This window comes from Oxyura jamaicensis, chromosome 21 (assembly GCF_011077185.1).
Source record: "Oxyura jamaicensis isolate SHBP4307 breed ruddy duck chromosome 21, BPBGC_Ojam_1.0, whole genome shotgun sequence".
Taxonomy (NCBI): domain Eukaryota; kingdom Metazoa; phylum Chordata; class Aves; order Anseriformes; family Anatidae; genus Oxyura; species Oxyura jamaicensis.
This window is the reverse complement of record NC_048913.1, coordinates 3,210,859-3,280,898: the sequence shown is the minus strand read 5'-3', so window position 1 is coordinate 3,280,898 and position 70,040 is coordinate 3,210,859. Positions and strand designations below refer to the sequence as shown.

At 42.6% G+C, this 70,040-nt stretch overlaps 5 protein-coding genes and 1 long non-coding RNA gene across 11 annotated transcripts in view; 2 read left to right on the top strand and 4 right to left on the bottom strand.

The window, feature by feature from the left end:
* Positions 1-2,286, top strand: part of LOC118177303 (probable pleckstrin homology domain-containing family N member 1) — a 9,384-nt gene extending 7,098 nt beyond the window's left edge. The window contains exons 8-11 of the mRNA XM_035344921.1: positions 224-310; positions 413-488; positions 1,058-1,134; positions 1,860-2,286. Coding sequence (XP_035200812.1) covers positions 224-310; positions 413-488; positions 1,058-1,134; positions 1,860-1,934 — 315 coding nt within the window. The 3' untranslated portion in view covers positions 1,935-2,286. The remainder of the gene's footprint in view (positions 1-223; positions 311-412; positions 489-1,057; positions 1,135-1,859) is intronic.
* A 2,374-nt stretch (positions 2,287-4,660) lies between these two features.
* Positions 4,661-11,117, bottom strand: TNFRSF18 (TNF receptor superfamily member 18). 2 transcript variants are annotated; one of them, XM_035344922.1, is made up of 6 exons: positions 10,837-11,117; positions 9,084-9,215; positions 8,681-8,768; positions 8,094-8,182; positions 7,026-7,172; positions 4,661-6,836 (listed from the first exon to the last, which is right to left on the bottom strand). In XM_035344922.1, the coding sequence occupies exons 1-6, from the start codon at positions 11,009-11,011 to the stop codon at positions 6,685-6,687; spliced, it is 783 nt and encodes a 260-aa protein (XP_035200813.1). In that variant the 5' UTR covers positions 11,012-11,117; the 3' UTR covers positions 4,661-6,684. The 2 variants fall into 2 exon arrangements, with proteins under 2 accessions (XP_035200813.1, XP_035200814.1); XM_035344923.1 differs by having other exon boundaries at positions 7,026-7,166.
* A 7,516-nt stretch (positions 11,118-18,633) lies between these two features.
* TNFRSF4 (TNF receptor superfamily member 4) lies at positions 18,634-27,985 on the bottom strand. Of its 2 annotated transcripts, none has more exons than XM_035344411.1 (7): positions 26,001-27,985; positions 23,453-23,575; positions 23,003-23,104; positions 22,532-22,598; positions 21,794-22,026; positions 21,509-21,634; positions 18,634-20,702 (listed from the first exon to the last, which is right to left on the bottom strand). In XM_035344411.1, the coding sequence occupies exons 1-7, from the start codon at positions 26,275-26,277 to the stop codon at positions 20,632-20,634; spliced, it is 999 nt and encodes a 332-aa protein (XP_035200302.1). In that variant the 5' UTR covers positions 26,278-27,985; the 3' UTR covers positions 18,634-20,631. The 2 variants fall into 2 exon arrangements, with proteins under 2 accessions (XP_035200302.1, XP_035200303.1); XM_035344412.1 differs by having other exon boundaries at positions 18,634-20,699.
* A 615-nt stretch (positions 27,986-28,600) lies between these two features.
* On the bottom strand, positions 28,601-44,297 carry SDF4 (stromal cell derived factor 4). Its single transcript, XM_035344409.1, has 7 exons — positions 44,126-44,297; positions 42,894-43,259; positions 35,904-36,040; positions 35,300-35,413; positions 32,578-32,736; positions 31,262-31,437; positions 28,601-30,255 (listed from the first exon to the last, which is right to left on the bottom strand). The coding sequence occupies exons 2-7, from the start codon at positions 43,199-43,201 to the stop codon at positions 30,079-30,081; spliced, it is 1,071 nt and encodes a 356-aa protein (XP_035200300.1). The 5' UTR covers positions 43,202-43,259; positions 44,126-44,297; the 3' UTR covers positions 28,601-30,078.
* Positions 44,298-44,705: 408 nt separating this feature from the next.
* B3GALT6 (beta-1,3-galactosyltransferase 6) lies at positions 44,706-49,941 on the top strand. The gene has a single exon (XM_035344410.1). It carries the CDS (start codon positions 45,079-45,081, stop codon positions 46,123-46,125), a length of 1,047 nt encoding a protein of 348 aa, XP_035200301.1. The 5' UTR covers positions 44,706-45,078; the 3' UTR covers positions 46,126-49,941.
* Positions 49,942-59,831: 9,890 nt separating this feature from the next.
* LOC118177297 overlaps positions 59,832-70,040 on the bottom strand; it is a 44,408-nt gene continuing 34,199 nt past the window's right edge. For 2 of the 4 annotated variants that reach the window (XR_004755739.1, XR_004755744.1), the window contains 3 exons: positions 68,400-69,256; positions 64,648-65,097; positions 59,832-63,827 (listed from right to left, as the gene is read on the bottom strand). This is a non-coding gene — a long non-coding RNA (uncharacterized LOC118177297). The remainder of the gene's footprint in view (positions 63,828-64,647; positions 65,098-68,399; positions 69,257-70,040) is intronic. The other 2 variants (XR_004755741.1, XR_004755745.1) reach the window with 2 other exon arrangements.

Genomic DNA, 70,040 nt, shown 5'->3' with positions numbered 1-70,040 from the left:
CCCATCTTGGGGTATCCTACCAGCTTTCTAAGCAACAAATATCCAAGCTGAATAAGAAATGCAAAGAACAGCATCTGTGTCTGGCACGGGCACTGCAGACAGCTCCAAGTTGTTTGTGTTGCCACAGCCATTAACCTTCATATTCTGCCTTTGGCTGAGACATACCCACTGAGCAGAAGTTACTGAACATTTCTGCTGTCTCTAAAGTGCCTCTTTTCTACAGGACTCCAAGGAAAGACTGCTGCTCCTGTTTCCAGAAGACCTGCTTTTCCTCTCTGTGGATAAGGAGAGAACTGCAATCACATACGAGGTAACAAGACGCAGTACAAATGGTCGGATGGTGAAAATGAATAGCGAGGAGAAAAGGGGAAAGCCTGAAGAAAAGCAATGTTTTCCTTTTCTTTTTTTGAAGGGAAAACTCCCCCTAACTGGAATCCAGGCAAAGGAGAAATCCACTGTGCTGGGGAGGTTACAGTTTGAGATTACAGGTATGTAACTGAGGATAGATCAGTTGGGAAATTTTCTTCCTGCAAGCGCAGCTAGTTGCACAGAGTAACTCAGGCTTGCAGGAGCCCCTTGCAGCAGCAGTTTCTGGCAGGAAAAAAACTGCTTTAATAAGAACCAAAGAGCCTTCCAATGCCCCGCAGATTCAGTACAAATCCCTTCCACAGCCAGGACGTTTGAATCTACCACAAGAGACAATATCTAGCTAAAATCAGATTTCATTTCCAGTTGCAATCTAAGGCGATCAAACAGATGCTCTTTAGGGGTTTGTTATGTTGCTGGCTGCTGAGTCTTAATAGCTTTCTGTGCTTTCCTCTCGGTTCAACAGCCAGCCCAGTCCCAGTCCACTATCGTTTCTATCACGGGGCAGCGCAGCCTTCCTGTGGTTAAAAGCAAAATCAAGCTGAAAGCCAGAGGCTGGCTGTAGGGAGAGGGTGCTAACCTCATGTGGGGACAGTCCCTGTGGCTTTCCTTGCTCCGGGCTCACGCATGTGTCATGGCAAACTTTGCACACTTTTCCATCACCAAACTGCTCCCTGCTAATGTCTTGCAGGAAGCCTGACTGAACCAATCCTTATCACCTGTTCCACAGCAGAGGATTATGAAAAATTCCTCTTCCACCTACAGAAGGTATTTTTCAGAGAACTTTGCAGCAATCTCTCTTATTGAGTTGGAATTTTCCCAGTTGTACATAGAATTATCTGAGATGGATCATCCTCCTAAATTTTCTTTTCCTTTTCCACAAAAGAGTATGGAGTTGTCTTCAAGCCCATCTTTCTCCTGATAAGTCTCATACATTAGGCCAGTAAATATCAATGTGTTTGTCATATAAAAAATATAAAAATATACTCTTTCAGCAGGAAATGAATTTGGGTCCTCTTATGCAATATAATAATAATAATAATAAAACTTTACCTACTCCAGGAGTAAAAGACTGATACCTGAGCACCTGATTTGCACAGATTTCAGTGGAAATTACGGAGTGAAATAAGCAGAACTGTTGAGGGCAAGGGGCTGTTTCATGAAGTTTCAGAGGTGTGTTAAAAGTCACACCACCTCCTAAAACACCCATGTTTGTAGCTTTCAGAGTACATCCTGCACAGTGGGTAACCACATCTGGGCACAGAGGAGAGGAAGGTGAATCAGGAGCGGATGTTTTAAAAGTTGAAAGATGCTGGGCCCAGAGTATGTATTAATCAATATGGTTATTCTTTCATTGAGCATGCCTGTGTTTGTGTAGTGTGTAAATTCTTGGCCAATAATACTAAAACAGCACAGGAATACTCTCTGCCAAGAAAATATTCATATGTTAAAATAGTATATCTACATGCTAAAAATATATTCTAATGTTCCAGCCAGAGAAAAACCTCGATTCACTGTCACTCCAGCCACCACCAAGCATCCCTAAGAAATCCTGGCAGCATCACTAGGACATCAGCATGCACTGACAGGAAGACGGTATGTTGAATATGATCCCAACAGAAAGTGAAGAAGCTGCACGAATGAATAAGAATGGACTGGAAACTGGAAACCGAGCTTCTTTCAGACTGAGAGGTGAATAAGGATCTGCACATGAATTACTCTGCACTGGCTGCTGTTTTGAATGGACCATTGCAATCTATGTGGGTCCCTGTGACTCCGACCTCAGCTGTACATATGCCTTACAGAGAAATCCTTCTCAATTTGCTTCCTATATTTATTGCTTGATTCTTCTCAGGAAAAAGAAACACTGTAAAATACTGTGTAAATACTACAAATAAAACCCATAATCCTGAGCCTAAACCGTGCGTAGAAAGAAGCATTCACATTTTAAAAAAACTTTCTATCCTCATTTAGGTATCCATTGGTTTGGAAAGCCATTGCCCTCCTTTGAAATGGCAGGCACAGTGCAGTTCTTCATGGTAAACAGTCCCTTTTTGATAGCTTTTCTTCCTTCCAACATCAAGAATGTGTCCCCGTAATCTCTTTGCTGTCTTCTGCCCTCCAAGAAAAACAACCCAAATCCCTCCAGGTTGAATCAAATCTATTCATTCTGATGCTTTCAAAATATTTTCTTTTGGATTTATAACGCCTTAAGAACCATTGTTACGCTTAACGTAAACGTAGCACTGAAAATGAAGCATTGCTGCAAACCAGAACAATCAAGCATTTCATGACACACGCAAATCCTGTTACCTGCAGGCCAGTCATCCAGGTTGCATCCAGGACGTCTGCAAAGTCACCTGAACAAACCTAGTGTGGTCCCACAGACCCTGTTTTATCCCAATTTTTCATCTGTGAAGCCTATGCTGGCCACCTGTAAAACTAGAAAATAGAAAACTATAAAACAAAATATATCAACAGTTTTAGAGACATCTCACAAAAGTATGTCCACGAGCAAAATAAATTATGACTCTCTTTCTCTGCTGCTTTCCCAGCCTCTGCCAGGTTGGGCTGAATCCGGGCAACAAATTCAAAACTTATTCATAAAAGTAGGTGCATAATCACACAATTGCTTAATTTCACTTTCCCTAAGAAAGGGGATTTTTTTTTTAAAACAACAACAACAAAAACAGGATGTCCTGTGAAAATATTTTTTTTAACCTTATCCAGTTTCAAAACCCTAATAATTTGCAGAAAACACGAGCAGACTTGTTAGCACAACAAAACACTACCTGCACAAATCCTTAGGGACTTGGATTAAGCAAAATCTCTAGCATGAACAGGGCTGTTTCTATACCTCAGGCAATTCTTTTATCACATTGCTTTTTCACTCTTTTTTTTTGAAGCTAAAATACGAAGAAATCCCCAGAAATCAACGGGGCCCAAAACACCTCTGATCATCACTTATAATAAAATATTTTTGAGCCTGTATGTGTAATACAGACAGAGCAGTTTGAGATTAGGCAAATGACTACAAAAAGGGGTATTACCTTGTTCTCCTAACTGCTACCCTGCATTTCCTAAAGCTGTGTGGGAAGGTCTTTATCTGATTATGAGTAGCAAGCCACTTCTAAGTATCAAACTTCTCTGTAATCAAAGTTTAAAAATTTTATTTTCACATGGTGAAGTTTCTTTAACATTTACAAGTCCTGAAGAACTGTAGATTCAAGCAAAAAATAATAATCTTTAGACATTTCACAGGATGTTAATGATTGAGGGAGAAGTTGCTTTTTAACCTACAGCCCATACACAGAGATCAAGCTGAAGTTCAAACTGGAACTTGGAAAAACTATAAGCTCTGGCATTTGAGCTGAAAATTCAGCCGTGAATTAATTCAAATGTTGCAGAAACGCTGTAACTGTGCCCTGATAAAATAAAGCTATGGTTCTGCCTGAATGGAAACCGAAAGGTAGTGTTTCCTTAGCAGCTCACCAGTCTGAGCTGATAGCTTTCATTTGCTTTGATGCAAAGTATGGCGCTTTTACTGAAATGCTCCAAGGCTTAAATGATTCACACATTGGGTTTTTCCCTCTGAATCTCAGCTTTAAGAAGTCAGGAAATTGGTTGCTTTTCCCATCAATAAACAGCCCTGAAGTCAGGTGGTTAGGTAATTAGGAAGTAGAGCATATAGTAGAGCATACTTCAAGGTAGGCACATAGAAACGCATATAGAAACCTGAGAGGCCACTCTGCAAATTTCCAATGAATAATATGGCTCTGATCATCATGTTTCAGTATTAACTGGCAGCATTGTTGGCTATTCAACACCCACAGCCCAGAAAGTCTTGCACACCTCACAAGGTTTGCCCAACCTGTTGCCAGAGGCACAGACTTCCACTAGACACATCTTTCATCTCCCAAACAGTAAGAGATTCCAAATCTCTTGATTTTTTTTTTCCCCAAAAAATGTTGCTGTTTCTCTGCCACTGCGAGGAATGGAAAAAAGTGTCAGCCAGAGTTTCCTGCTTCTTTGGTAGAGTGTAGCTGAAGTGCTGGCTTACCACGAGCCAGGAAACGTTAAGCCACTTACTTAAAAAGGGGAAAAAATGCAAGTGCACCCGTCTGAAATACAACAGAAAAGCTTGGAGGTATATTGCTGAAATAGCCAAAGTACTGTAAGACAGGCAAAGTAAGCTGGAAAAGTAAAACTTAATTGCTCTCATGAACTCTGAGACAACCTGAAGATTAAAATAAAAACCTTTCTTTCCAATTTGCTGAATCATGTCACACAGACATTTAATTAACCGTCAAGTTTATTTTGCCTTTACAAAAGGTCACAATCAGAAATCTCAGTGAAAAACACATTACATTAAAAAATGAAAGATCAATATAGAGCAGAGAGTAAACATGGTCAACACAGAAGAAGCAGTAAGAACGGTCGTTACCAGCAGGTGTTTAGGCTTCTGAGTTTATTACATCCCATAGTGTACCTGTTTACAAGGCAGAGCCAGTCTTATACTTTAAGCTAAGTTTCCCTATTTCATCCAGTCCAATGCTTGCCACCTTTCCTTGGGCGAATCCCCAGTTCACCTCTGTAAAGAATCTGCCTATTTCTCAAAGCAATGGAAGAAAACACATCTGAAATGAATTTCACACTGGGATACCTACAGGAAAATCTATCAGAAACGCAAGAATTAAAAGCAACAGGATGAGGGAAGGCAAAAATACATTGAAAATACCAATTATGTCTCACAATACATTTCTGAGGTTGAGAATTATCAGTGTTTCCATCTTATGTGATGGGGAAGCTAAAGTATAGGGATGTTAGTGGTTCTCAATGCAGTAACAGGGAAGCTGTAAGATTGAAACTGGAACTGTGATGGAATAAGTAGAGTGTGGGATATTTATACACTTTCATATGAAGGCTGACTCAAAACTCTTTTTTGCCCAGAGTTGGTTTAGTCATAAGAATCTGCTCCAGGCAACTTTCTCCAGAAAGCCAAACCAGAAGACATCCAGGACTTTGTACCTATAATTGCAATTCCATTAGACAACAATAATTATATAATATTATAAAATATGAGAAATATATACTTAATTATATAAAAAATGAGAAAAACATTTTAATTAGTTGAAGCCACAGACTGGATTCTTATCTGAATTCAGTGCCAACTGACAGAAGCCAACCAATTGAAACACTCCTCCTTTAAATTGAGGCAAAAGGACAAATTCTAGCCATGTCAGAGCTCTATGAAACTTGAGGAAACCTTAATTAACAAATCCTGCATTGTTTGATGTTCATTAAGGGGAATATCTTTCAGCTGACGATCAAGTCACTGGAGCTATGCTGGTATACATCAGCAGAAGACCTGGTTCCTTTTCTTCTGGACTGGGAAGAAAAAGCATCAGGAACAAGTGGTTGGCTTTTCTCTGTTTCCCACTGTCTTTTCCTGCTCTATAAACCAGGTGAGAAGAGTGCATTAAGTCAAGTGTCTTTCTCTAGACAGCATGATCCTCAATCCTTTCTGAAATCTCTTGCATTTAATTCAGCATTCCAGCTATCAAAGATAACAGAGTTGTGGAGGAGAACATGGATAAAGATCACCCCCTTCTTCTTCCAGTTTCCCTGGAAGGGATGACAGAGGTCGCGTAGAAAAATCTCCGCAAACACAAAGAAAGTGGCCACAGCAGCCTCACCTGGGCACCTCTGTGCACGGAGACTGCAGCTGCTGTTGTGGCAGGAGAGCAGAGTGGTTCATGCATTAAAAGTAAAGGGCCTTTGCTGCCTAACTAAAAGAGCCACTTGGCAGGAATGCAAAGCCTGCCCAAAGAAGAGCAGTAGTTCTGACTGCTCGGCACATGTATTTCCATACCTCCCTGCAGCCCCGGAGGGACTGATGGCAGGACATCAGCTTGCCAGGCACCAGTCAGGCTGGAGGAGCACCGCACAGACATGTGCAGAAGATGCAAATTGGAATAATAACAAGAAAGGTCTCTTGTCCCAAACGATATTTAAAAGAGCATCCATGAAAAACAACCAAATAACAACAAAAAAGCAACCCACAACTCAGGAAAACCACCTAAAGCAATGCAGCTGAATTGAATGTCTGACTGACTCAAGCAGCTCCTCTGTTTTTAAACATGAGTTTTGTTGAGAAGAAACAAAGCAAAACTCCCCCAAACCCGTTCCTTATTGCTATGTACATAATGATGCTTTATGCACCCAGTCCCTCCCCGCCGCCCCCTTTTTTTTTCCTCATTTTTTTTTAAAGCTGAGCTCAGTTCCTCATTCTTATAGCATTTTGCAATTTATCTGTTTTCAGTGCGGACTCTGAGGGTGGAAATAGCCAGTCTTTTCTTCTGGTGTTTTGTCTCCATGTTCTTCTTCTGGAAACTGGCAGCTGTAAGTCTCCTCTCGGTTGTGTGGTGCTTGTGGAGCCAGCAGCAGCCTAGGGAAGTTATGTTCCACATCTGCAGTGAGAATAAGCAAAAGCACTGCACACGCATGTCTTCACTAGACCTTGCCCTACACAGACCCACCAAATCATACAGCAAATAGGTCCGTACTCTATTTATTAAACTTAACATACTTCATTCTAGGTCTGGAGCAAAGGACACATTGTTTGTTCTCCACTGAGAAGCCCACAAAGGTGCACTTACTGTCAACCACATGGTATTTTTCTTTCTTTAGTGACCAGATGCAGAAATGCAAGAAGAAGGTCAGCAAGATGAGAACAAAAACAGCCACGGCAGTAAAGATGGCCAGGATGGTGGTATACACAGAGTCTTCTGTAATACGAGCTGCAATTAAATACATTGGATAAAGATTAAGAAATCATAAGAAATATAAGAAATATAATAATAAATATATTAAGAAATATACAATTGGTAAAGGAAAGGCAGCACTTCCAAGGAAATCCTAAGGTTGACTTCCTCTTTCTGTGGCAATGGATAAGCCTGGTATAAAACCAGTGCAGATAACTGCATTAAAACCCCGGTGCTCCCAGTCAAGAGTGCCAAGATCACCATCTGTGGGTAAAGAGGCATTCATGCAAAAAGCAGCGCTATCACTTGATCTATCTACTCTCCTTTGCTCTTTTGATGGATATGGCTTCAATGCTTTCTTGAAAAGCACTACAGTGAGCCAAATTTTCACACTTGTGTCAGCCACACAGAGGTTAAAAGCAGCACCTTTTTGCAGTTTGTCTCAGCACAACTACCAATTTCCCTCAGTGAAGGGCCCAGATCTGAAAGGTGCCAATGCCCCATATGGGCAAAGAGGAGGCAGGAGCAGTGCAACTTGCTGTCTTTGATACTCAGTCATTCCTGTGCTCCATGAATAGACATGCAGGTTCAGCTGTGGGTGTCGCGGACTAAGCGAATACTTGTAAAGGAAGAGGATGACCTACTAAGCTATTGTCTTCCTGAGAAAGACTAGCAAAACAGCAGGTTCAATGGAAAATGGATGGTTTGCAAACTGTATGCTCTGTTCAAGGACATTTGCTGGGCTCCTCCTCTCTCTTCATTGCTGACATTGTTGTAATGGTGGACTCTGTGCCTGGGTAAAAAATTCTACCTGTATTAATACTGCAAGAAGCACAACAGTCATTTTCAAAGGCATCTTGACTGATAGCAAGCTCTGGATGGTAACGTTGCAGCAAATCCACAACTAAAGACATGCAGAGAGCAGGTAGAGGCTCAAGGAAACAAAGCATCGTGAGAAGGTACCTTTCCCCAAATCTTCAACAGGGAAGCCACACACAGCATTGTGTGTCCTGTTGCCTCGCTTCATTGTTAGAAACCCAGAACTTTCACAACTAAAAGAAGAAAGAGAGTCACATTTAGAATTGTCCCGGCCTTTTCCTTCATTCCTCCCCAGCTTTTTTTCTCTTCTCCCTTTCTTCCTTCCCTCCAGTCTTTACACAGCTTATTTCCTTTATTCCTTTTTATAGCAGAGCAGGTGAAATTAGGGCTGTTCCCCAAGAAAATAACATTCAATTACAATGGTTTACATGCACAGTTTTTTCAGTCTTTGTTACAAGTGATGTCCACATTTGGCATAATTTTGCATCAGTTTGTGCTGGACTTGAAAGCAGGATGAATCCATAGCAGTTTAAGTTTTGCTTTCAGACAGACTACTTAAAAAGCCAGAGAAGAGAAAAATGCCTCTTGCTAAATCTAAAAAACTAATCATTTTAATCATCTAATGTCATTGGTGACCTTGCTTTTGATTCAATTTTCCAGTTTAAATATTTATCATTTGATAAATGTATCATGCATATTACCAAAGAAGAAAAGTATCAATAAATACGTACTCAGTCCAGTTTTGGCACCAGCTATTCTTAACCTTAGAATAGGTTCCTATCTCACATGGTTTACATTTAAATGAGTAGTCAATAATGCCTATAAGAAAAGAGAACAGGAATTAACAAGGGTCAGTGCCTTTACTGGAAGATGGGGGTAATTAGAGGATGATGTGTTTCCTCTACACTCTTTCTGCAGTATGAATCACCCCCCTGGAGAAATACGTAAGCAGCTCTTGCCAGCTTTGCATTTTTGCAAACCTATGGGTGTTAACTGCTGAAGCTATGGTATAAATGCCATTTTCCTCCCTTGCGCTGCAAGCCTTCCCAAGAGGGGATTATAGGAAGTGAACAGAACCGTCAGCAAGCTCCTTACATTGACCTCTGCCTTTTAGAGCCTTTTTTGTTTATTTACCATACTTAACCAGCTCTTCGCCTTCTGCACATTCAGGCAGTTTTCGACAGGAGTCGCAGACCCGATTAGCACAGCTGTATCCCAGAGGACATTTGCAGTCCATGTCCTCAGTTTCTGCACATGGTTTGTTGGCTGTCAAGAAGAAAGAGAGAAGTTAGGCCTTTGCAACTGAGACCAGAAATAGGTTTCACCATCAGCCCTACTGGCAGACTGATCCCATCACCATCAAGTAGTTCTTTCACCAGCTGGAGACCAGTGAGAGGAAAAATACTATTCAACTAGGAAGTTTTGTGACCTTAAAGGAAAAAGTATAAAGAGAGAAATGCTTAAAAACCCACAGTGAGCGACAAAGATCAAGCAAAGATTATTTTCTGAGATTGGTGACGGAATGTACAGGGCCACCAGGAAGCTGCCCACATCTTCTGCTCATTGCTGGTCTTCTCTTATTGGCCTTCAAAACATCATAAAGACAGAAAAAAAACAAAACAAAACACCAGCTTTGGGATGTTTCTCCCTCTCTGTGTATTACTAGTAGATGAGTCTGGAGCTGATCCTGGAGCTGATCTCACCAAGCAATGACTCTTCTACCTCCTGCTGAATGGTCTGATCTCAGTGGGAAGGGGAATGCTGTGGGGTCTCCACAGTACTTCTGGCAAGTGCTAAATGAGAGGGAATCACATTCCAGTCCATTTTCACCTTTCTCATAGAGGCTGGAACACAAAACGTGGATCAAGCAATTCTCCAGCTGCTGAACAGAGGCAGCCTGTACAGCAGCGCGGATCCCTCCCTCTACAAGCACTGCCTCTTGTTTCGCTCCTCCATGGTCACCACCAGCTTCAATGTCCTACTCATCACTGTGAAATGGATATACTGCCTCCTGCACACAAACCCTCCAGCGTGACTCAAGGAGGCCATGGGAGCCTATTTTAGGACAGACAGAACAGAAAGGTGCATTCTTGGCTGCAGGTCATGCAAACAGCTGCATGTTCCCTACCATTGAGCTCTGGCTGCTGTTTTGGACAGCACTAGATGAGAATGCTGTGATTGTTGCTGGGACCATGGAAGAGGCCATCACAGTCACCAGTTCTGTCCTTCAGCCTAGCAGGCACAGGGATGTCACCCCGTCACCCCTGCAGCCAGCCTCCTCCACCTCCAGTATCTTCATTTGACTCAAAGTCACAGACAAGCGAGAATTCAATACCATCACATCACTACCCTAAGGTCAGGCAAGAATACAGGTTACAAGAGGCTGTGGAAACTAAAAATCATCTGAGACTTTTTCTGGGCATTTATTTCTCAGACAAGCGTAGGTCAGAGGGATGGAGGGAATGAAATGGGATCTTCCCACCCTCAGAACCACAAAAGGCAACAGAGAGCACCATGCTCTGCATTCCCTCCAAGATCTGAACGAGACAGACAATGCCCCAAGACCATGTCTGAGTGGAGTAAGGGCTCAGGAGTTAAGTGAACATTTTTTCCCAAGTGAGCAAGGCCAACCCCCAGAAAACTAACTCTCCCTTTCCTGCTATAGAGCAAGCACAGACATATAACCAATCTGAAACAGGAGTCCACTCTGACACAAAGGCACATCTTGAGTTTAGGCAAACAGGAGGGAAACCCTTGTGGTTTTGTTTTGCATACACAGCTACTCAAGATCCATTTACACATGCACCTGCTCCCCACACTGCAATACCCTGGCTGACATAAATCACTAACGAAAGGCAGAAAGACAAAAGACGCATCATTCCCTTACCTGCGCTTGAGACGCATTTAGGGCAGCATTTCTTTACACCCTTACTGACCACTCTCATCTCGCTCCCCTGGCATGGTGTTGCCAGAGTTTGCTGTGTCCATTGCCATAGGCACAGCACCAGCAGCAAGCAAACCCGAGTCTTGAGAGGCCCAAATTCACTTTTCTGTTCAGGCATATCTCAAGCTATGCAACCCCAAAGCGCGCTAAGGTGGGCTGGTATCAAGGCTTGCCCTGCAGAAGTCCTTCCCCTGACACTGGGGGAAGGCAGCAGGCTTTTTGTAGTTGTGGCTGTGCTCTTCCTGTTCCTGTTCTTTTAGGGGCGGGGAAAATATTTTATTTTACACCATCAGATGCTTACAGAGCTAAGCAATGGTGCATCAGTGGCTCCATTAAGAGAGCAGCTGAGTAGGAGCAAGATGTAGCATCACATAATTCAATTTTCAATTGATTTTACAAGTTTATATACAATGGACAATTAATGCAAATTATTAAATCAGGGTGTGAACTGCAGCTCTCTCAGGCTATTTCATTCTGACTTACAGCTCCTCTAGAAACCCTCAAGGATTTAACTATCAGATGTGCAGTGTATTGTAACTCCATTCACCCACACAGATTTTCTGATTCTGTTCACTGATTTCAACTTCCTCACAATCTAGAGAAGCAGACTCCTGAATTATTTTCCAGATCTGATATAACTCGATATAGATACCATGAAACCAACAAAAATAATGCTGCTGCAAGGTCAGCCCTTGTACAAAAGCTGAGAACAGCCCCACAAGGCCCTCTAGGGACCCGTGCAGCTCCTGTGCCCCCAATTCCCTGGGATGCAGGTAGCAAAAGACAGCTCGTCAGCAAAATTACACCAAAATTACACACAGGCGCAGCCACCCCACACGTAATCATGACCTGCTGCTGGATTTCAATTCCACAGTCTTGTCTTATACACAGACACACACTTCAATCACTGCTTTATGTTTAGCAGCTAGGTTTTTAAATTATGTTTATTTTATTTTTCTTTGCCCTTTTGCATTTCAACTGTACCCTAGCGTTTGCTTCTATCTGTGCAGCTTGTGGTTACTTTTATGTGCGCACAGCGAAGATAACGTTTCAAATCCAACCTAATTCTCATCTGAGCAGATGAATTCAGACACAGAAGCAGTTCTTAACGGATTCTTTTCCACACTGCATGTGATGACACATAGGTCAAGGCAAGGGAGAGTCAGACCTGTGAAGAGAGATGAGTGCATGTGGAAAATGCCATGCCTTGGCATTTGATGCTTGCTGCGTTATTTCCTTAGTTTAACATACAATCTATGAAACCTAAACAAATTCTGCAGACAAATCCCAGCCTTTGCTGCGTTCTACGCCTTCCTCCTGAAGATTCATCCACAGATCTCAAAGAGAAGGTTAGTTATCACACCCCTCACTTAATCCTTTGTCAGGCATCTATTTACTTGTGTTCCTATAACAAGCTAGAAGCAATTGGATCAGTTAGGTACACACCAGACCCTTCTAGTTTTAAAAACAAATGCTGCAAAGCTTCTTGTACTGCTAAATGTGCTAGGTGAAACCTTGCTGTGGAAAGCTAGCATTCAAGCTAGATGTAAGCAGGCTAAAGGCACAAGTCTCTGTGGTTTGTTTTCCCCACAAAATGCCCCTAGAAGGCCCGCAGTTAAGTTTCTGAAACCATAAGCCTCCTTTTTGTACACCTACCACACAGGAGATCCCCTTCCCTTCCGTCAGACACTGCTCCTCTCAGTTGTCACAGCATGGAGGAAACCCACAGCATGGAGGAAACCCAGGCTCCACAGGAAAGGCTACGGAGTGCTTCCCTTCCACAGAAAGTGTGGTACAATCAGCAGCCCCCTGAAGAGGGAGAGGGTCGTAAGAGGATTTTAAGACTCTGCTGAGTCTGATGATGAAGGCAGGGTATTAGGCAAAAGCACCAGACACTGCAGAAATACGCTCTGCACACCGAGCTGTTATGACCATGTCTGAGCTGCATGCAGGTCCTGTCCAACTCTGAGGAGGTTTTTGTTATCCTCTTGTAAGAACAGGTTGAGAATAAAGGGAATGTGTTTCAAAAGGGCTACATTTACATTCATCCCAGGGTTTTTTGACTGCAATACTGTTGAAAATGCTCCTCCTTGCAAAACAAGGCAAGGAATACCTAGGGGACACTAAGCCCTGCTGTGGCTTCAGCCAAAACTGGGGACAGAGCACCCATACAAGGCCTCGATGGTGAGCACTGCTACTGCTCTGTAAACAGCTTGCTACCAAACTCAGCCTCACGCCTTCCCCTACCCTATGCCCCTTCCCTGGCAGAGGGAGATTGGTGCAGTGTGGAAACTCAGCACCAGCACCTTTAAAATCCCCTTACTATGTGTAAAAAGTGGGACAGAAGGGGGTACACCTTCCCCATTCAGCTCAGAACTTGCCTTGGCTCTGCAAGGCCTTGTCCAAGTCTCAAAAATAGACTGTTGGTCTCACCTGCTGGGAAATGTTTATCAGACTAGGAACCAATTTTCCCTCTGTGTTTGGGAACAGATCACTCATTTCCCTCTATGTTTGGGAACGTTGGTGCTTTCTGAACTGGTCTCTACATGTTTTTGTTCTTGTCGAAGTGCTACAGTCGTGTGCAGACACTGCCAGATGACAGGACATGACGGTCAGATAACAGACAATAGCACATGCCAAGACTAAACCACTCAAGTCAGCAGTGACCTTTCAGAGACAACGCAACTATCTGGCTGCAAAATCTCTGGGGATTTTCTAAAGCTAAACTTACCTGTCTCTGAGGTAGTGACATTTCATCTGCCAACCCTTTCTTGCTCAGCCCTGTGTGTTTTGCATGTGATTACCGCCAGGGCCCAGGTCCCATCCTGCTGCCTGACCTGGCCGGGTTCTCAGCAGGCTTTGCACCTACTGGTAGAACAAATGCCCATTTCACCCAGCAATAAGCAGCAGTTTTCTCATCTCCTCTTCACCAGTTTGGTGGATGTATTAAGCAGGAGCTGTAAAATTAACTATACAAAGTTCAACTAAAACTTAACACTTTCGAAAGCAGCAATCCTTACATTTTTCAACTTTCTACACGAGTTCTGTCAATCCACTTGACCTGTGTTCAAATTTATAATCCCAAGGGTTAAAAGGCCATAGGAAGCAATGCAATTTTCAGGGTTGCCTGAGCACTTACATCACACCGTACTTTCTCCTTTGCATGCAATAGGAGGACATGGCACAGTCTAGAACAGTCAAAGAGATGAAGCTAGGGGCTGAGATGTTCAGAAAGGCCTCAGGGTCCAGAGTCTGCAGCTGTCAATAAAAAGGAGCATCCAAATCCAGGTTTGGACCGAATGGTCTCTGTAATGCCAGGCTCTAGTTCCTCAGTCTTGGAGGAAGAGGTATTAATCTGTGACTGTCTCCAAGAAATGAAACTCGCTTCTGAGAGTGGGGCCTCAATGCAGCAGGAGACCCAGGGAAGATGGGTTTCTTTTCCTCCCTTCAGCAAAGGAAGGGGGGCACAGAAACAAATGTTATCATAGACCCCAAGTGCAGTGACTCATCTCCTGCTCTAGTCTCCCAAGGAACATGCCAATACCTATCTGTCAGTTCAGGGCAGATTCAGACATAGGTGAACACAGCAGAGGAACAGAAGAAAATCTATTACAGATCCCCCAGACCCTTCTCCCTGCTCTGTGCTACCATGACCTGCACGCACAACACTAGGAGGGGTGCTCAGGGTTGAGATTTGAAGGAAGAACCAAGGAATTCTTCCACCTGCTGAAGCGTACCGATTTGGCAATTTGCACCTCTCCAAAGCACTCATTTCCAAGATTAATTTCAGAGCTGGCTATGAGTTCTAGTTTCACCCACCTTAATGATATCTTGCCACAAGCTGAGTCTTACACACACTGCCAGGTGACTCATTTTACAGTTTTCATTTTGTTTGAGGTCATTGGAGCTACTGGTTTGCTGACTGTTCAAATTACCTTTTGGGAAGAACAACAACAACAACGAATGACAATAGTGTAACCGCTTCTCAGATGTAATTATTTCTTGCAAGTCCTGTGGCTTTGCAGACGCTGCTCGGACTTGGTGCTGTCAATGGTAAGACAGGGAGGGTTTTTGGTTTCCTGACATTGAGATTTTGCTGATTTCTTATAATGGGTAATTAAAGCAGCAAGCCATGCACTTCTACAAGTAAGAGGTTATTCATATGAAGTCAATGTAATTTCTGAATGACTATATGTTAGACCAAGGTAGAAATTGCCTTGTAAGCTATACCTCATAAGCTCTTTTTGTCCTACTGTAGAAAACTCCATTGCTAACTAAAGGATTCGTACCATTGTACAGAATTTGTCTATATTATTGGAAAGCAAACATCAGTCTTTATTACAGATCCCTTTGCTGTGCCATGACAGTGGTAGGATGAGTAGCTCACACAAGGTGATGTTACTTGTTGTACCTGCAGCAGAGCAGCAGCTCTGGTGGGCTGCGGGAAGCGTTAAGGAGCAGCCAGGGCAGCAGCGAGCACACAAGCCTGGTGCCACGATGGATACGGGGACAGCAGTTCTCCAGCAGGATACCCTCTGACAACTGACAGAGCAGTGATTTAGCTGCAGCTGGAAACTAGAAGACAAAAATTGTTACGTGTTCCTTTCACTCCTTGGGATTTTGGAGTGAATGGGACTGGCTACCATGGGGGTTTGAAGAGCCTGGGGTATTTGCTGTGCCCGTTTAAGGTCTGCCCCCTCTTGGCCCACGGGGAGAATTACTGCCCTGCAAAGCTGCGACAGATAAGGCTGGGGCTGCAGGAGTCAAGCAATACAGCAGAAGCGGTTCACATAGTGCCACGTGTGGGTTCTCTAGGCAAGATAAATACTTCGCACCCTGAAAAAAAAAAAAGGGGGGGGGGGGGGGCTTTACAAAGACTGGATCATTCCTTCATGCAGCTCTAAGCAGCCTGCAGCACACACACAGCACCTCTCTGAGTTACTTACACTGCCTGGCCACCAGCAGCCGCAACTCCCCAGAAAGGTAGGAGCACAGGCTGGGTAGTAAAAACATTGACATTTCATAAAGGGAAACTTTATGAAACCAGACAGCAGACAGAGGCAAGAAAACTCAAGTCACTGACGTTACTGAGCTGTGCGTTTCCTCTTCAGCTTGCCACCAGGCACAGCATGTAACAGCAGATGTGACCTTTCTGAAGTTTCTCATGGCAAACTTGAGTCATTCTGGTGTACTTCCAGGTCAGAGGAGAGGCTGGTGAGGAAGAGAACATGCATGACACATAGGAGCTGCAGTAGCCATAATAGCAGGCAGTTGTCATGTATTTTAGGAGGAAGAAAAAAAAAAAAAAAAGTCAAAGGAGAAGTTTGTTTTTCAAAAGGTTTTTTGCAGCAGTCCTATGACCCAACCTCCATCTGTGGAGGGAAGCAATTCCAAACAAATAATATAATGTGCTCACCCCCTGCCCTGTAAGTCATGGCTAGTGCAGTTAAAAACTGAATTTATTCATTTAAAAAAATGGCTTTACTCTCAAGTACAAAATTACAGCCTTTTTTATAGGTGGTTCTTAAAACAACAAAGAGGTCAAATTTTATTGACAATATTGACGCAGAAAGTTTTACATGTTCTTAAATGAATTCCTGAACCAGGGCTCTGTGGTGTCTAAGATGCATTTATCTTACAAATCATAAAACTTCACCAACTACTCTGCCACTATAGTTCATGCTAAAACCAGAGCTTACAGTTACTTGCATAATAAAAGAAACTAATTGGTTGGTATCTGTGCAATCAGAGATGCTTACGGCTTTTTTAAGTTAAAAAAAGGCACTTCATTGTGTTACACTGGAAAAAAAAAAAAATCTAGTATAGTCTTATCTTCATCAGCTTGGATGAAGCAGCACAACTCTGCCTGTGTCGCTTGAGTGCCTGAAAAGGGGGAAATTTGAATGGCTGAAAAACAGGAACTTACTCTGTGACACAGCCCGTATCTTTGAGAAGGGAAAGTTTCATTTCTAGCACGTAGGAAGACAAATGTAGGCTGAAAGCAGCACCAAGGTGTTCAAGAGGCTCTGCCTATTTTTAACTGGGGGTTTTAGAGCTTGTTTGTTCCATGGTTTTCATTCTGGAATGAGAAACCCAAGCAGGTTTTTGACAGGAAAGCGACAAGACTGAGCATAATTTTTAAATATTATCCCTTTATTTAGAGAAACGTAGCTACATCGGTTTATTAAACCAGTCTACCAACACCCAAATACTCAAATCAAATCATAAATGCCTGCACTTGCACTAAACATTACCGTGGTATAAGTGCAGAAAGGATTATAGGTCGTCGGCACAGGGGTTAGATACAGAAGTCCTACAGTGGCACGGACAGGCTCACAGTCACATCGCCGTAAAAGCCAGCAGCACAGATTTGCTGATGCACACAAGCCACAAGTCCTGCTGGGTTCACTGGATTCTCTCCTGTTTTCCACATTGATAAACAAATTAACTTGTGCTCAGCTGCACTTGCTTGGCAGTGCACCTCCAGGGCCACCACCAGTTTGTTCTTCCGCCAGAGGGAACAGCCCAGGCCCCATTTTCCAGGAAATCTCCCGACCAGGAGGCTGTAGGTGAGCACAACAACACCGTGCACTCAAGCATCTTCCTGTGCAGCTCAGCCAGAGGGCAGAAAACAAGAAAGATTCGTGGAAGCAGCTGGTGAGCCCACACCACAGCACCTCTGCTGCCACAGTAGCACCTCCATCAGCACCTCATCTGTTCCTGTGGGCTGTTTTGCCATCATTACCCCTCACGGCCTCAGATAGCTCATCGCTTATCTGCACCATGCTCAGTTATGTGGAAACACGGTACGAGCAGTATTGCCTTGGAAGGGCGGCCTACAGACCTGATAAGCATTGTTTCTGAGAATTGGCCACATGCTCTCTGGAATCCATTTCCCATATTCATCCACTGTACTCCACCACCCGATTCACAGCAAGATGACAGCATCTAGACCACAACACGCTTTCAAAGACCTCTACATTCATAACTTTTTTGAAAGGGCTGAACCTTCTCATCTTGAACCTCCCAGCAGCTCAAGTTGGACCTGCTACCAGGCACAATTCACAAAGCACGACACTACACCGCTCGCTCAGCTCACCCAGACAACGTGTCAGCTTAAAGCCTGCTAAGCCATCGGTTTGCCCATTTGGTGATCCTGCTTTTCATGAGAATTACGCTTAAAGCACAGCAGGTATCTATTCTTGCAGCTAGGTCACTGTGGCCAGATCTAAGCTATCAATAATTTTTGATATACTTCAGTGCAGACAGCAGAGAACAAGCTCTCACACCTCTTCTTTGTCACAATTAGCACAATTAGGGAATTCCTGTCATTGGTAGTCTCAGAAAAGGTCAGGGTCCATGGGCTCTGGCTACTCCCACTGCAGTCAGTGGCTATGATGGTGCAAGAGCTGAGTATAAATAGGTTTAATTAGCAATTAATAGAGCACCCTCCACTGTGCTTGTAAAATGACAAGATGTCACACCAGGTCAGGATGAACAGAGTAGTCTAAAAGGCCCCCACATGACTTTAACAAAAGAACTAGAAGTTAAAGTCTTCAGAGGATCCCTGACAATTGAAATAATTTTCTAAGAGTCAAATGCCCTGAGAGAGGAACCTTCTGAGAAGTCAAGGCTCCTACCTTAGGAGCTTAAGCTCCTACCCTGATCTAGTCAATCACGCTGGAGTAACACCATTGGCTTCTTTGTACTCCCCAATCATACACATCAAACATGCACATCTAGTCACTACTACAATTTATTTGAAAAAGTCAGTACTATACTTCATATATAATACAAATATTTATATACATTGTATATGCACTTCAAAATAGGAAGCCACTAAGTACACCATATGTATAACATATAATGTTAGACAACCAGTTGTATTCTTGAATACATTTCCGTGCTGCATATTTTGCCATATGCTTTGGTACTGTGTATATAGAATATGAGTTATCTACTAAGGAGTATTTGAAGTGAAAACACTTCTGAATGATACAACTTTCAAGTTCACTTCTCACACTTTTACACCAAGATATTTAAATTACATCAAGAGTTATTCAAAATAACACTTACTTGTCTCAAAGAAATTAGGCTTTGAATTTATTATCTAAAATTTGAATGTTCTTTAAAAGACGCATTGATTAACTCACGAAAAAACATTACAGAAGTAAAATTAATTTCAAACAGCATGCAGGCAAACAACCAGGGGTATTTTAACTGTGAACAGACCACGTGAAGAAAAATTCTTCAGTTCTGAGGCAGGTTCCACTGACAGCAGGCAGAAGTGACCGTCCATATGAACGGTCAGAGCACAGTTTAGGCATCCATCCACTGTTTCATGATCTTCACATATCTTTGCAAAAATACAACTCTTGAAGGCCCATATGGTCAACACTGTGTTACAAGTTCAGCTTGCCTCTTACCAACAGAGAAGAGATCATCTAGGGAGTTATCACCACAAAATTATCATTCACAGCAGAAAAACTCTAAATGTCCATGTACATGCTACTAAACCTAGGACATAAAAAGGTTTTCCCCAAATCCAGACCACCTGGAAACAAACTCGCTTGTGGGTTTCTCCATCCACAGCGTTACTTCGAAGCAAGCAGTCAACTCCCACAGAAGTGGTTTAAACTACGCTATTTTACTCTTCAAGCTTGACTGAAGCAGCCTTGCTGGGGATAGACACACCAGGATATTCAGCACAACAGAACACCCACACCAAGAAGCAGCAGAGAACATGTTGTATGCACAAAGCTTACAGATAAAACATTACTTTTATACAGCAACTACTAAAGTCTACAGTGCAGACAAGTTGTACTCTACTTTCCCCCTGCTCTGAATTACAGCTTTCACTGATAATCTTCTAATCAGAAATTAGCATTCCCTTTGCCTTCTGGCAGCGAGTACACAGATTCTACTTTCCACACAGATGAAGATCTCACAGATTTCCAAACACTTGGGGATCTGGAGCTACTCAGTGATGGTGAATAATTCCTCTTGTTGGCCTGTGGGGATACTGCTCAACGTTAAAGTGACATTTTCTCAATGGGTCTGCCCAAAAGAAAGGCAGAAAGGAAAGGAGTAGCACTGAATAGCCATCTCTTAACTGTTGCTTAAAAGCCAGCACCAGAATTAGCAGCTGTGACAACCGTCTCTGGAGGCACAGTTGACATATGCCACTGATTTTGACTAAGAAAAAAAAAAAAGGAAAAACAAAATGGAAGCACAAAGGAAGCTGGCTAGGTCCGTCCATGGAGATTCTCCACCTAAAAGGAAGAGAACTCCTTTGGGAGCTCAACTGAAATCCTGGAAATGGCTCCACTGAGGGAAGAGACGCGCCCTGCTCAGCACCTCAGAGTTGTAGGGCAAGATATAAACCTAATTATAAAGCAGGTCTTTTAATTTCCCCTGTATGTCAGTTTGCTCAATGATTAGCTCTTACAGCTTTGTAAACACTTTCTGCAGCCCAAAGACAAGTGGCTAGAAATGCACAGAGGACTGTATCAACTCAGGCCCAGTACCAGGGATGCTGTGCACAGGAAGAGTCGTGATTTGAGAGCAGCTACTCCCATGGGTCCTAATGCCAAAGGGACAACTCCATGAGTCCCAAAGGAATGGAAGTGCAATCTAACAATGACATACATCCACTCAGATAGCCGCTGAAAGTTGTGCCACATTAGTTGTTACGATCAATCGGCTCAGAAATGCAGGAAACAGTAACGCAACGTGAAGTCAGTTTTTGATGAGACTGGAATTGGAGTCAATTTGTTCTTCCTGGACAGGAATTCGAAAGCTCCTTTCTTCTGAAAGACACACACACAAAATAATGTACAGAGGAGGAGGCAAAGGGAAAGGAAACGCACGGATTTTCCTAGGTTCACGGACAACTAGGAACCTATGACTGACTTTTGGTCACTGCTTGACCTTCCAGCCAGTGCTACGAAAGACCAAGTGTGGGGAACAGTGAAAACAGACTATACCACTCCTTCGTGAGTGGAACATGAGGCAGCTGTGGGCTGAATCAAGAGTCAGGCCACCACTGAATTCCAAATAGAGAGCTCAGTTCTTCTCAGTCAAGCCTTTCCTGTGTTTGCAGAAGATGCTTCAAGACATTTCACTTCTACATGGGCAAAAAAGTTCACACAATACACTCTTAAAAGATTCTTGCTTTTGGATCCTCTCTGTACTGAATAGAATTCCATGCACAAATTCATTTTTTCTTTTTCAGAGATTAAGGGGGAAAGGAGATAAAAATGAGAGAAAAAGAATAGAAACCAAGTCAATTAGTTAATGATACACTGGTATATGCTCTAGTGATTCACATCAAGAGCTGTACAGGAATAATTTCACATCATTTCCAGCAACACATTCTAGAAACTCAATCCCTCTCATAGCAAAAGGCAGAGGAATCTGCTCTATAACACTGCAACCTTGAGATACTATGACCTCCAGTGCATCAGGACTAGGAAGAGGAGTGAACAATGGCTGTGTAGCACAATGTCATCTGTGGTTAATGCCAGTAGATTTCATTATGATGGAAACAAAGTGCAGCTAAGTGTCCCTGACTATCCTCTTTCCTATATATTTTTCTCCCTAGCGAGATACTCACTCTGATGGTTGCTCCTGTAAGGCCTCTTCTTGGTTGTTTTTTTGGCTGCTTGGATAATCAACAGGAAGATGGACATTCCAGACACCATAAGCAGTATCAGACAAATAAGGATAAGTGATAGAGATCCTGGTAAAAATAAAAAATAAAAAGAATATACTAACGAAGATTTATGATTCTAGCTGGAATTTCCATGAGAAAGACTCATTTGTGAGGAGATCAGTTTCAAATGAAGATGACCAACTAGCTCTCAAATAGCGACTAGACTTGGTCATTCTCCCTCCTTACCCCAGTTAGTCTCTGTGGTGCTGTTCACATCCGAGCAAATAACGGAAGGAATCACGCTGGATTTGGAGGGTGAGAGCACTGTAGGCGATGTATTATTCCTGTGGTTGGCAGTGGAAAGATCCAAAGCAGGTGTTGCACTCTGAGGAGGGGTTGGCTGTGTCACATGGCTGCTGCAAACAGCATCATCTGTTTTTGTTCCTGCTCGAAGAGTCGTTTTCCCAACAGCGCTGCAGCTAGAGAGGTAAAATAAATTAGTGTCATTCTTCAAGCAGTAATAGTTGCTTTAACTACTCTATTAGCCACCTCCATGGAACAAGAGAGTGAACACATCAATACAAACTCAGGCTTCGCCTTTCCCAGGTTCTACGGATATGTAGAGAATAAATAAGCTAGTCCTAGTTATTACTGGAAAAACTGAATTTCTATTTTTGTTAGCATCTGTGCATATAGTAGCCTTGAAGCACGGATGCATTAGGCAAGGGAACTTTTTGCTACAGACAACTCCAGACTTTTAAATATAAAAAAAGCTGAGAACACTGCTGTGGCCACAGGTGAGGATAGAAAAGACAGAAGGAAGACAAACGCCTCAAGTCAGTGCACAGAAACTTGGGAGTCATCAGCAATGTGGTTTCACTGCATTTACTGATCCTTTATGTTACACTTCGTAACTTGGGCATCAGTGGCTAAAAGGTAAACCCAAAACATTGCTCTGAATGCGTTGGGCTCAGTGATACATACTTGGTCCAAGGTCGACAGTTCCCATTTCCCCCTGTGGAATAAAACCCTTCAGGACACGGTAAGCACACTGAAAAAAAAAAAAAGGCAGAATTTGAGTTCAGTTAGCAACGTAACTGTACAGTAGCTCAGCAGTAGTTATGCTAACAGCTTCTAAAACAGACCCAAAAAAACGCACATAGCCTACAGAAACCATAGGCGATGTCACGGCAGAAGTAGCATGGCATGCCCAGTGGTTCATTTTAGTCTGCAGCTAGCAAGGTTTCCTGTCTTCTCTACAGGCTAATTATGCATATTAATGAGAGCATTAAGGTTTCTGACAGCTCAAATTATGCAGTAGGTTTACACAACCGCTATTAACACTTGCTTGGAGATATCAATGAGATAAATGACAACAGCTTTTGTACTAGAAATAGCAACCGTCTCATCTGAACCAGAGGCAAGAGGTTGTAGCGTAATTTGTCCCCAACTTACCACTCCCCAGGGGATATCTGGCATCTGGCATGTAACCCGCTATACACCTGCAAACTCTGTCAGAAGTCTTCTCACACTTCTTCACTTCCACACTCCCCTTTGCTAGGGACAATAAAGGGAGACAAGAAATTAGACAAGGGAGAGACAAGAGATTAGAAAGCGCAAGTTAATCTCTCAGTGCCTATCAACTGTGTGTAGAAACACTCCGCAAAGTTTAGCAGTAACTCTTGAAACACCAATTTTCAGGCAGCGTAAGCCCACTTCCCTTTGAAGGCTCCATCATTGGTATCAACCGGGAGATGCCAGCTATTGAAACGATAACCCAGAAAGTCTCTGGGCTCAGCTTTCTCAGGAGATAGGCTGCATGACATCATCCTTTGAGAAAAGCACACAAAGACCAGTTCCCTCCCAGCTGCCTATCGAGGACTGACCGCTATACAACCAACTTACTCGCTTTGCAGATTGTACAGCTCTTGCAGAAGTTGTGGTTGTACTCGGTACTGAAGTATTCGTTTTGACAGGGGGCACAGACTGTGTCTGTTGTTGCTGTGCAGCGACTTCTCATTCTTTCACCTAAAAAAGGCCACACAGGAGGAGCAATTGATCGTTATCAGAAGGAAATCCTCTTCATTTTTACACATTAGAACAAGAAGTGCCCAGAAAACCACAGTTCCACTTACAACTCTGACTGAAACATTCAGCAGCTTTATATTCCAGAATCCCTAAGAAATTTGTCCCATAGCATCCCTATAAATTAAGCAGGCTACAAAGGCCTGCTGACTTGCTAAGAGTCGAGGTCCCTGATGCATTCCCAGTATCCCAGTGTGTTCCGCGCATCACTTCTCCAGACTGCTATTTCATATGTTTAGATATCGGGGTTTGCATCCGATGTCAATTAGGAAAAAGAAAACAGTTTTTATCATGGTAGTAGGTCTGTTATCTATGTAATACAGTGGCTTTGTGACAGATCTTGCCTTCCCGTATGAGATATATCATGCAGTTCAACTCAAAGTAATCCGGAGCAGATAATATGATGACAGACTGCTTATGTTTCAGGGCAATTCACTAGCGAAGCATTCAAGAACATACATTTGCAGTATCTTTCTGTTGGCAGCCTCAAAGCCCGTTAGGCATGAATCAATGGCTTTTGCGTTTTGATTTACATCTGCATTACCACCCGTCAGCATCAAACGCTACCAGCTCCATTTTACTTAGAGCTAGACAGAACACGATGTAAGGCGGGCATTTCCTACTATTCCCAACAGCATACGTGCATCACACACTGCATTTAGAACCCATTTAGAGCCAAGCTCTGAACGCTTGCATCCACAGATACCAACCTGTATGACACACAGCCCGCTCATGGAAGAACTGATTTATGCACTGGGATCTGTGAGCAAAACTACTTGTCCAAATTGAAACAGCAAATTAACAGCCAATGTCTGAAAAGGAGTCAGGCACGTTCCTTCCATCTCACTGGCTTCTCTCCATACAGCACAGGCTGCAACAACAGCTTTGATGACTAGGGTTTGACAGATGAAGCTAAATATTATCCTTAATTAGTCTTTATTCTCCCATAATTCTTTCGTTTTGGTCCTGCGCTTTCCATTTCATAGGTGAACAATGACCACCAAGCCTCTTGCTCACTCTGATTTTCCTCTGTGTTTTATTGAGTGCTGTCAGTGGCAACAGGAGATTCTGAGCAACCACAGTATATATAATTCATTTCTCCATTTTCACCACCTACACAATGAGGAAGAAACGTAGGAATTTCCCCACGATCAGCAGATTAGCTAACAAAGCAAAAAAACTGGTAAGAGCTCTTTCAGAATAAGTAACAAAATTTAAACATAAAGGATTGTCTGCATACAAGCATGCGTTTCCTTAACCTGAGTTGAGAGACGTTCAGATTTCAACAGTTATGAGAATAACGCATCTGCCTCAAGTCTTAGATTTCAGGTTGAATGGGGATTTATTCCAATCACCATCTTTGAAGATAATACTACGTTCAATTTCTTCTGCATCCGATCACACAGCATCAATTTTATGTAGTAGAGAATTATGAGAGAAAGCAACTATTGTGGAGGAAGCGCATAGAGACTCATGCGAGATTTAAAGTTGAAACTGCACTTACAGATGTGATCTGAACACCTTCTAGGGGTGTGAACGTACACTTTTAGTACAGTCAATATTGAGTGCCCCTCGAACAGCAAAATTATCTGCTCATTGTGGTTACACTGCATCACAACCTTTAATGAAACCCAACAATTATAGTATTTGAGGCTTGCTGGTTTGCATTTATGCTTCCCAGCGTTGCTTTCAAAGATACTTGAATGGGGAAAAAATGCACAAAAATCTAAAATTTATGCTCTTTTTTTTTTATATATATATAAAAAGGAGAAAAATACAGTTCTTGTCAAGTCATGCTTTGCTAATCTAGATCTGTGAATCAGACTCTTACTTCCCTTCACTGGGGAAAAATACATGTGGAATTTCTTCACAGACCAACAAAAGTTGCGTGCCTAATATCTGTAACTCAATTTTTAATTAGATTTTTTTCTTAAAAAACACCAAGTCTTAAGTAGTGTAAGCCTTGCTTAAAAAAAGGTTACAAAATATTGATAGTAATTACTTGAATTTTTCTGTTATTACACAAGATTTCTGGGTTGAATGTCTTTGTAATAGCAAAAAAGTAACATAAATGATACCCTGTTTTCTTGGATAACACTCCCACCATGGAAGCGTACCAGGCTGACACAGTAGGAAACTCAGACCACACAAAAGAAATGTCTCTCAAGAGAATCCCTACATTTAGTATGTTACAGAAATAATCTGTCAGTCTGGAATGATGACAAGTGCTCATCGAATGCTTTTTTTCCATGTTATGCTTCCTAATCTGAATACTTTCATCAAGCTCTTTCCCACTCCTTCTGGGTTATTAACTGATGGATATTGTATCAAACAAGTACAACAAATATATAGGGAAAAAATCACTTACCAGGAGCACAGTACTTGCAGCATTTTTCGCCAAAGGGATATTGATGTTCTTTGCACTGCAACCCCAAGCAATGGGTAAAAACGACTGCCAGCAGCAAGAACAAAACAGGAGAATAACGCAAGGAAAAAGGCACAGCCACCATAATGCAGCCCCACTGTCCCCACCAAATTCTGACTGCAGCAAACTCCTGGAAGAGATGACAGCAGACTGCTGGCGACCAGAACAAGTTCATATGTCGGTTGCTGGGAATTTCCCAGCAAGTGTTCCACACCCCCATACTTCTTCCCACCCCTTGGCAAGCTTAATTTTTTTGCAGTTCGTGATTGAAATACTCAGAGATAGAAAGAGAGCATGCTGAATAGTGTTATGAAAAGATGTAGCCTTAACAGAGAGCACCTCTAGCTAGTACGTACCTCTCAGCGGTGTAACGTACGTGGCTTGGATGTCAGGAGAACTAGGTGATCCTTGTTCTCTTGAGGAAAATTACAGCAATGCCGAGGCAACAGCTGAAAACCCTTACAAATCTGAGCCACATGTGAAATGAAACATAGCCCACACAGCTTTACTCCTTAAAAGGTGAGGTGCTGCTGGATTCTCACCCCTTGGCCTCACTGGGACAGTAGAGCTGTGACTTTTATTGCTGCATAAAAACAACCAGCTATTTTTGATGCCTATTTTGTTGCACGGAAGCAAACCCCCTGAATGCAACTCCCTCCTGCTGTACACACCAGCAATAACACGGCAGGGTTGGGGCGCAGCACGGTAGCACTGCAGTCCAACCCTCACCTGACCCAAACACGTGGAATAGACCAAAAGGTGATCACACTAGAATTGATAGCTTTAGTTATCCAAACTGGATAACTAAAACTGGAATTTTACTTATCTGATGTTATTGACCCAGGATCCAAACTGAAAAGTCTTCCAGTGCCAAGAGATTTCAGCAATCCTTACTGTAAAAGCCCAAATAAAAAAGACGTCCTACAGTAATCAGGTGGTTTATTCACATTAAACACATCCAGACTTACCAGACAAAGTGGACCTGCTCTCAATTTACACGTAAACATAAAGATTTCATTGGAACAGGAGCACACTTGGACACCCAATTAGCCTGCTGTTCCTGGAAGGACTGCACGGCAATACAGCTGGCATGTCTTAGCCAGACTGCTGCTTCTCATTGCTTTCTTCAATTTCTGTGAGACTGTTTAAGAGCGGGAAGGAAGACAGAAAAGCAACGCAAAACACTAACTGGTTTTCTACTTCTCCTGTTTTCCAAGTATTTTGGAAAACAGTCACTACGGGAAAGAAGTCATACCTTAAAGCCATTCCTTCCAAAAGGGAGCAGAGCCAACAGCACACACAAACCAGACCAGCCAAACTTCACCCCCTTCACACTCAGGATCCGCACGCATGAAATATCCACATCTCTTCCAAGTGCGGGATCACACAATGATACTGAAGTGGCTTCATGCCTCATGACTCCGTTATTGCCTCAACAGCATCGAGCCAGGCTTAGAAAAATATTCTTTCACAAACAGCAGGAGACTTTACTTATTCAGTAAGTCAGTTATTATTCAGTAAGAAACTGAAAACAAACTCTTATGATATTAGGGGCTAGGTATAGTTTAAAATTTGCTACATAGATTTAAACTGAAAACTCTCCAAGTGCTAGAGCAGCAATGACAAAGCACCGAGATTCTTTTTAAGGATGTTTTTTTTTTTTTTCTTTTTAAGGATGCTTTAATACAAATGAAATACTCATTAATGAAAGCAGTCAGCGCACAAACTTTCAGTTCAACTTTTACGTATAGCATCCTTAAGCGTTGCCAGGTTTGGTTTTGCCAGAGACCTTTATGTGGCCAGTATTATGCAAGTAAATAAAACATGGCATAACCACAGTGCTCTCTCCCTGGCACTCACTACACACCTCGGCTGGGTTTTTGGCAATGCCAGTTAACCTCTCCCACTGTTTGGCATTGCCGTGGGGACAACGCATGCCAGACTGCTCCCAGAAAGCAGCCAGGAGGCAGCTGCTTCGGTGGCAGCAGGAAGAGTTTCAGAGTGGTGAGCTGAGCCATGCTATGGGTCAAAACTAAGACTCTGTCCTGCTTTTATTGAACATTTTTAGACAGGGGATTTTGTTTTGAACTTCCATAGACTCTGAAATCAAGTACATGTGGGGAATAAGTAAGTGTGGAATATAGCAGGGACTGACCAATGTGGCCAACTTCCCAGGTCAGTCTCCCTAAACTCCTTTCAACACAAGATTGTCACCTGAATTTAACCATTTCTTACAGTTTTTTTCAAATCATATTTTGATGTCCTCTGAAGAGTTCCATTTTTTTTCCCCATTCACCGAGAAATCTAAAATCAGCAACATTTCCAAAGCACAAAGAAAATTATTTATATGCATATAAAAAGACTGATACAAGCCATTTAACAACAAAAAAGGTGAATACTGAAACAGAAAGACAGCCATACTTATATTTACATTATATTAAGAGAATAAATTTAATCAAATATAACATCTATCTTGGATTTTTCAGGCAACCCCTTGGAAAGTTTTTTTTTTTACAGTAAAGATAGAACTAGAGAAAAATAAGTTTTCTGTTTAGACAGTGGATATGACCTTTGCATTGCATGATGCTTTCAGAGACTACCCAAAAATAGACTGATTAAAAAGCTTCTCAAATGCTGACTGCACGTTGCTCTAACAAAAGCAATTCAAAAAGCAAAGCCTGTATTTCCCCCAGCATTACCATTCAGCGTCAATAAAGACTTTTCTGAAAGAATTATCTGCACAGAAACAAGTAACTATACCAGTTTCAACAATAAACTGTAGTTAAGTAGGAATCATACACCTAGGTGAACCCCGTTGTTCTGTGCAGTATCTGAAGTCTACACAGAAACCTTCCCCAGTGTCTCATTATGAAATCTTATTTTTTTTTTCTTTTTAGAGACCTAAGTAATCTCAAGCCTCCCACATTCAGTGCAGTTACAAATCCTGTCACCAGCTTTCTTTTTAAAGTAGATGTGGACGAGTTTCTCTGTAACATTTAACGTAAGTTCTTCCCCACAGCTCTTAAAAACTGTTCAGTGATGGAAGGAGAACTTGTATTATATTGCCAAAAACGCATCGCTGGGTTGAGATGCCTTAAGAAAAATACTGGAAGATTAGCCAAGTTATCCCTGCTGAATTTAGGAATCTCAGGAACATGGCTATCATCTCTTTTCTCCTGACTCTTGAGTAGCTGTAACAGTTACTGGAGATAGATAAGAGAACAGCACTTATCGGACATAGCAAGCTAATAACAGTGTTAAGCAAAGTAAAATCCAGTAAGAACTGAACTTCTGAGACACAAACAATGACAAAAAACAAGGAACCCACTGATGCTGAGTACATAAACCATTAAATGTGTATTGACTACACAGAGCAGTGGGACAGTAAAAGAACTGAGCATAACTGGAAAAAAAACACACACAGCAAGAACAGTCCAGGCAGCAGCAACCTGATAAAATTTACTGATTTTCGTAACTAAAACATTCTGAAATGGTTATGACCATAAACAAAATACAACTGTATAATTTGTTGAGCAAAACAAAAGTATTTCCAACCAGTCTATGAATGGATATCCTCATGGGGCCAGAACACACGCATGTGAGCTGCAATCCCCTTTACAAAAGCCAACATCTTTCACTGTTACTTGTGATTTCCATGGATCAGCAGCCATGAGGGCAACAAGAGAAGTTAAATATTTAATATACCTCCACCAAATACAATTAGCAAAAAGCAGCTGAAACTTCAGCTGGATTAACTGTACAAAACAGGGTGAACCACCATAGTCCAGTACCTGCCTCATTATTTAATCAACTTTTTTTTTTTTTTAAACATACCGAAGGCAAAGCTGTAGATCTTCTATATGGACGGAAGTTTTTTTAGTCTAGTACACCACACTGTACGCATATAAACACAGATAGCAGCAAGGAAATTTTCTGTCTGTTTGTGAGTGTTGGTTTTTATTCCTTTATTTTTATTTTGAAAGCAGGAAAGTGCTTCAGAACTCTGGAAAAGCGAGCAGGGTCAGAACTCCTCGTGGACGTTACGTGCATAGTCCATAAGTTTGCTGCCTGTGAAGTATTCACTATATTTTAGGATCTCCTCCAGCTCTAAGTGGTGGTTTTGATTTTCATCTGCTACTGCTATCATTTGCTTCGCTTCATTTAGGGCGTTGTATTCATTCATAGGATCCATATATTCCTAGGACAAGAAAATCAGTCATTTTCAATAACCAAGCACACATTTCCACACACCAGGATTATGAACCCTGGCCTCATGTAAACTTCAACAATTACGAGAACAACATGAGCCACCCCAAAGCAAATGGAAGTCATAGAAAAAAAGTGTTAGCACATCTTTGTTTCATCTTACATCCACCTCCTGGCTATTTTTCCATTCACTGCTTCCTTGTCCATTCTAAGGAATTTTCTCAGTTCATGCCAGTACCCACAAACATTTTTGACATTTTGGTTGCAAAATAAGCCATCAAATCTGGTAATTTGTGAAGAAATATAAATTCAAAATTTAAATCCTCACAGTGTCAGCCTGTATCTCCTACATTTTCTTGTTTCTGGACATAATCTTTTTGGAGGACATTCAATCAAGAACTTTTTTGTTCCATTTTAAACCACCCAGGTTGGAAGTCTCAAAAATTAAGCATTAAATCCTTCCTTCTGCGAACAGAAGACTAAAAAGGCCACAATCTAGAAATCACTGTTTAAAATGTAACTTACAAAAAACACTCTGAATGACAGAGCTCTCTGCTATTTTCTAAGCTACTGGGGGCCCCAAGGTTTGTTCATTTTGCCTGTTGTTTGATTTTTTTTAAAATGAATACACAGTTTGCCAATTACTTGTTCTGTAAGTGGAAGTATGACTCATTCTCCCATTCACCAGTGCACCTAATGAAATCTGTGACTTGCTTTCATGCACTACATATCCATGCAAGTGTCTATGTGACAAAAAACCCTAAAAGCATACCTATGAATAACAGCAACACTAGGAAAACTCCCCTTTCTCCGAGAAAGGGCAATATCACATCCTACTCCAAGCACGGTTGCGCAATACTATAATCCAAAACAGTACACACATCCTGTACTGTTAATTCAAATATTTCTGGACTTGATATCCTCTAAAGTGGTCTCAATCCTGTATTTAAAAACAACCTATGGATTTTTAAAGCTAGAACTGTTTGATGGAGACTCACCTCCAGCTCTTCCATTGTGACAATACCATCGTGGTTTGCATCAATGACCTCCTCAAACTCCTTCCTTCTGTCTTTTACCCAATCATCATCAATGTCTTGAGCTTGCTGGTTCTCTACAGTACCAACAGGCAACGAAATGAACTCTGAGAGGGTAAGTTTCTTATCTCCATCTTGATCTACAACAGAAGTAGATAGAAACTGAAAAGTATTTGCCTAATGTCCATGAAAATTAGATATTCCTTCACATCAGAGTTGTCACTAGCACAGCTGGTGTGGTTTCAGCAGTCCACAGTCCTGACTACAGCAGAGAATAGCAGCTACCACTTATAGCTTGGTTAGGAGAAAATTGTGTTATGGCACCCATTTAGTGTTTAGAAAGCTAAAAACCATACCTGTCAATATACAAAACCATACCTGTCAACATACAAAAAAACAAAGAACTCTACTGGGCCTGGAAGATACACCAGCTGACAGGCTGGGCATCTATTTATTTCACTGATGTTGTTGGTTTTTTTTTCCCCCACCCTAAATCTGCTGCAACAGAAAGTTTCTGACAGCTGTGTGCAATCTCCCCTTATATCAGCATTCAAGTAAATTAATATTCATGAAGGACCGTGTACTGGAATTGTTTTGTCTGTGCACCCAACACTTAAGCATCACTGAAAACTCTTCATATTTATTAAGCTAACTACTACCAAAGTTGAAGTTCACTTTTTTCTTTTCTTTGAGGTGTTCCAGCAGTTTCAAATATGTATAACTATTCACTCAACTGAAAAAAGCATTTGTTGACAGTACTTACGAATTTTTTTTAAATATTTTTTTCTTAGAAACCTCAACTATTTCCGTTTTCATAAGTGTATGTCAATTCTCACATGGTTGCTACACTGCAGAAGTACTAAGCAATTAATGCCTCATTAAACATTCACATCAGTATATTTTAGAATATTTTAATATTCAACCCTTTTCTACTATTGCTAAAGAGACCCTATGATGCAGCAGCACTTGAGTGTGAAGCAGTGGCAGCTGATCTGCTCTGTAAGAAGTACTCAGAATACCTTTGTAACATACAATGCTGTGCTGTTCTTTAACAAGCAGAGACTGAATTTAGTCTCGAACAATGCAGAGGCACCTCCATCAAGATACCAGTATTAGTGCTAACAGCATGTTTTTCTTAATACATCGCATTGGAATGTGTAAAACAGAGCAAACGATGCGCCAAAATTTCAGATTGAGCCACGACAGTACAATAATCTAACACCCACCCAACAGTTTGCAAGTAAACAACTCTGAAGAAAACATCTTTTAAAATGGCATACCCAAATCTCGGATGATTTCTTTGACCATGAACTTCAGCATTCCCCTACTATGCTCTGGGTGAAGAAATGACAAGAATTCTTCTTCATTCAACAACATATCAGGAGGTGGGTTGTCAGCTTGGTACCATCGATCCTTCAGGTTATCTAAAACTTCCTGTGCTAGAAATTTAAAGTTAAAACCGTTATGTTTAAACTAGACAGTTTCTAAAATATACCTTCCCCTATTACTCTATTGTTTAAACAAGGATGACCTATGAACCAGTTATTATATAGTTAAACTTCTAGGGAAAGAGGGTGCTAAAGGGAAACAAAACACCATTAGTTTGGACAAGTTAGTGCTGCAACACTAGGAAAGATCCTTTAACCAAACCACTGAGCTGAAATTAGGAGATGAAAATACTTAGCTACACCTGAATCAAAATTTAAAATGTAGAAAGTGACTAGGAACACTACAAGATTTCTGCACTGCCCTGCTCCTCGTTTTTTCTTTTACCCTGTCAAAGGTTCAGAATCCAAAAGAATCTCCTACCCAGAAAACCTATATCCCTTGGCTCAGAAACAGCATCCAGTATTTCAGCCTAAAAAATTGATTTTTTTGCAACTATGAGAGGCATAAGAAGGTAGCGCTACAAAAGAAAGTTTGGAAAAGTTAAGTAAGCACCAAGAAATGTATTTTAGTTTTCAGTCACTTCAGGATATGAGTACTTATTACTCCTTTTAGTTACCTTGTCTATTCCGTATCAAAAACACAATCAGATTTCAGACCTAAACCATACATGTTTTAATTGTTACTGCAATAAAGAGAAATATTTTTGCTACAAAAAACAAATGCAAGTCTAAGCACACGTATGAACAGACATCAGCAGCAGCAATCACTTTACATTTCCACCTATTTCATCTTACATCATGTCAACAAGCACTTTCTAAGTGAGTTTTTCCTAAGCTCAAGCGAGAATCATAACTTGAAGATGAGTTTCCGCTAAAACTATGCCACTGACTTGTTGAAAAACCACCCTGCAACACACAGCATGAACAGGACATGCAACCAGTGGTCCTGAACATAACCAAACAGGAAAAAAAATACCTGTACAGAGCATTCTTTTTCTGGTGTAGGCATTTTCTAAATGACAAACTGGAAGAAAAATACAAGTCTGTGGCACACCCTATCTGCAAAATATACTAACAAAGATGAATATGAAGCATTTGCATTTCACAAGTTTTAAAAGCGCTCTGAAAGACTACAGTCACTGCACAATAAAGTGTCTTGAATATCTCCAGCATGCTTTTGGTTGCATAAGAAAAAGCAGTAGCAATGGTAGTATCTGAATTTTTAAAGTTACAGCTGCAATTAAGATTTAAGTCTTCAGTGAATGTTTTTTTTTTTGGTGAAGAATAGGGAAATCCTTCGGAGTCTTAATATGAATCTGAAGGTACATTTGTGAATGTTAAGTTTTAATTATTTAAAACATCGGTTAGAACAGTATAATCAAATCCTGGTGTAGTCAACCCCAAATATTATAAAACATAAGACATCCTCCTTTTTCCTGCCCTTCTTTTTAGTCCTATACAAAACTCAAATATCAGTCATCAGTTCAAAACTGTAGTTATCTGCCTAAGGTAAATATGAAGTTGAGTCCCCAGTTTTGGCTTGGTTTCCAATCTGCTTCTGCCTAAGACTCAGAACATGTCTTACAATCCACATGTTCAGTTATTTTCTATTATGCAGACAGTTAAACAAAAACCAAAAAGCTTTTACACAACACTGGCGTATGAAAATGAGTTTTGCCTATCATCCTCAGGAAGCGGCAGATAACTAATTTGGTTTTCCCAAACAAGGCTTGTTACCTAGGTAGAAAAGTTATGCACACGCTTTCCTTATTCAGCAAATCTTTTATCTGATGAGCATTCCTGTAAACTGTAGTTAACCACACTGCCATAGAACATGCTGCACAGGTGTTTTCCCCGCCATAAAATTCAAAAGGCCCATTTGCATTTTAGTTGCTTTTTGATAAATGGAAAATATAACATAACCCATTTTTAAATGACTAATTCCTGCAAGGAAAGGCTAAGGCTTCATGTTTAACTTAACAGTAAATGCATTTAGATGGGGGGGGAAGGTTACTCTGTTAAGCATTACCGTGTTTGTAACAAGTCAAATTCAAATGAAAGTTTCAAAAGTAATAAGGAAGAAATGATTAATCTCACTAACCTAAAGAATCTCTCAATAATGAACTTAAATGAAACACAGAACAATTGTTAGGCAACCTTCTGCTATTTTCTAGCATTCTTCGCAGTGCCTGAGCACACACCTATTTAACCACAACAGTTTGATAGTAGACATGCCCCTCCTCAGTTTCAGAAGTTAAGTACGCTCGGCTTCCTCTCACTTGGAGCAACGGGGGACCTGGTACCGCAGCTAACAAGAGAATGGTCCACAGGTAACACAGGTTGACATATTTTAGCAGAGCATTAAACACAAATGTTCAAATAGAGAGTAACAAAAAAGATTTTTAATACAAATACCTCTACCCAGAGTGTTGGAAGTGCAGAATTGAGTTAAAATGAACTGCGGTATTTCTGTCTTATGACTTACACGTTCTACGTTCGCACTAAGGCAGCAGCACAACTAAAACGTTCACCTCATATTAAAAACAGTTTTAACATTCAGGACTTAGGAAAGTAAAAGAAAACCAGACATACACCAACAACAGTCTGCACTTACTTTCTTCATCTATTTTCAGCTCTTCATTGTTTCTGATCTTCTCTGCAATCTCTTTTTCATTAAATCCCTTACTTGCCAAGAATTTGATTTTATATTCATCCCAGGACACATGGCCTGTAAGAGAGAACCGTATCTCAGACACGATGTTATATAGTTAAATGGTGAACTTTTGGTCTCATTTCTTAAAATGGCATGTGCTAAAATCTTCTGGTTCAGCACTATAACCACTACGCTAAGCTTTATGAATGGCAACAAGACAGCTATCACCCAATTCAGCTTCATGTTTCCTTATAGCAGATAAGCCTTGTGAAAATAACCCATTTATGTCACGATCCTCACCTCATCCCTGACAGAGCCAATTGGGATTTTCTATGAATTCAAGAGAAATAAGATAGCAATCAGAGAACTACAATGCTGACAAACACATTACTTCTTTGCTCTACTGTCTTCTGCATGGATCAAAACTCTTGAGAGGCGAAGGATCACGTGCAGTCCAAAGCTACTAGGATTTTAGCGCAGCACATCAAACGAGCAGTCTGTCAGTTTGACAGCTAGCAGCTGACTTTGGTTGTCATCAGGAGATGGAGGAAACATTCAATCTTACCATCACCATCAGGGTCCACAGCTCGGAAATGCATTTTATTCTCCTCCACAGCTTCCTGGAAATGTTCATCCGTCTTTTCCATGATCCAGCGCTGCATCTCTTTAGCACCTATCTTTTTATCGTTATTTATATCCACCCTATGGAGGAATAGCAGACAAGTTCTCTTTTGTTTGATTTGGGGGAGTATTTGTAGATTTTAAACAAATCATTCAATGATAACAAACCTAGGTCGCTATAAAAAGTAGTTTATAACCATGTCTGAGAACTTGTAGATTCTTTGAACTATAAACAAGCAGCAAGTTAACAAATGGTTTCATAATTAAACACAGATGACTGTATAGACTCCGGACTTAAGCATGCATGGTAGAAAGTTTCCTTGTTTTTCATACCCATCTTTCTCAAATCAGAAGCATCAAGGTAACTACCTAGTTCAAAAACATTTAGCCCTACTTCACTTTGCTGTAAGTGAACTCATTTTGATATTCTATTTTTGAACACATTTTTAAAGTAGAGAAAATTACAAAGGCATTGCTCATTGCATACGAGCTCACCTCCTAATGGTTCAGAACTGTCAACAAACAGCCAGCTGCTGCAGACTGTCACTACTTGGAAGAATTTCTTCCCTGTCATTCCCCCAAACCAGTAACTCTCTCTCAATTTACCTTTCCAGGTCCTTTTTCCCTTGATTTTCCAAGATCTCTGATGTTTACTGATAAGCTGCCTCTGTGTGTGCCTAGCTCACATCACAATTGTTGCAAACATCAAGAGCAATGAAAATACAAGGTGAATATCCTTGGTGCAAGGCCTTTCAAACTATTTAATACTTTCTATTACTTGTAAGCAAGGGAGGGGGGCGGAAATCAAGCTTCCTCTACGATCCCTTGATCTCTGGTAATACACTACAGGTGACAGATTTTAATTCTTAAAAAAGCACATTTAGTTGTTCCCAGTTATTAGGCTCACTATGTTTTGTCAAAATATATGCCTGCACACAGTGCTTTGAGCTACACTTACGTACTTGTTGGGCAACACCTGTATACTTTTTTTTTTTGGCTCACTGGCTAAATTGTCAGCAGATGTCCAATCTCCACTGTTCTCATTCATGTACTACCAATGCTGCTTTATCAAGAAAGACAGATTGCCAAATGAGCAATTCCATTAGTGCTTACTTCATTAAAAAGAATATAAAAAGTTAAAACTGAACAAATACATACCAAAAAAGGTAATAACCTGCCACTCTAAGGGTTTTTTAGCATACCAAGTATTTATTAAAGATCTAACAATATTTAAAAATGGAAAGACATCAGTAACATTTAATAGGCAAGATTATATTTAAAACACACCACAAGCACTCTTGTTCAATTTAAAAAAACAACTTGCCTGACTTTATCTGTTTAAATCAGTCTTAGCACTACTGAAGTGTTATCACTGAAAGTCAGGTTATTAAATGTGATTTGCATTTAAATGTCATCTAAATGTTAAAAGCTGAAGACGAACAACAACCCTAGCATTTCATCGTCTAAAACACAGAACTATTAAGTGCAGTGTTGGTGTTTTTAAATACTGTAACCACATCTTTCTACATATATCTGCATGCACTGACTCAGCGTTAGCAGCTTTTCAGTAAACAATAGCAAGACCAGTAAAACGGTCACATTCCACTTGTGCCACCTTGCACTTACCAGGTAAATAGATGGGGGTTTTGAAATACAGTAGGTACATCAAAAATGAGAAAACAAAGCCTCCCCCCCCCAACATTTTACATTCTAATTTCTTTAGATCAAAGCTATCAAACTGACTACTTCCAAACTGTACTTTCCATTTAATTCACATTGTAACTAAGAAGGTAACAAACATCCCATTCATTGCTCTTCTAGTTCATGAGTGTACACCTTTGTTCTGCTACTGTAGTTCACAAGAAGTCTCCAGTGACTCAGATTTTCATGAGCAAACAGGCATCCCTTATATAAGGGGAGATAAAATCCATTCATTGTCCACAAACGGCACTGTTGCTTTTGAGAGGAGTATTTACAGTTGTGTAAAATAAAAGATATGGTCCTGTAGCAAGCTTAAATCTAAGGGAATTTAAAAAAAACAAAGGCTGTCCATGTTTCCTTAGGTAACCGTCTCACTCAGAACAGGCTACTGAAAACATTTCCACTAATAATGAAGAGCTGAGATAATTGTGTTGCCAAACAACCTAAGGCCAGTAATTCATGTAGAACCAATTTAATAACAAGCTGATGGGGAACCACTCTTCTGAGGTAGACAATGCCTGAGCACTCTAAAGATATTAGTAAATTTCTCAATTTCTCAAAACTTTATGGTAACACCAGCTCTAGAAAACAACACTTGATTGTACGTTTTCTGCAAGAAGCATTATCAAGTGTTCAGCTAGAGCGTGCCACCTGTAATTTGTAGAAGCTTAGGTCTGTAGCGTCCTATTTCCTGACTTGACAGAAAATGTTTCTATACAGCAGGGACTACTGTTAGCACAACTTTGAATTCGGAAACCAGGACTACAGAGAGGAACTTACCTTACTGTTCATCTGCCTCTTCCCAAGGAAAATAACAGATAAACTACAGCCAAACAGTTTATGTAGTGTGGTAACTACCATTAGTATTAATATATTTCAGTAATATGTGTATCACACAAATTCTAAATTCAACATGAACACATCTGTGACTATTCAAACTTTATTATCTATTCGCAAACTAAATGTTAACTTGTTTCTTACTCTAAGGTATTCTGAACATTCCACTTAATAGGATAATTGTAAAACTTTCCTTAACAAAAGCCCTGTAGTGATAGCTGTATTGAAGATAGATATTAAGCCTGGAAGAACAGCTTTTAAACATTTCAGCCCTGTTTCTGAACCACAAGCCATTAAAAATCAGACTTCTGCGGCCATCTTTCAAAAGGTCTGAAAGTATTACCAATAAACAGCTGGCCACTCAGATTTTTCAGATTCATGTTTTCAGGTACCTAAATGACAACACTACAATGTTCCCTCATGCACTGTGTGTGCGTGTCTGTAAGGTGGCAGTGTGCTTACCTAAAGGACTACAGATAAAAGCTTTCCTTGATCACCAAGTACATGTACTTCCGAGTTGGTTTCTGATTCATCCAAATAAAGAAAAGCAGATACAGAAAATAATTTTTAAAACCAGAATTCAGAGCAAGGCATTACTGAAATCATAGGAGATACACAGAAGTTATCAGATGCATTTTTGAATGTACACATTAGGAAAATACAATTCAGGATACTCATATTACTTAAAACCTTCCAACAGCACACAAACACAAACTCGTTTTTAACTGAACAATATAAATCCAAAATCTAACCTGGAGACTCCAAAACAAGAAAGCTGAAAACATCCCTTCTCCCCTTTTTTATTCTACCTGCTTCTTGTCCAACATCGGCTGGCATTAGCAGCATCTTCCCGTCACGGACGGGAGGCAGACCAGTAGAAATGAGAACTCTGTTAAGCTATGAGACAAACCTGAAACTAAGAAAGGGGGCATGGGGAAGAGGGATACGGATCTTGCCAAAACCATTCTGTACGTGCGGTCTGCACACAAGCAAAAGGTCACAGCTGTATATTTCAAGACAGCTACACTTAGAGGCATTGTGGGTTTCAGAAGGAGTTTTGCTTTAGCAAAGGATAAATACATTAATTTTAAACAAGGAAAAGAAATTAGGAAGTATCTGTGCATGGTAACAGTTGACTGAAGGTGTAGCAAAGGCTCTGATCTGACAAATTCACAGTAAGGTACTTGGCTAATACAAAGATTTTCGTTTTTAAACCACAACTAGGGCTGCCTGTAAGTCACTGAAAACATCAGCAAAATGCAAATCCTAGAAGGGTACTCAACTTTCAAACTCACAAAGGGAACTCAATCACCACAGACATCCTGACAGAAAGCCGCATACGTCATGCTACTGAACAGAACTGATGAATCTATCAGTTTGAATTGATGTACTTGGTACAGAAGAGACGTGACTCAATTTACCAGACAACTTTCCCTTAAAACCTCACCAAAATTGAATTCTAGTACCCAGTGCCATTGATTTAGTGAAATCAACATCACCATGAGTAGTCAATTGCTTTCAACATCCTTCCTCCTTGTTTCCTCCCATCAACACCCACCTACACATGCCAAACTACAGCAAGAGAACCACCTCTAGGCCCACAGCTAATTTAACTAGAGACTTCAGCCCCCCCCCACTTTGTTAAAAGTTCCAGTTAGGATACGGATGAAAGAGGACGTCACTTAAGGCCTTCTCACAGATCTGCTTCGCCTGAAGGTACCTGACCACTTACCCTTGGCTAAGACGATAAAGACGTGCCCAGATTTCTGCACCTTGCCCCAGTTTCACAGGATGAAGCGGAAATATGGACTGACTTGCAGGAAACCACTTTGGCAGACAAGCTAGGCCAGTAAAGGGCAACGAAAGAAACCGAAATACAGAATTCTGAAACGCCACTTGCTCTTTCAGTCACATGTAAGAGCTACAAAAACATCATTCAGGAAGCTTTTCTTCCACGTTTCACCTTTATTTTCACTAACCCTTTAGACAAGAGTTTATGCTTTGAACTGAGTACTTTATAGCATCCTGACACACCACAGAACCTCAGCTTTCATTAACAAAAAACGGTGCAGGCTTTCTTTATGCCTTGAAAGAAAATACTTCCGCAGCATCTGGACACCTGTGAGATGCAAGCTTTTCTCAGAAGCTCGTAGTATTTCTCTCTTCACTCAGCCTTTAAGAGAATGTCTAGGAACCAAGCAAGTTCCTCAGAATGCGTTTCTAATTTAGGCATTTCTAAAGCGATCACCTAATAGAATGCCATTTAAGTATCTGACTGAAGCTGATCTTTAATCCAATTGCTTTAAGCTGCCTAAATCAACCTCTTTCAAAACAAACAGGCAGAAACGAACTGAGCTTGTGATTGTGAGCAAGATATACTAACCACCAAATAAACGTTTCCACTAAACGTATATATGGCAATAAAGAAAACGTAATCTTCTCACCACAATCTTCATATCTGCATTTGGATGGATTAACTTGCAACAAACCGCTTCGGTAGACAATTAAGGCCAGTAAAGAGTGACTACAGGAACCGAAACACAGAATTGTGAAGCGCCACTTGTTCTTTCAGTCCCAAGACTACTTGTGCATCCTACCAATAAAATCAGCGGTCTGAATATCGAAGCAGTAAGTAATAGTACTCTAAATGTAAAAGGCACTCTGGTCGTCCTGTTTGCTTTAGCAAACACCAGAAAAAAAAAAAAAAAAAGTGTTATCATTGGTATCTTCTTCCCTGCTAATGAAAAGTTAGCAAAAAGAAAAAAGCTTTTCAAAGCCTCCTCACTTCACCTCACGTATACGCACGTCCCCACACCACCAGTGACAGCACCGGTGTGATCTGAACTGTTCTAGTAAAACTAATCCTCAATGGTAAAAATGCAAATAAAGCCAACCCTGCCACCTAGTGTCTACAAGGACACCTTGGTTTTCGTTTTTATTGTTTGCTGACCTCCAATTGATTACCTGCTGAAATTGCATTAGCTGACACAAACCTTTTCTAGCACAAGAAGCGTTTTATAAAAGGAAAAAAGCTTTAATGCCTAAAAGTTAATATTTTTAAACAGTAAACAGTTATATGGAGTCTTCAAAAACGCTACCAAAAAAATTGAACCTTTCTATTCTCATGTGAACTTCTGAATTCTTGATGTATGCAGTTAGACAATTATTTTTAATTTGACATATTTCCAGACACATTTTAAACACTTAGCATCCATCAGAAAGTTTTATGAACAGAAAGCAATTATTAGTTTGTTTACCACTGTCCCACCCCATTGTTTGGCTGTCTCTTTTCCCCTTCTGGCTTCCCTCCTGCATCTTTTTCAGCATTTGCTCTTCTGCAGTAATTTGCAGAAGCCACACGAGAAATAAAAACAAAATCCAAAGGGAATATAAGCCCAAAGGAGAAAAAAGAAACTTAGAACAGCAACTGGGACCAAGCTTACTGCAAAGCAATAAAGCTTATTGATGGAACAAAATCCTACTTTGCCAATTAATTGCGTAGGCATCCTACCACTAACAAAGCCCTTTCTTACTAACTCTAATTTAAGTTACAAACATGATTTCACTGTTCACAGGTTCACTGAGATGGGAACCTAGGTGTGGTGGTTTGTGGTTTTACCCTGCTGGGCAGCTGAACTTCACCAGAACTGCGCTCTCACTCCCCCTCTCAAAAGAAGTGGGGGAGAAGAAAGTTTGCTGGGAAAAAAAAAAAAAAAAAAAAAAAAAAAAAAGGCTCAGAGGTTGAGATAAGGACCCATGGGGTCCCTCCCACAGGATGCCAGCCTTCCCAAACTGCTCCTGCGGGGGCTTTCCATGGGCCACAGCCTCCTCCAGACCACATCCACCTGCTGCACCGGGGGCTCCTCCATGGGCTGCAGCTGTTGTTGCGCAGCAGTTTTTTTCCCCCCTTTCTTAAATCTGCTCTCCCAGAGGCACAACAGTTGCTCATGGCTCATCTCTGGCCAGCAGCAGGTCCCATTTGGAGCCAGCTCCTCTCTGACAAGGCGCAAAGCCCAGCAGCTGCCTGCAGAGACCACCTCTGCAGCCCCTCACTACCAAAAACCTTGCCACATAAACCCAATACTCTATGAAAAAAATATTACCTTTTCTGACCCTAATAAGCTACGTAGGCGTTGTCACACAGAAACAACACGCTTTGTCATAAGTTTTACTAGATGACAGCACCAATCCTGAATACTGATTGTGACTCTCAACGTGGTTTTGCTTTTAAAGACATTTGATGCAGGTACATTACAATCTTAACAAGGCAAGTGCACTGCTCACAGAATGATGCTCCCCCCCCGTGACGATTTTTTTTAGTATTAAATAAAAATTTACTAATTTTACTCCACAGATCAGAAAAAGGCTGCATTTTTCTTGGTAGCGCACAACTTACTTTGAAAAGATGGCCATGAGCTTCTTCCTATTTTTTCTGGGTTCTGAATCTTCCTCAAACTCTTCCATCTCTTTTCCCAGAAAAACTTCTTGATGAAATTCTTTGTTAAGATGTCCGTCCATCTCCATTTTGACCCCGTTCAAGTGATCTGGGGGCAAGATCTCATTCTCATCTTTACTGTCAGCTGCCTTTTCTTTGAGGGCTGAGTTATTTGCAGGCCTTGCATAAACATCCATTAGAAGAAATACAAACAGAAGGGACAGATACAGAGATCCCAGACTGCAGAGGAAGGCCTGTCTTGACATCATTTTTTCTTTTTTAATCCAGATACTGGCTAGTTAAATTATTGTGACTGGAATAAATGACCTAAAAACAAAAAGGGGAAAGCATAAGCACATTCAAAACCGTAGAACATTATGTCACTAATAAAGTCTCTTAAAATTCTGATGAATCTACATAAACATGGGTATTTGCAGTGAAAGAATAAAGATTCATATTAAATAAAACATATACAACAAGAAATTGATCTTGCCATTTTTTACTCTGCACAGCTTTAACCTCTATTGGAAGACTTTAGAAGGTGTAACATCCTGTAAACAGCCTAGCTCTGCTCTGCAAATCATTTTCGCGTGTTACAGTAGGTGATGACCTGAGAGATAAAACCCAAGCACTTACCAAGGGGCCAGCTCAGAGCATGAACCACCCACCTGTGTGTGTGGGCAGCCACAGCAACACCCCTAACACTGTCAAGCAGCAGAAACAGGCACAGCAGCACACCAAATCCTTAGGAAGGCTGAATGACATGAAGGTGTTTCGGGAAATAAATGACCGAGGGGAATAGGATGACAAGCTCCAGTGCGTGAAAACTGAATGATCTTAGAGGTCTTTTCCAACCTGAATGATTTTATGATTCTAAGGGTAGCTGGGAACAGAGAGCAGCAGGAAAAGCACCACCAGGGGCACCTTTTCCAGACCTGCCTGCTGCTGGGTGAACACCTCCACGACCTCCTAGCTCACAGGCCTCAGGGGAAGGTAGAAGAACCCCGGCACGGCATTTGGGTGCACAAAACCCCTACAGATCTGCGGGAAAGGAGGACGCCGACCACCACCCACCTCACGAAGCCCCCTCATGACTGGGCCTCACGACTGGGAGGGGGGCGGGGGGGGTTGCAGGGAGGCCCCCGGCGTCCTCACCACCCCGTCCCCCGGGGCCCAGCCCGCAGCCCCGGTACCTGTGCGGGCTGCGGCGGCTCCTCATTCCCGACCTGGCTCCCTCCGGCCCCGGCCCAGCTCCTCAGGCCCTCCCCGGCTCCCTGCGGCCCCCCCGGGCCCGCTCCCACCCCGCGGCCCCGGGCGGAGAGAAGCGACCGGGCCGGACGAGCGCCGTGGAGGAAGTACGTCACGCGCAGGGACTGCGTGGCGAAGGGGAGGCGGCCATCTTGGAGTAGGGCAGGAAGAGCCCACCACCCGCAGGCCTCCCCGCTGCCATTTCCCCCCAGGATAAGCCCCCCCCCCCCCACTGCTTAACCTTAGTGTGGGGCAGCGAGCATAGCTCCTCATTCACCTATCTTTCCCTTAATAATTAGTAATTAAAAATAGTAGATTTTCCCCTCCAAGCGTGAACGAATCATTTTTGTTTTTTGGTAATTCATTGCCAGCTTCTTTATCCTGGCCACAGTAACGCCCCTAGCTCTGTGCTCGTCGTTCACCTTTTGTTCAGGAAATATTAAAACAATGCCTTTTGTACGGATTTTCCGGCGCCGCCCGCCCCGGCCCTGAAGACCTCAGCACCTCCTGTCGCTCCCTGCCCGCACCCAACATGGCGGCGCCCCGGCCTCGCCTGCCCTGCTGCAAGATGGCGGCCGCAGCAAGATGGCGGCCGCCGGGCGCCGTGAGGCGGCGTAGACGCGGCTCCGCCTCCCGCCCCGGCCTCCACACGGCAGGCGGCGAGCGGAGCGGAGGGTGCTGCCCACACCGAGGGCTCAGCAGGTAGGCAGGGCCGGGGCAGCTCCTCCCCGGAGGAGAAGGGGAAGAGGAAAAAAAAAAAAGAGGCAGGAAGGAGCCATGAAGCCACCTCCGAGGGCAGGCGAGGCGCGGTGAGGGTTCCCGGAGGAAGGCTGTCCTCTCTCGGACAAGAGACGGGGACAGAGAAGGGCTGTGGCCGGGGTCCGCTCGCCCCACAGCCATGAAGCTGCTGCGCCTGCTGTGCCGCCACAAGACGGCCCTGGGCCTGGGCGGCCTCTCGCTCTTCGCCGTGGTCCTGCTCTACCTGGCCAAGTGCACCTCCGAGGGGCTGCGGCCGCTGCCAGCCCCCCGGGGGCTCCCCCACAACCAGCCTCCGCCACCTCGGGGGGCTAGGGGGGCACAGCTGCCCGCAGCCCCGCCACCACCGCCACCATCCCCTCAGGAGACGGCGTTCCTGGCCGTGCTCATCACCAGCGGGCCCAAGTACACCGAGCGCCGCAGCATCATCCGCAGCACGTGGCTCTCGGTGGCCGGCCGCCCTCCTCACGACGACGTCTGGAGCCGCTTCGTCATTGGCACCGGTGGGCTCGGGGCCGAGGAGCTTCGTAGCCTGGAGCTAGAGCAAAGCCGTCACAAGGACCTTCTGCTTCTGCCGGAGCTGCGGGATTCCTATGAGAACCTGACTGCTAAAGTCCTGGCCATGTACGTCTGGCTGGATCTGCACCTTGACTTCCAGTTTGCCCTGAAGGCTGATGATGATACCTTTGTACGCTTGGATGTACTCGTGGAAGAGCTGAGAGCCAAGGAGCCACGTCGCCTCTACTGGGGCTTCTTTTCTGGCCGGGGTCGAGTGAAATCCGGTGGCAAGTGGAAAGAGAGTGCCTGGGTGCTCTGTGACTACTATCTACCATATGCCCTAGGTGGTGGTTATGTGCTTTCTGCAGACCTGGTGCACTATTTGCGTCTCAGCAGAGACTACCTGAACATGTGGCAGAGTGAAGATGTCTCCCTGGGGGTTTGGCTGGCTCCCATTGATGTGAAGAGAGTGCACGACCCTCGTTTTGACACTGAGTATAAGTCACGGGGTTGCAACAATAAGTACATAGTAACGCATAAGCAAAGCATTGAGGACATGCTGGAAAAGCACCAGACCCTGGCTAAAGAAGGGAAGCTCTGTAAGGAGGAGGTTAAGCTCAGGCTTTCCTACATGTATGACTGGGGAGTGCCACCTTCACAGTGTTGCCAAAGGAAGGATGGCATCCCGTGAAAGTCAGAGGAAATAAAAAGCAGATTGTTAATGGACTCTGAGCTTGGTTACCATTATGTGGGGAGAATCCCAGTAACTAGGGCTTAAAAATATTGAAAAGATTTTGCACGATTCATTATGTCACTATCAATGAAACCCTGAAATTCTGAGAGCTACTGATGTGGCATGATGTAAAAATGTTTATAAAACAAATGGCAAAAACCTGGAAAGGCTTGTATTACAGGATTGAAGGCAAATAATAGGTTGCAAAATATGGATAATACAGAAAATTGGGGGTAGATAACTTGGATTAAAAGCTGCTGGAAGATCTTTTACATTCAAACATATATTTGCTAAAGATCATGACGGGCCTTCACATTATCTGTAAGATTGTGAAACTAACATCTGCTATTTATTTCTTGGCAAGAAACAAGTGTCAGTTTGGCAAGGTTTGAAGATCCTAATGGGGCCGCAAATCAGTTGCTGTTGCCAGTGGGAACAGGTGGCTGCTTATTGACACAAGCATTGAAGTAAAGAACGATTTTGCATCAGATATTCACAGTAGGGGAGGGAGAAAGTCAGGTCTTCGGAGAGTGCTCTGATTTACAAGAATGGAATTATTAGACCTGTAACTTGTCTCTAAGCTTTCTGTTGTTTTAAAGACATCATGTACATAAATTATCTGGCAGCTACAGAGTCAGTCTGTATTTAAAAAGGTGGATGAGTTATGGCTTTTGGCAGATAAGAGCCTATTATCTTATTTTTGGCCAAACAGTTACACTACAAACCCAGCCTTCAGTTGTTAGGCATAGGTGTTGTTCTTAGCTTTTTGTCCAGACACATTGTGTATGAAGAAACATTCCCTGCCCAACAGTAAATAATCCTACTGACTACTACGCAGTCAGAGGTCACAGACTTCAGATTTACATTTTTAGATTACTTCTGTAAAATTAGCAGGATTAGATTGGTGGAGAGTATTTAAAATACAAGCAAGATGGCCCTAAAATGTCTAGCACAGATAAGAAAGTAAACTCATTAGAGAGACGCAGGTTGCCCTGATTATCATTTAAAGGAAGAGTGATTCCACCCCCACCCCAATTTAAGACAACCCTGGTGTTTGAAGACAACCTTTTCTCCTGTTTCAAGAGCTGCATGGCACTCTAAGGAGAGCAATTTCCCAGCAGTGACATTCTCTCCTTCTCACCAGTAGTAACTCGTAGTAGAGCAAAGAATATTACAGAAGGTCTAAGTAATTGCTCAAGTGATAAGTCAGTAAAGGGGATTATTTCCTTTAGTTCTGCCTACACTACAAATAATTCTAGTGCTGATGGAATTGTCAGCATCAGGTACGGTATTGAACAAACAGTAAACATAGACAGGATGTTTTTGGCTGTAGAACAGATCCCTTATACAATTTCACTATTTACCCTCAAAATTTTAGGTGAAACTGTAATTCAAACACTTGCATGGCAGATACTCTAATACACAGATTTTTTTCCAGTATTAGTACAGAGCTACTGAGTTCCAATACCCTTTGTCAGCTACAAATCTTTGACAGTACAACCAGAGATTTTACTTTTATGCCTGGACAGTATGTTCTTAGTGATCAGTTTTACTGTTTGTTGCACACTGCACTTTCATATAATCCCCATCATTTCCTCATCTGCCTTGGCTGGAGCCTCTTCTCACCTGCAGGAAGGCACAAATGGAAAAAAAAAAAAATGGTGCCAGTATCTCTAGTTTTGCTTCCTAAATTAGCAAGTTAGCAGTTCATACCAAAGGAACCAAGTATGTTATTTTGTTGCTCTTCTCTTGTTTTGATTGAATTATTGAGGATTAAGAAGAGTCTTTTGCCAAGGATGATAATTCTTCATTTTGAAAACCTGAATCGTTGACGTCATTCTAAAACAAATTAAGATCTTGAAAGTAAGTTCTTTTAGCATGTGTCCATTCTAATGCATGTCCATGTATTGACAGCTAGGCAGATGTGCTTTTCAGCAAGGTGTATCATTCCAAAACAAGGATCTCATATTTAACAAGATTACAGGAGATTTAAATTGGTTTTTGCATTTTAAAAATATCTACTTGTTATTTGGGGTAAACTAGTATTGTGTGTATATATGTGATTAAATGCTTGTAATGTGAGTATTTATAAATATTGAAAATGTATTATGTATAGGAAAAGTAAGGTAGTTAAGTGTCATATTTTAAATTTGTTTAAGGAAGTACTTTAACGTCCATGAGAATTATGTATCAAGCAGTGCTTGAATTTGTTGGCGTGCAAGCCGTTATTTGAAGTACTGGGATCTGAAGTGCAGGTGAAAAGTCTGCTGCATGTCTCAGCCTAGCGAGAGCGCTGCTCATCCGTTCCTACCAGTCTCCGTGTTCACGGGAGGTGTTTACATTGCTGGCTGTGACTCCCCTTACCTGCCCCCCAACAATTTCCACAGGGGTCAATTTTTAATGAAGGAAAAGTGTTGGATCTCCAATCTTTGGCCCACGGAGAACATGATGCATACAAATATGTAATAGTTCTGAAATTCTCCTGAGCTGTTTCTTACACAGGTATCAGGAAGGAGAAGTACGTGGCTTAGTACAGCTCTCGACAGCAGCACAACCCTTTGCCTGCCGAGGTGCTCTGCCTGCACACTTGCAAGATGAAGCTGAGGAATGATGGTGACCACTCTTACTTACTTGATATCACCCCTCTATACACCTGGTAACTGTGTCTAACACAACTTCATTATACCCTTTTCTCTTTAAGGTTGCTCATGTTTTGTTCTAGCTACAGAACAAAATAACGTGGCAGACTTGAGAGATTCTTTGGTGTATGGTTTAAGTTTTCTTAGTAGACACCCATTCTGCAAATATATTGCATAGATATTAATCCCAATTAACTGGAAAATTCCACAAAAATAAAAGTTTCGATTTAAAAACAAAAGAAAACCAAACTTACAATACTATTCCTGTAGCTGAACGCTTTCTTTCCTGAATGTCTTGCTTTATTCATGTGAAGTCAGCTCAAATACAGTTTCTACATGTCCTACTTTTGACAAACGTTGGGTTTTCTGTAGTTGAAATACCTCATTTTGACCATTTGAATTTGTATTCCATGTGTTAACAATAGTGTTTTGGGGTGCAGGGATCTCTATTCAGTGTTAGCTTTGTAGATTTTATTAAAAGCCCAGCCGCATGGGAAGGTGATTAAGATTTGCATTTCTATTAGTTTCTGTTCAGCTCCAGCATCAGAGTTGAAGTATGTTCTCGGTATTGCTGTATGCTTGACAAACTGTCACCACCTGTACTGCTCTGTATTTAATTTAGAACACGCTGCCTGCAGGACTCAGATCTGTTGCTACATGTACCTGTGCAAGAACTGCTTTTACCCTGGAACTGGACCTGCTTTATGCCGACATAATATGCCAGTTACTACTTTCTAACTCAGACTATTTAGGTAACGTCTACTAAAACACAGAAATGGATCCGTCTGTTACTTATAAGCTACGGGAAGCTGAAGGATACTACATACGTGTGCCTTTATGAAACAGAATAAACGTGGGGTACTGTGCCGAGTATATCGTAAACAATTGAATGAAATTGCACTTTTTTTTTGCAGCTACATAACTTTGCCATTTGGGGGTAGGGTATGGCACTGTTTATTTGCTCAGCATTTCTATAGGGAGTAAACTGCTAGAAACCTGAAGCTGTCTGTGACGATGAAAACATTTGGTAATTGTGTAAGTATATTGTATAGGTATTTATGTCTTTCCACATATGCCATTATTGGCCAAAGGATCTGTGTGCTGATTTTTAATAAAAAAAAGACTTTTTGCTGTAGAGGTGATTGCTTGTTCTGTTTAAGATAAGGTAAAAGTGTGGTTTTATTATGCCATTGTCTGAAAGACAGAGAGGATTGGCTCTGCCTTGAGCAATTGCACACAAACACTTCACTTATTGTCAGAAATGACAACCAGTAAGCATGCCAGGATCCTCTTTCCACCTTCATTCCCTCATGACAAGGTACTGTACTGTACCAGCACAAAGAAGTTGTGTTTACTGAAGTAGTGACCTAGAAGAAAAGCTGCTGGGTTGTACATGCTGCAGCCCACTAAACAGACTATATAAAAACCATTCTCTTCCTTCTAGATTTACATTGGTAGTAACACGGGGATATGACAAACTGCAATCCAGTCAGGAAAAAGGTTTCTCTGACTAAGAATGGCTTGATCCTAGTCTCAGAAAAAAAGTCCAAGCAGTTAGCATCAGGAAACACCACTGCCTGTGGTCCTGATTTATGTTAAACAAACAATAAACAAAGCCACAAGACCAAACAAAACCAGCAACTCTAATAAACAAGTGAAAAGTACTTTCAATATAAGATTTGCTCAAGTAATTTCAACACTTGAAGCAGTTTAAGTAGCACTAACTTCTGATCAATTAGCTAGTTCGTTTGAGTGTCTTCCCACTTTTTTCTGCCAAAACCTTGGAAGCAGACTTTGGGCTCTAGCCCACAGAAACACCTGGTTTTAGCTAAGTAAACCAACCTTGCTGAGCTTAGAAGCACAAGATGACTGAGATGTATTTCAATCAGGAGTGTCCTGGTTCTCGCTAGTAGTTCTTCAGTTTTATATTACCTTTTTTTTTTTTTTAAATCCTCTTGGAGGGGTTTATAATCAAATATATTCTGACCAGAGAGCTGACAGTAATTTTCCATTTAAGACTATAATCTTAAGAGATGATACCCTGTAGCATGTTAAAATACAAAGAGAAGTCACTTTCTGCTTATATGCAAGACACTGAAAAACCCAAAGGATTTAATATAGTTGATACTGGCATGCACAACTGAAGAAGCAACTCAAATCCATTGGTTCTGCTCTAACCATGGGAGGGATACTGGTCTAGTATCTAGTAGATTCCCTTCTTTGCATGCTGGCAATTATTTCAGTCGAGTCATTGGGAGAGCTGTTTCATTCTGGCTTGTCAAACACTTTGTTTTCCCCTTTTTTTCCTGGGCTACCACAGTAAAATTGTTCCATCCTACATCGAATCAGACATAGCAAGATTTCAAAGGCCCTGACCCCAGTAATGCCCCTTTCTCCCCCCAATTTAATCTGCACACAGCTTTGAATTTACAGTACAAACTAGTCTTTAATCTTTATTTGGACAAAAAGCAATTTATGTATCAAGAAGGGAAAATGAAATTTGACTTCAGTATTGCACACTACCCAGCGCAATCATATCCAGCAAAACACTGCAGCCACAAAGTGCCCAAACCGACTCTTAGCTAAAACTAAGATAAATAAAGAGTGGAAAAATCTTATTCCTCTACCTCAGAGGTTTCTCAGTCACAAAAAGAAAAAAGAGCACAGTACTGACAGAGACATTTCTAATGGAAATCGAGTTGTGTTCAGCCCTGCACACAGCATGTCCCGTGGAGAAGGCAGCACAACACCCTTCATCCTTGCTTCACCACTGCACTGAGAAGCACAGAAAACATCCTTCAGAAACACAACGGAGAGCTCATGTCATCAGTAGCCCTGCTGCTGCTTCTCAGGTAGCAAACACAGCCACATCAGTGCCAGAAGAGGGAAGCGAGCTTTTGATCTCAACTCAGGGTCAGGGCAAATATGTTTATTTTCCTTCTCTGCGCTATTTATTCAGCCTGCTTGGTGCCTGGAGTCATAGAAAAAGAATGATCCTTGATTATCAGTCGCTATCAATTCCTAAAAGTTACTGAGGAAACTGGGATCAAGTGGATTGAACCATTTATTTTTAAAAAAAACTAAATTTGCTAGGAGGCACCATGAATTATGCATTATTTGCTCTACTCAGGACCTAGCCGCCCTGCCTTTAAAACATTGTCTCTGGGACACAGCAAGATCTCATTGCTCAAAGTCTTGTTTCAAACTCAGTCATCCAATTCCAAAGAAAGCTAGCTCAGAGATTATTCCAAGGCCAAACAATCTAAAGTAAATAAAGGCACAACTGTAAAGCCTTAAAGCTAAGATGAGGAGTTACTTCGCTGCATGATGTTAGATGTTTTAGTTCCAGCACAAGCGATCAAATTGCTGTTGAAGTGAACATAAGGAAGAGAAGGCTGACAAATAATGCAAGTCAAGGGAACTAATTCAAAACAGACTGCCCAGGTCATCAACCAAATAAGATATACATTAGGATTTCTGCCAATAACCAAGAAAGTTTCCTAAAAATAGAATATATGGATTACAGAAAAACACAGAGACAATCAGAGTCCAAGGACACACAGGGTTTCATTTCCACAAGGAAAACAAGCCAGCTCGGGGTGAGGTGACTCGTCCCAGACCACACAGGAGGCCTGCAACAGATTAAGAACTAGAAACTGGTTGTTGGGGCTGTCGGCCTCATGGTTTGTCCTGAACACTACCTTCATCTTACTGAAGAGAAAGCCAACTAAATCTTACACGCAAGAAGCTAGTCATAATTCCTTCCTTTCAAAAGGAAACTTGCCAGAACCCTACCAATCCATCAGATGTCCATCCTGCTTGTGCCAGCAGAACCAAGCCATTTAAGCATGGCTTGTTTTTGTGGTCAGCTTGGTTTCCATCAGTGACTCCCCTGTAGGTATCTAGGCACATGTAGCAGATTGCTAACGTGTTACAGTGGGGGCTGTCAGCCCCTACACCTAAAAAATTAGCCCTTCAGGTGGCTTTCTGTCAAATGCTGGTGTTGTTCACTCCAAAGCAGATGCTCACATAGCAGGATAGAAGCAAACAAGATGGGCTGAGTCTGTCATGCCAGCTGAAGCTCTGCAGTTAATGCACAACACCAAACATTCAAACCATGATTTCAGAGAAGTGTGCAAGATTTTCACACAACACAGGACTCCAGAATAGGCAAACAACATGCTGTGGCTCCTCTGAATCCAAACCCACGCTCTTTCACTAGAGCCCATCTCTTCTAAAGGCACACTACTAGGCTGATGAAGACCACCAGCCTGCCCACCATAACAAACCCTTCCATTTCTCTACCTTACCTTTTTCTGGGAGGTCTTCCAAATCAGAAGCCATTTAACCCCATGCTGCCTCCACAGGCTGATTACTATTACCACTAACAAACAAAAAACATACAAACAAAAACAAACCAAACAAAACAACACCAGCAAAAACCCACAGACCTCTTCTGGTTCCTTTTAAAAAGGCTGGTTGGTCCTCACATTATTTCTGACAGCTGGGAAGCAACAAATGACCTACAGATGAGGTCTAGACCCAACTGTTTTAAAGGGACATCCCCAGGTGGATGTTGTCTGTTTTCCTTAACACAGTTAAATGTGTGTTCTGATTATTTTTAAATACATTTTCTCCAAAACTAAAATCTTTCACAAATATATAATGCACTTGCTTCTTTTTGCATCTTTGCCACAAGAAAAGAATAAAACTTTCCCGTTTTTCATAAAAAAGTCAAAATAATTGTTAAATTTGTTATTGAGTCGGAACTTTGAAGCAACGTGATCTATTTGCAGTCCCTCAGTTCTTTGCTTATTTGCCCTATACAGTTCAGTCACTAGATGTCACCATGTGCCTTCGGAGCACAAAATGGGATGGGTTCCTCGGTTTAAAAAAATAAAAATAAAACAGAAACAAAGCAGGAGCCTAAGCTGTGTGGAAGGGCAGTTGTTTGTGACTAAAACCTAGCTATGTTCTCTTGTATCTGCTGTTTAACACAGACTCAAATGGATGACTGGGGAGAAAAGGAAAAATGTTTGCCAATTTAGAAACAATTGTAAAGGAATTATTGAAGATGGAGCCAACACATCATTCCATGAAATTAATGGTTGATAATGCACGCCCAGGTTTTCAAGGCATACCTTTGAAGCTCACAAAGCCTCCTAAAATGGAGAAAGCAAATTAACTAAAAATTGTGACTTGCAACATCTTGGTCGATAAGACAGTGAAGTTTAGGTACGTTTGGGAGCTGTGATGACTTGGGATTATGGAAAGATAACAGTGATTTTTGTGTGTGTGTGTGTCTGTGTATGTTTGTGGTTAACTGTCCAAAAATTCAACATCAAAAGATTTTGTCATTGTTGGAGAGAGGGTTGGCAGCTAGAAGAGAAAGAGCTTTTCAATCAGGTGGGCACTTTTTACATAAAAAGCCAATACAACCCAGACCCCCAGCATATCCCCCTCCCATTTCAATGCAGTTTTCCTGTGTCTTCATCAAGAAATAAATTGTGTGTGTTTCATCAGCTAAGAATGCAATTGACTTGAGATGTCAGCTTTCATTTTGTCAAAGGAAGCCCTCCTCCAAGATATCCAAAGAAGAATTCAGTTGCAAAAATGCATGACTTGTTCTTGAACTTTGGTTTTGATTAAAGGCTATGTAGAAATGAGGCATATTAAAATTTATCAACGCACTGATTGAATCTAGGAGCTTCTCAGGTGAGTCTTTTCTGGAATAAGGAAATAATTACTCATTATATTTAATTAAAACATTCACCTGGCATTTGGTGCTAGAATATAAGGAGTGTTAAAAGAATTTGGGAAAAGTGGGGTTAAGGAATGAGTTCCCAATACCTATTTGTTATTGCAGGGGAAATAAATATTTGTTCTGAGGCAGATTCCAAATTCCTTATTAGTTCTGAGCAGCACCCACTCAGTAAAGCGATGCCCTGCTTGTAGGGAAGTACTGAGCAGCTCTGACAGTCAGGTCCGATCTCCTGGCGTGCCTGCACTCCTGCTTAGACATGTCAGCTCCAGTGTCTGGAGCATGAGGACATAAAGCCAAGTGGAGCTATGGTGGGATTCTCCCCCAGCATAGCCTGGTGTCGGATCATCCAGGGTTCCTGGTGTCAGATCACCTGGAGCCCAGAAATACTTATTTATGTCTTGGGGGGTATGGAGCAGTTCAGTTCCAGCACTGTTGTGGAGCTCTCTTAGCCTTATGCTTTTATACCAAAGTCACAAACATTGCTTAAAATCCACACTTCACCCATACTTTCCACATCCTCTATTCCTTCTCTCTCTCTCTTTTTTTTTTTTTTTTTTTTTAAATATTGGTTTCAATGAAAACATGGAAAAAAAAACGTGGAAAAATCTAGACACTGATTCATGTTTTGATGAAAACTCAGCCACAAGCCCGCACATCCACCCCCTGCTGCCCACTGTGTGCTGATCACTCCTGATTTCTGGAGACACCGAGGCCATCGCCTCTGCCCAGCAGGGCAGCGTGCTCACAAGCTGGCAGCGAGGCTGATGGACACCTCCTCATCTATGGCCCCAAGCCCCACCTTCTGCTGGTCCCTGCAATTCCCCACTTGGCTTGACGGCCAAGACCCAGGGAATGTGAGGCCTGTTACAGCATCTGTTTGTTTTCCGGGCAGCAGGCTGATGTGCGGTACTGAAATCTGAAGTGCTGGGTAAGTGGAGGAGCCCCGCACAAAGTCGCTCCGGTGCAAAGTGCACCGTACTTAAACAACAGCGGGGGGTGGAAAATTAATAACATCGCCTTTTTTAAATAACGAGGAAGGTTGTTGTTGTTGCTCATGATCAATTGATTTGGGATGGTGCCAAATGGCTCCAGTTGGCTTTGAAGCATTGTAGCACAAGACGCTGCAAAAACATTTATCCAGAACAGATCCTAGCCACAAGAGTTACAAATATTTACTTTATATATTTACTTTAGGGAAAGACTCAAGCCAGAGATAGTAGATCTTGATTGCAAACATACCAGCAATTGAGGTGCTAAGAATTGGAGGTTTGGGTCTAATCTTTCTGATTTTATCTTGTCTAATAAATTTGTCTTTCTTTCCATGCCTTGACCTCAATAAAACAAATGTTCTGTGTGCTGGAAAACACCCGTACAACTGTGTCACGCTGAGCTCCAGGCCCGAATCCCTGGCTCTACTGAGATCAGGGAGGCCAGGAGCTAAACCAGACTTAGATTAATTTCTGTCTCTTTTGTAGTTCCTCAGATATTTACACTGTACACTCACGTGCAGTTTTTTTTCAGCTCTCTCTGCCCTAATCTGCAGCTAGTCTCAGAGAGTTCCTTATCACGTAGCTTCTCTCTGAAAAGTGCTGTGTGACCCTTCCTAAAAACAGATCTGGCTGAGCTTGGCTGTAAAGGTGGGGAAATCTTCTGCCATGCAGGGCATTTCCCAGTTCTGGGGTGCCATGCACAAGAAGTTAGGGAAGTTACACAAATTCTAGTTTTCCTTACCCTTCTTTACCCCTGGTTTCATAGGAACTCCTGGTAAAGTGTTTGGTTGGCTTTTGTCTTTCTCTTTCTGACTTGCCTGCTGGCATACTATTCTGCAGAGCTTTTCAGGGTGGTAGGTACGAGAGGACAGCGGGCTCTCCACCCCATCAGGTTTAAATGGTCAGGGTAGCCAGCTCCCTAACCCGGTGCTGGAAGATGCAGTCACTCCTGGAGCCCTCCTTCTGCAAGTGCAAAGCCAGGTCCACTCCTGCGCGTTGGGGCAGTGAGATATTGGGGCTGGATGTTGGTTAATGCAGCCTGCTGTGCTGGTCACTTTATTATTTCGAAGAAGGACTGCCTACTCATTATAGTCAGGACTCATGGAGCCGACCACCAGATCAGTCTGTAACCAAGGGCAGGGCTGCCAAACCATGGTCTGCAAGGCACTGAGCTCTCGATGTGCTGTGCATCTATTATTCCAACAGAACCCAGTGGAAATAGTTCTTAAAATGAAAGCAATAACCACCCTGTGCCTCAGTTTCTCTCTCAGCAAACAGATAATAACATTATCTCTTCCAAGGGCATTGTGAAGAAAAGCTATCAGAGACCTTCGGCACCCAGGCATGGTAGGATCTGGGGAAGTATGTGATTATCTTACACTTTATAAAAGGCCAATCTGGCTCCTGAAAAGCTTCAACAAAGCAAAACTCATAGCTGGAAGGTTTATGAGGACAGGGGAAGGGGTAAGAAAACAATAACCACGATCTAATTTCTTAGGAGTAACGGATAGTCCCGGGAGGGTACAATTGAAGTCTGTAATAGCTGCAGATAAGATCAGACTGAGTTACTATTTTCAGCCAATCTCAGACATCAGGACTGGAGGCACCGAAATAAATTCTAAAACATGAGACAAATGAAATGCAGTCATCAGGAAGCTGCAGGGTCTCAAAGAGCGAGAGACAGCAAGAAATACATAAATACTGCAACTGGGTGGAACTAGCCACTAGGCAGGGCTGTCCTGTCCCAGTTGTCCTAAGTGCTGGGGTCACTAAAGAAGAGATAGATGCTTGTTTGGGGAAGGACTGAGATGAAAAGGAGGAGCCTGAAGGGGTAAAATGACCTTGATTTTAATTCCAGCTGTGACAGGAGGAACTTTATCCTCGTTACAGTGCACCACCAACAGATCTCTGTTCCATTTGCTTTTGGAAATGAGCAGGGCACAACAGAAGAGATGAATTTAGCCCAGGGGTTGTTCTTCTGCCCAAGAAGTGGGCAATGCCTGCATAAAGACAGTTTCTCCCAGCTGGGTACCTGCTCACCAGGCTGTGGTCCCTGGTGGGCTACACCAAGGGGCAGTGAGACAAGCAGGGGTGAAGTTTGCATGTTCTTAGCAGGGAGATGGCAGGGTGGGGAGCGAGGGAGAAGGATTCCATGGCCATCCAAGGTCCCGAGGACACACTCCCTGCACTACCATGGCAATGGTGCACACTTTCAGCTGCCTCTTTCCAAACACAAGGCACAGAGAAGCACATGGTCAGGGCCCCAGGACATTAGGCTTGTTTAGGCTGGAGAAGAAAGGTTTGGGAGGCCTAATAGCAAGCTTCCAATACCCATGAGAGGTCATCAGGAAGATAGAGCCAGGCCCTTCACACTGGTATACAGCAGGAGGTTGAGAGATAATGAGCATAAATTGAAATAAGAGCGGTTCAGACAGGATTTAGAGATTATTTTTTTCATCATGCCAACAGTCAAGTACTAGAACAGCTTGCCCAGAGAGTTCGTGCAGTCTCCATCTATGGAGGCTTCCAAAACCCAAGCAATAAAGCCGTGAGTAGCCTGGTCTGCCCTCAAACCTGGCTCTGCTTTGAGCAGTAGGATGGACTAGAGATCTCCTGAGGGCTCCTCCAACCCATCCTAGGATTGACAGCAAGTCTGCCTCCACTCATCCTTGGCATGCACAGAGATCAGCCTTGGCCAGGGCACATGACAAATGAGAGATTACATCACCAGGCAGGGGAATGCTTGGGAGACATCCCATCACTTGCTTTACATCAGTTCCATATTGGCTTGTGCCGAGAGCACCCCACCCAGTCCATGTGGATCTGTTCACTCCCTACCTCTGACAGCTTGTTTATTCAAAAGCATTTGGCTCGCAATGCCTTGCAGATGAAATAAGAGATCAAAGGCCCTAATTTCCTTTCCTCCCACTGCATTCCCCTTCCACATTCAGGGTAGGGTTCACATTGACCAAGGAGCTCTTCATGGCCTGGGGAGAACCCCCAGCAAAAGAAGAGGCATAGGCCAGAAGCAGGTTGGAGGTAGCTGCAGATTCCTCAGTTGTGCAAGGCTGAGCGGGCAGCAGTTGGATGTAGGATTACTCAGAGTTGAAGGAAAAAAAAAAAAAGAAAAAAAAAAAAGAAATAAATAAAATAAAATAAAATAAAAAAGGTCAAAGGCATTACAAAACAGATGCAAAGCTATCTGGAAGGTCCTGTCCCAGTAGATGGGCTTACAAGAAACATTAGGTCAGTTCTCTGAGGACTGGGAGCTGAAGGGAGCCACTTCATTTAGTTCAGACGCTGACTGGGACTCCCTTTACCAGAGAACTTCCCAGGCTTTACTACCCGGGCTGTACCTCTATCAGAAAGCTTGGTGTGATGGAGTGACTTCAGAAGGGCACTGAGGAATCCCCTGATGACAACCCTACAGCCTCCCTTAGACCCACGCACCTTCTGCCTTGACACAAGCCAACTGTCCGGGAGCACCTCCTTGCCACGAGGCTGAACTCAGGGTCAGAATCCCAGCCACAAAGGGTCACAGACCATAAGGGATGGCTCACCTTGCCTTCAGGAGCAAAATCAAGGAGCAGAGCTACATTTCTGTGGTCCCACTCAGGCTCCCAGGCTGCTGCGGCATCTCTGCAGCAGCACCGGGCTCTTGAAGTGTCCCCACGTACCCGTTCCTTGAATTGTTCTTCCCTCTCCTGACTGCAAACAACCTGTGATTCACTGATTTCTTTCTAAGCAAACACGCAACCCCTTCCATGCAATCAGAGTTTGTTTACTTCCCGGCTTCCCCTTTCATGTGAGGCCTATGGCTTTCCATTTCTCTTCAGGCATCGAACACTAATTTCACTTGGCTTTTGTCAGAGAAATGGGCTGGAACAGAGAGTCGTAAACAACTAGATCAGTAACACTTATGTTTATTTAAAAGGCAGTTATGTGTTGGCTTTTTTTTGACTGTCATCTTTTAACTCTTCAAATCCAACATCTTTCTGTAGCTGTGTAGTTTCCCTCTCTGGCTTTACAGAGCAATAAGAAGAGGAAAACAAACAAAAATATACAGAATGTAAGATAAAATGATCATTTCATAACCATCCTTGGAAGTCAATCCTGCATTTCACCCGCACTGTGTACTTTCTGAGTGCACACACCTGCGTTTGGAGGCTTATGCCCTTACTGCAAATGAAGTTAGGTAACCAGGTTAGGGAAGGAAATGGCAGGAAGCTTATTGTTTTTTTTTTTTTGCTCCACAAATCTAGAACAAACCAGTGAAATGGGCTTGAGCAAACGTTTTTATGTAGCTGCATGGGGAGCAGTCACAAAGTGCAGCTTTGGCAGGGACACGAACCTCAAGTGCACAGCCAGACACCCACCTGGACTCACAGTCTAACCTGGAGGCATTGTTTTAATATTACAATTCTCCCTTGAACATGTCATGACTACAAAGTCTTTCCTCTTCTCATTTCCACCTTCACAAAGCAGGTGGAAATGCAAACTAAATGCCTGTGTTTGGAGGCTTGTGCAGATGCTGAAGCGAATCTCTCTCCTTCAGGCCTGCTGTCTTCTCATTTCTTCACTGCTGTTTGAGAGTCCAACAAATGCCATTAGTTTCATTACCTGTTGCTACACATGCCCCTCTCAGATGAGGGATTAGGGCTGTTGAGTCTATTTGCCCTTGGCTGCCTAACAAAGCCAATGTGTTGCTTCTGCCCAGCTCCAAATCATCTCTGAAGCTCCCCATGGTGAAGGCTGCAGCATCCCACTGGTGAACGCCTCCTCGTTCCAAAGCTTTCAGATTTGCACAGAGCATTTTCTTGTCCTTGGGGAATGTTGGAAGGAAAATAGTGTTGTCGATAACTGTGAATTGTGCTAATTGGGATATTTAATACTTGCTTGCAATTGCACTGGTGCTGAAACCATCATACCCTGGCTATAAAAGACCCTAGTGTCAGAAATACAGTAGAGTTTTTCATGCCAACTGCTGTTCTGGGTTATGGCTCCAGTCTGGCTGCATTGCTCGGTTAAATATGTTATTAGAAAATTAAACCGACAAAGACGAAGTTACAGCAATGTTCAGTCTGAACCCAGCCCACAGAGGGCTGAGACATCCGTCACAGAGCAGGGCACTGCACCCTAGGTCAGCCTAGGCCTGATCCTGCAGCGTCTCTGTGGCTTAGCATCTCTGCACCCTGCAACCCATCCTCTTGTTCACAGGGGACCGAGCACCTTGTGTCCTGCTGGCTCAGGGCACAGGCAGAGGAGCAGATGCTGTTTGCTTTCTCTCCTCTGCCCCTGTTCCCAGCAATGCACTGGGACACAGCACCCTTTAACAAAGCTCTTGCTACATGCCCTTTTCTCCATGTAGGGCCAGAAGGGGCCCCTTGCAAGAAAGCTGACATAATCTGCTCCTTAGAGCCCATCCAAAACAGGGCAGCTTTGCCAAGGCCACCAGCAAACAAGAAAACTTCCCAGTCATGAAGCAGTTTTTGGACTGGGCACATTTGCTGTTTGCCCGCTGGCCTGAGCCCACTCGCTCTGTTCCCAGTGGCTGCCCAGTGCTCTTGTACTGGCCCAGCACGGATCTGAACTCACTGCTTCTTGGTGCCAGAGGCTTCACAGACCATTAGATCGTGGGCCATTTAGACAAAATCATTCCATGCTTGCTCCGCTCGCTGCAGCCGACACATGGGGCTCTCCTGGCCAAGCCAAAGCCCACTGGAGATGCATGAAATTTCTTGCTCAGGAATAAAAGAAAAGTTGTCACTCCATGTGCTGGACAAAAACTGATTTTGCAAGTGTGAGTGTACTTGGTCCAGGCTATCTTTAATGAGAAATAATTTGTTAGCAAAGGGAGTTTGGGTGCAGGGGGAGTGGATCAATATTTGATTTAGTATTCCCTCTGTCAAGAGGCCGAAGTGATTGATCCGCTTTGCAGCTTGACCGATTGTTTAGAAACCCCACTATATTAAATGAAACCAATTGATTTTTTCTCCTGTGTACTTCTTACTTGGAGGAGCTGTAAAACAACAGAAAGAGAGCAGGGAGGAGTATCGTCTTGCAGCCATCAAACCTACTGGGCTTTCTCCCTCTCAGATTCTGCAGTGCCGCTCAGCCAAGCTTTCTGCAGAGGTAGAGCCAGGGGCCAAGCCAAAATGGCAAATGGTAACCCAAACCCCTTCCAAAGGGGTTTATGGGCGAGACAACGACAGGCAGTGTCCTCTGTCTGGTATGGCACTGCTAGCGGGCGCCGTGGTAATGCTCTGATTTATACATTCATTTCCTACTCTCATCTGTGGTTTTGAGTCCCCAGCCCTGTAGCAGCATGTTCTGCACAAGGACATGGGCTCGCAGAGGAAGGATGGAATAACAGAGATGTGCATGAGCCACTTTTTTAAAAACCCACAAAAGAAAAACAAACAAACAAAAGCAAGCAAACACACCAACCACACACAACATGAGAACAACCAATTTTTCTGCCACGTTGGAGCTGCAAGAGTTATAGTCAAGGAGAGGAAAAGATAAGATCTGCCCACCCACAGCAGAACCCACAGTGTTGATGAAGAGAAGGGATGGAGGCAGAAGGGATGGAGGCAGAGAGCAGAGCACAGGGCCAGGTTATTTCTTCCAGGGTGGGGATGGAGCAAGAGTGCAGTGAAGCTGCAAGGGCTCAGCAAATTTAAGGCAAACTCTGCAAACTACCTGCTTACCATTACTGTATGGCTGCAGGACTCCAGAAGGGGAAAGCAAAAATTTCCCCTTCCCTGGGCAGACTGCTGGCATTCCAACTCACAGCTTCTATCAGCAAAACATTTCTCTCATAAGGAACAGCTTTGCTGCCCACACCGAGCCACCTTGGAGGGCTGCAACCATTTCCCAAGAACACACAACTTGGTTCATTGTCTCAATATCCTGACATACTCTGACTTGCTCATCTGCCTGGGGTTGTTTTTCTGCTTGCCCGGTGATTCTGACCCCAGCCCACCCTGCCTTTGCACTGAACTGCAGGCCTTTGCTGGCAAAACGTTGTCCGCACCGAACAAGGGCGATTTGTATCTGCTGAAATTGCCTGCCGTGAATTCATCCCATTGCTTTAGAAATCAGGATGAAAATCTCTTTCTTTAAAGTGCAAAATGTTAATTTATTTGCAAAATAGCGTGTTTTGGTGTTTCAGTTTGAAGCGGCATTCCATTTGGGAGTCTATCTACTGAATCTTAATTAAAAAATGGGGAAGAACCCTAACCTAAAACAGCATGTTTAATTTTCTCCTGTTGCTTTGGCTCAACTCAAAGTAAATATTCTTTCCTAAATTCTCAGTGAGCCAGGAAACAGAAAAAGCAATTTTTCATGCAGTTTTACTCTACATCCCTCTCAAACTGTAGAACCGCTCTGCACTTCAAGCACCGGCCTAGCTGAGCTGTCATCTGCCAGAACCCATCCCTGCAGCGAGCACAGAGATTAACTCTTCTCATTTCAGAACATCAGAGACAAAGAGGAATGTGAGCACTGAACAAGGAACGAGAACAACCAGGCCTAGAAGAGACAGAGGACCCCAGAAAGTCTTGCAGGACATCCCCGGCAGCCAGCAGTGCAGGCTTCTCACGTAAGAGGGCACTGGCGTGTTTGTAATTGGGAGCAAGTTCCCTCATCACAGCCTGCTGGAGTTCCAGCTCATAAGTAAATATGAGGGAATAAAGAACCAGAGGCTTAAATCTGGCCACAGTACATAAATTCTGTTTGCAAAGACACCCCCTGATGAGCGTCCAGAAGGTAGGGGCAGAAAGGCTTTTAAATAGGAGGGATTGTGATAAACACTGAGGAGCTCAGTCAAATTCTGATGTCAGGCTCTGCCATGTGTACCTGGGGTCGGACTCCCAGTGTCCATGGTGTAACTTCAGATCTCACTCCAAGGTTGCTGAGAACTGGATGTAGGTCACAGAACTGAGCAGAAATTGGCTGCAAAAATGCTCCTCTTGACTGAGAGCCAGACTGATTCTGAGGTTGGATTCAAAATTTGGGGTCATGTTCAAACACACTCTGGAGTCCAAGTCCAGAGATACTGAAGGCTTACTGGCTTCACATGGAGGGAGAATTCCCAAAAGCATTTTCAGATGGTGAGATTTTTGCCAGGCACTGGAGCTGGTGACCATCTTTGGCCTCAAGGCTTCTTCTGAGGTGCAGCTATCACGGGGATCCCCTCGTGCTCCCAGCTCGCTTCCAGTAGTCTCCATTTTTCAGGGTTATGCACAGAAGAGGCAGTGTTCCTGGCTGAAGACAAGCAGAACCCAAACCACTCGGGCAACGCAACCGATCCAGAAATGGCTTTGTTAGCTCTGACTAATAGGGAACACCCCGAGCAGGACGGGTCGCCCAGAACAGTGCCAGCTCCAGACTGCTCTGGATGTAGCTGATGTGCATGACAAAACCAAACCCATGGGAATCTGAGGAATGGATTTTAAGGAATTAAAGCTCCCCCCCAAAACTCTGGATGGCCAGGTAATCTTATGATAAGCAGTGTGCATCCTTTTCCAGCATACGTGCCAAAAAATATTAGCAGCAGTGATAATAGCATCAGGCACATCACTCTCCAGGTGGAAAAAATACCTCCCTTGGAAGGGAGCCTGCACAAGGTGGAACCAAATTTTAGTTATCAACCTTCTTTTCAGGATTTAATTGCTGCCTCCACCTCTCCCTGAGATTCTGAAGGCAAGGGAGTACTAGCAGCTCAGAGCCCATGGTGCCCGTTAAAACAGTAAGAGTTTTCCTTCTGTTTCTGCTCTTACTTAAAATCCCCCCTCTTTTCCACAGGTAGTCAGCCAGCCGTGCTTCTGTGGCTGCAGTCCCCACAGGCGATGGCATTCTGCTGGTGGTGCGGGCACCAGCTTTCCTCTGACCAGGCTGCTGTCAGCCACGGGCAAAACTCCGGTTTTCAAAGGCAGCTCAGAGTATGCTTGTAATAAAAGATAAACCCAGAATTTGAAAAGTAATTGTCATGTTTCAGATTTTTTTTTTTTTTAAGGACTACTAATCATTAAATGAGTTGTTATTGGTATTACTTTGGCACTTAAGAATATGTTTGATAACTCACGTGAGCATCACTGGAAGGGGGTGTTAGCCATGCACCGTCCCCTTGAAGTGATATCATCTTCTGCCACTGAGGCTCCTGGCCTGGCACAGAAGAACATCAGGGGCACAGCTGTCAACAAAAAGTCCTTCTGTGTCTTACAGCTCTCAAGACAAGTTGCAAAAAATGATGCAGTAGAACACAGGGTCATGCAAGAAAGTTGGGGGGTGAAGATGAGAGGGAAGAAAACCCAAGCAACATCCCCAGCTCAGGCTCCCACACCAAACAAAACAATACCTCCATGTCTGTCTCAGTTCGCCCTTCTCTCAGCATTGCCTCATTCCCCCAGGTTTCCAAAGCCAAGCTGCAGGATTTGTTGCAGCAATGGCCACAAAGAGGTTAACTAAGCACAGAGAGAGGCCAGTACACGTATCTATCCTCATATCCTTGCCGAGGCGATCCGGATTACCGTCCCTGTATAAATAAAGCATAGCGAGGGTGGGTGGTCAGCTCCCAATCCAGTCTGTTTTAAAGCATCAATTTTCTGAGCCTGGAAAACCTCCAGCCATGTTGGCCTGATCCGAGAACTGCAAACTGCGCTAACACACAACCCTGCCACCCCACGGCCCCAATTCCAACAGGCCCCAGAGCTTTCTCTCTGCATTTATTCTCACCTGCTCTGAAAGGCCAGACCCAATAGAGCTGATTGTTAATGGAGCTGGTCATTTGTTAATTGATACAAAGCCCACTGATGGAAGGTGGCACCTAAACAACCACTATGATTTAAGCATCTCTGCTAAGCAGGGCTTTAAAGGAGCATTTGAAGAAGCCAGCAAAGCTTTTCTCTTTTCAGCAACAGTTTAGCTCTTCAGTCTGAACAGACTTCAAACAAACGAGCAAACCTTCAGGTTCAAAAAACAACAGCCCAGAAACTCATAACAAGTCACTTCAAGATAGGAAGAAATCTATTCCCCCAAAAGAGACAGCTGTTCGGTGTGAGAAGCCATAAACAGGAAGCGTTGGATGCAATTTTTAATTGCTATTATGAGGTAGCAGATGGCCAGGAGCCAAAGCCCTGGGCTGTCCGAGTACAGTCAGGTGTGTATGAAGCCCCCACTGGCCCACGCACACCTACCCACGCTGTTTGAAGCCCCTAATGGAAGCCAAGCTCTGCTCTCCAACTATCAGTAATAGCTCTCGCAAAAACCCAGAGAAGTTGGGCACTGTCAACACTGCTTCACAATGTGAATCTACTTGAACACTAAAACAAGACATTAAGGAGGCTATAAGTAATACATCACCTGGCAAGCCTAAGCCTAGGAGAGAAATCACTTTACCTCTTGCTGACATACTGGCATATGGATATAATAAAAATAAATTAATTAATTTTAAAAGAAAGAAAAAAAGGAAACCAGCAGGAATATAGAGTATAAAATAAACCGTAATGTATCCAGGACAACAAGACCAACACCTGAGTTCAACATCATTTATCTACTTACATAAGGCTTCAGCTCCTTTGCCTTCTACCTAAACCTTGACTTTCCCTATCCACTCCAATTTATTTTTTATCTGTTCAAAAAAGCCAGCATATTTGTTAAACAACGTTCTTTGCTCTTCACTCATCAGAGCTTTTTGAACGTTCTCTCACTCCAGATGTTAACACAGCCATCACTTTATAAAGCTCTAGCTGGAAACTCAGGAAGATGAAGAAAAATGATGCCTGAATAGATGTTCATCTCCTGCAATGTTAGCACATCTCATAGACGTGTCTCACTGCTGTCAGCGAGTTTATTGTCCCTTATACCTTCTCTTTGCACTATACCATAGTGCTCTGAGCAAAAAGATGATGATCCAGACCTCACAGAGAATACCTTCTGGTACTGGACTACCCCCTGATCATGCAGTGTTTCCCTTAGTACCTGACCCATGTCTGAGGTACCATGTCCACCCTGGATGATATCATGGACATTTGCAGGACCCTGTAGCATACGCTGCAGAGCGGTATACTTAGAAATGTTACTTTAACTCTTAGTCGAAAAAGAGATTGCCTGGGTTAGCTGAAACCCCAGAATTCTCCTAGGACAGTATACTAAGTTGTTTTCTGCCATCTGGTGTCCAGAGACTAAAGGCAGATGTTACCACTAATCAGAGCCTTCCAGATGGTCACCAGCCTCAGGATGTTTGTCTTACACAACTCTGTAGCCAAGAACCAAAGAGCTCTCCTCATAGCCAATATTCAACAATATTACCGAGGGAAATACCATCTGTGTGCTCTCACAGGGATTGAGTTAGACCTAACTCATCTGGAAAGAGCACTGTTTGGCATTTGGGAAGCTTCTTATCCTATCAAAGATCTCAAAGTGCTTTGATAACATTAATCAAGCCTCATTAAGCCTCATATGCACATCTGTGAGGCAAGTAAGGATTTCTTCTGCTTCAGTCACAGAAGAAAACACCAAGGCACTGCAGAGCAAAGTGACTTGCCCTGGGCATGGTTGTTGGATCTTACGCTATTAGCATGAATGTTGTCATATATTATTGATGCACCATCATAATTCTGGGGTCTCAAGTCTTAATTTTTGAAGGCTTATAGTACGCAATGGGGCAAATCTGTTGTGAGGCCAGGAAAATGAATGAGGAACCCAGTCTTTGATTTTTCTTTTTAAAGTAACTTCTTAATAATCTCATAATAAAGACCTGAAATAAACATCTTAATTGTGTAGCAAACCATCCTCTCCAACATATCTCCACTGCCTATGTATTTTGTGGGTCTTGTCCATTTGCTAGCCAAGCAAAACCTGCTTTCAAATAAAAAGAGATTCAAAGTAAAGGTTTGACCAATGTTCCTGAGGGGTGTTCCCAAGGAAATCACCAGTGTAGGATCGATCCCATCACAGTTTCTTTCAAACAAGGCGAGGCTGGAGTTTGGCTAGCAAGCGCGTACTTACTAGGGGATGCAGGCACTATGCTCATGGGAAATACTTTGTTGCCTTTTTTAAAATGTTTGAATCCACTTTATGCATCTTCGTTATTTTCTTTGTAACTCGGATGATCTAAAAATTGCCTAAGCCTCCACTGTTTACTTTCGAAACAATAGAAAATGACTGGCTCTCAGTCACATGTATCCCAATATTTTTTTCTTAAGCGTAATTAGAGTTCCTTCCATGGCTAATTAAATTCTCCAGTGAAGGAAAACAAATTTCCTGGAATGAATATCATCTTGATTCACTTTGGGCAAAGCCAGGCTTACGTGCTTCTCCCAGTCTGTTCTCTGAGGGTGTTGGCTGCATTTCTGAAATCCTCTTGTCAACACATGACAAAGCAGGGAAATAGTCAAGTACTGGGGTCTGCATACTCTTTTGCCACATATTACAAGAAAATGTGTCTATCTTATTCCTCTTTACTGCTTTATGTGATTTTATAGACTATTATTGTCCCCCTCATTAATCTTTGCTTTTTCTCTTCCAAGCAGAATAGTCATAATCCATTCAACCCCTTCTTTATACACCCCTTAGTCTTTGCTGGACCTTTTCTAGTCCTTCTCTATGCTTTTAAGCACGATATTCTGGTTGGCTACTACAGTTATGTACTAAGTAATGTACTAAGTACATTACAATGTGTATGGTAAAAACATGCGCTCTTTTCTTATTTGTAGAACTCAAGACATCAGTTCAGTGCATGGCTTGTCCTGTTGCTCAGTCATTTCTGCAAAATTCTCCCCATTAGAAAGAAGTCTATGGCAATAAACACTGAGTGAAATAAGAAGTCAGAAATACCTTTCCAATAACAGTGTCCTGCCACATTTCCCTTCCAAGAAGGTATCCAAGTACCTGTCAGAAGTGCTCACATGGTGCATGGGTGCACAGCAGGTGATTTTTACTGCTGATATGAACATGTATATTGGAGGAATTCCTATATCTTAGACAGTAGTCACAGTACATTAATGAATTATTTTTAATGCCCAAGACAGCTCAAGAAAATGGCACTCTACCTTTAAGCGTGGTTTTAAGTCCACAAGGATGGAGGGATGAAGCCTTTTGCATGATCCCACTCATTTGAACTTGAGAGCAGTTTGCTTATAACTTGCTGAAGACCACCAAGAATCAGTTTACAAGCCACTTTTGGTTTGAAGAGAGCAAGATTCCTCCCAGTGCTGACAAAATCCATACCTGGCAAAATCATCTCCTTTCCTATGCTTGTTCCCCACTTGTCATCTCTCCTCTGAGTCTGTATTTTGTACTGTGAGCTCCCCAGGGCAAGGCAGGCCTATACTCTGCATTTGGCAGTCAAGTAAGGTTAAAGTCAGCCCAAAGCAGACAATAAATCATTATCGTGGTTAGACTGTGAGCAGATGCCCTTGGAGGCCATCCATTTGAAGGCAAATTCCTTCCCTCTCTGACGTTTGCTTTCCTGTTTATTCCTTTCAGAGTCTCCATAAATGGTGCTCAGTTCTCCATCATCTTGTGACACTGAACTCCTTGTGTCCAACTGGCCTCCAATCTTCTCCTGATGGTAAACACCACCAAGCTCCCTCATGTGCTGGAAAACTTCATTCCTCGGACAAACTTGCAGCTCTCTCTGTTCTATCACCCAGTTTTCGTTGGCCTGTCAGAAAGCTGATCTGGCCCAAGCCCTAAAAAATAAGACAGAAACAAGGCATCCTGTCACAGCTGATCAGAAGCAAGTTATTCTAGGAGGCAGCCTCCAAGGTCATACAGAGCACTATGTGATGCCTGCTCTGGCAGCTTGTCACCGTGGGTGCATGAACTCAGATAGCTGTGATAGCACGTAACTATTTTACCTGGATGTTCAGGCCATGGTCAGCTAGTTGATGGTTGCATTTTTGTGCAATGAGATATCATTCCTCCTTTGTGCTGCAGTGACTGGCGGTGGGTGCACTCCAGTACCCAGGCTGATTTGCTCTGCAAAATGATGGAGGTGTGTCTATCTTGCTCAAAGGTTAGGAAATTTGAAGGATCAAATACGTTTGAATGGGGATCCAGCCTCTGAGTGCACCTACAGCTATTTCCTGGATCCACAGGATGGATCAAAATTACCTTTTTACTTTGCAAATCACAGTTTTCCTTGCAATAAGAAGTACAGGTACACCTACCAGTTTAATTGTTATGTCCCAGATGAAGATGGTGGCAACTTCATACTACTCTCCTGTCATCATCCCCTCAGAATATCCTGTTCCAGGATGGTTTTGTGCTAATTTGGATGTCTCCGTGTTGCATTTCCCCATGCAGAGTAGACAAACTGTAAGTTTTAACCACTTTTACCACCACTTTTTTTTTTTTTTTTTTTTTTTTTTTTTTTTTTTTTTTACCACCAGTCAGCCTGGACCCCTCCAGCTGTGACAGCCAGGTGTACACCCCATGTTAGCAGCCTTCTGCCTGAGAAGTACTCACATCCTG

Excerpts from the sequence above, each read along its gene's own strand:
- TNFRSF18 (XM_035344922.1), bottom strand. The coding sequence starts at position 11,011 with ATGCCTGAACAGAAAAGTGAATTTGGGCCTCTCAAGACTCGGGTTTGC. Across the intron at positions 9,216-10,836 it reads TAAATGCGTCTCAAGCGCAG|CCAACAAACCATGTGCAGAA; the intron begins GTAAGGGAATGA and ends TCTTCTTGACAG. Across the intron at positions 6,837-7,025 it reads AAAATACCATGTGGTTGACA|ATGTGGAACATAACTTCCCT; the intron begins GTAAGTGCACCT and ends TTCTCACTGCAG.
- TNFRSF4 (XM_035344411.1), bottom strand. The coding sequence starts at position 26,277 with ATGGGGGTGTGGAACACTTGCTGGGAAATTCCCAGCAACCGACATATG. Across the intron at positions 22,599-23,002 it reads CAGATATCCCCTGGGGAGTG|TGTGCTTACCGTGTCCTGAA; the intron begins GTAAGTTGGGGA and ends TTTTTTTTTCAG. Across the intron at positions 21,635-21,793 it reads CACCACAGAGACTAACTGGG|GATCTCTATCACTTATCCTT; the intron begins GTAAGGAGGGAG and ends TATTTTTACCAG.
- SDF4 (XM_035344409.1), bottom strand. The coding sequence starts at position 43,201 with ATGATGTCAAGACAGGCCTTCCTCTGCAGTCTGGGATCTCTGTATCTG. Across the intron at positions 35,414-35,903 it reads TGTGGACCCTGATGGTGATG|GCCATGTGTCCTGGGATGAA; the intron begins GTAAGATTGAAT and ends TCTCTCTTACAG. Across the intron at positions 30,256-31,261 it reads TCACAATGGAAGAGCTGGAG|GAATATATGGATCCTATGAA; the intron begins GTGAGTCTCCAT and ends TTCTTGTCCTAG.
- B3GALT6 (XM_035344410.1), top strand. The coding sequence starts at position 45,079 with ATGAAGCTGCTGCGCCTGCTGTGCCGCCACAAGACGGCCCTGGGCCTG.